Here is a 72,089-nt window from a genome sequence, read left to right on the forward strand (position 1 = left end):
CACCTGGATTGAAAACTGGTTAAAAGACAGACAACAGAGGGTTGTCATAAATGGAACTTTTTCAGGTTGGGCTAAAGTCGTGAGTGGAGAACCTCAGGGATCGGTACTGGGACCCTTGCTTTTTAACTTGTTTATTAATGACCTTGAGGTTGGGATCAAGAGCAAAGTCTCCATCTGTGCTGATGCTACTAAATTGTGTAAGGTAATAGAATCAGAGCAGGATGTAATTTCTCTTCAGAAGGACTTGGAGAGACTGGAAACATGGGCAGGTAAATGGCAGATGCGGTTTAATACAGCTAAAGGTAAGGTTATGCATTTGGGATGCAAGAATAAAAAGGTGACTTACAAATTAAATGGAGATATATTGGGGGAATCCTTGATGGAGAAGGATTTAGGAGTGCTTGTAGACAGCAGGCTTAGCAATAGTGCCCAAAGTCATGCAGTAGTTGCAAAGGCAAACAAGATCTTATCTTGCATCAAACGGGCAACAGATGGAAGGGAAGTAAATATAATTATGCCCCTTTACAAAGCACTAGTAAGACCACACCTTGAATATGGGTACAATTTTGGACACCAATCCTAAGAAAAGACATTATGGAACTAGAGAGAGTGCAGAGAAGAGCCACCAAATTAATAAAGAGGTTGGACAATCTAACTTATGAGGAGAGGCTAGCTAAATTGGATATATTTACAGTAGAAAAGAGGCGTCTAAGAGGGGATATGATAACTATATACAAATAAATTCGGGACAATACAAGGAGCTTTCAAAAAAACTATTCATCCCACGGGCAGTACAAAGGACTCAGGGCCATCACTTAACATTGGAGGAAAGGAGATTTCACCAGAAAAAAAGGAAAGGGTTCTTTACAGTAAGATCAGTTAAAATGTGGAATTCATTACCCATGGAGACTGCGATGGCAGATACAATAGATTTGTTCAAAAAAAGGTTGGACATTTTTTTAAAAAGGAAAGGTATACAGGGATATACCAAATAAGTATATTGAATAATATATAATAAATATAGAATAAAAGATATAAATTTTTATATTTCTTAATTATTCTCCTGTTTCTTCCCCTGCTCTCTCAGACCTATCCCTGCAAACTCTCACTCAACCCTCTGCTCCTCCTATCTCCTCTATTGGTTCTCCTTCTTTTATAACCCCACTCTGTCCTCTTGCTCATTGCTCTGCATATATTTTCTGTAACTCCTGTGTGTGCAGTGTCTATGCCTAGCTCCCTTGTTTGTTTCAGCGCTGGTTCCTGTCCCTGCCCCTGTTTGGATTCCCCTGGCTTGAACTCATGTACTGTACTGCTTTGGATTTGACTACTCTGCTTTCTCCAGCCCTTGAACCTTGGCTTACGGACTTCACTACGCTGCTTTCTCCAACCCCTGAACATTGGCTTACGGACACCACTACGCTGCTCTCTCCAATACTTGAACTCTGGCACACGGACATTACTATCCGATCACTATCCAATCTCTGGCACCCCGGACTTTGCAAGTATACGTTAACCCTTTTCTTACCAGGCCGGCAACGCATTACCACACTCCAGGCACACCCTCACTGCTGTGGGTGCGTGTTATACCCTTACCCACCTCAGTACTGGGGACTGGCCAGGTCTGAGGGCATACAGGCATTACATTATGCAGAGCAAAACAAATGCAGACTCCCCTGAGGTGGGCCAAGGTATTTCCTTGGAACAATTGCAATTTGTAAGTAACCAACTTACCACAGTGTCACAACAACTTGCCAATTTGTCTCTCCGGGAAACCCCAGTTGCCCCATCACCCTCTGTTCCTGTGGCTATAAGTAATCCAGGACCACATATACCACCTCCCAACCGGTACGATGGGGACCCCCTCGCTTGCCGAGGATTCTTGAATCAATGCGAAGTTCAATTTGAGATTTCCCCCTCCCTCTTTCCTACTGGTCGTACCAAGGTGGCCTACATTTCTTCCTTACTCACTGGCGACACACTCGCTTGGGCTTCTCCCCTCTGGGAACACAAACCTGAGTTAACCCAAGACTACCCCAAGTTCAGGCATGAGTTTCAACAGGTGTTTGATACACCAGCACGTAGGGAAACTTCTGCTTTTTCTTTGTTCCGTATCATGCAGGCTTGGAGGTCAGCTGCAAGATACGCGGTGGAGTTCCGCACCATCGCCGCAGAGACCCAATGGAACGATGAGGCTCTTGCCGCCGCATACTGGCACGGTTTGTCCGACACTCTAAAGGATGACCTCGCAGCTCTCGCTCGACCTTCTTCCCTTGAAGAACGCATTGCACTCAGCATCCGTATGATCAACGCACCCAAGAACAACGACACGAGCGTCACTGTTCTCGTTCTCTCCCTCCTCTGTCTGTTTCTCTTAGGTCTCCTCCTTCGCCCTTCCCTGCGTTGGATGCTCCTGAACCAATGCAAATCGGTAGCCAACAACCTTGGGCAGCTGAGAAAGCACGACGTCGTGAGGAGGGTCTTTGCTATTATTGTGGTTCCCCTGAGCACCGGCTCCGAAACTGTCGCCTGAAGCCGGTAAACGGGAATGCCCAGTAAATGTAGAGGGGGTTCTGGGTACTATGTCCCCCTGCCCCTCTCTTCCTATGGATCTACCTAAGAAGCTTATGCTCCCTGTAATGCTGGCGGGTCCTGATCTTCAAATATAAGTGAAAGCTTTCATCGTCTCTGGGTCTGGTGGTAACTTCCTTGATCACACCTTCGCCTGCAAGAACCAAATTCCACTGGTCAAGAAAAGATCACCCATTGGCCTGGAGGCTATCGATGGACGTCCGCTCCAGCCAGCCTTCATCATTTGGGAATCCATTCCTCTTACCCTGACCACCGTGGATGGCCATAATGAGGTAATGGTCTTCGATGTCTTTCATTCCCAACAGTCCAGGTCATTCTAGGATTGCCATGGCTGCAGCTTCACAATCCGCGTATAGATTGGACCGATGTGTTACCCATCCAATGGACTACCACCTCAGAGAAGGCGGTTACTCCTCCTCCTGCTGCCGTGCTCGCTGGCCTGGACACCACTTCCTCTAACTTCTCCGATCTACCGATGGTGTATCATGAGTATCTAGATGTTTTCAACAAAGTACAAGCTGAAGTGTTACCTCCCCATCGCCCCTACGATTATCCTTTTGACCTAATTCCAGGAACCATTCTCCCTAAATCCAAGTCATATCCCTTATCTGTGCCAGAGACAGAAGCTATGACGGCTTATATCCAAGAGAATCTGGTGAAAGGGTTCATCCGCAATTCTACTTCCCCTGCCGGGGCAGGCTTCTTCTTCGTGAAGAAGAAGGATGGCTCCCTAAGACCTTGTATCGACTTTCGTGGGCTCAACAAAATTACGGTAAAGAACCGATACCCTCTCCCTTTAATTTCTGAACTCTTCGACCGTCTACAAGGAGCATCTATATTCTCCAAACTCGATTTAAGAGGGGCCTATAATCTTATTCAAATAAGAGACTGGGATGAATGGAAAACCACGTTTAACACGCGTTCAGGACATTATGAGTATTTAGTGATGCCGTTCGGTCTGTGCAATGCCCCTGCTGTTTTCCAAGAGTTCATTAACGATATCTTCCAGGACGTTTTGGGGACGTTCGTCATCGTATATTTGGACGACATCCTCATTTCCTCTAAGGACTTAGAGGAGCACATTCGCCATACCAAACTGGTACTCTCTAGGCTTTGTGCTAATCGCCTCTACGCAAAAATGGAGAAATGTCTGTTCCATCAGACTTCCACAGCCTTCCTAGGCTATATTATCTCTAACCAAGGCTTTACTATGGATCCCGAGAAATTGAAGTCTGTACTCGACTGGCCCTTGCCGAATTCTCTCAAGGCTGTGCAATGCTTCCTTGGCTTTGCCAATTATTACCGGAAGTTCATCCGCAATTTCTCTACCATCGCCCTGCCTATCACCGCCTTAACAAAGAAGGGTGCTGATCCGACTATTTGGTCTCCCGAAGCCATAGAAGCCTTCGAATTCCTCAAGAAAGCCTTTGTGTCTGCACCCATCCTACGGCATCTAGATACTTCCCTTCACGCTAGAAATTGATGCCTCCGATGTGGGTGCCGGTGCAGTACTCTCTCAGAGATCCACTCCACAGGAAATACTCTATCCGTGTGGATTCTTTTCTCGGAAGTTCTCCTCGGCTGAGAGAAATTACGATGTTGGGAACCGTGAGCTACTGGCCATTAAATTGGCTCTCCAGGAAAGGAGGCACCTTCTTGAAGGTACCAAGGAACCTATAGTCATCCTCACCGATCACAAAAACTTACTGTATATTGAGGGGGTTCGTCGGTTAGGATCCCGTCAGGCTTGATGGGCACTGTTCTTCTCTCGATTCAATTATATAATTTCTTATATTCCCAGCACCAAAAATATTAAGGCTGACGCTCTCTCTCGCCAGTTCACCACGGAGAACAACTCTAACGAATCCTCTGAGACAATTCTTCCCGCCAAATGTATAATTTCCGCCAATAATTTCGATGTGTTGGATGAAATTAATAAAGCCCAGGTTCACATCCCCAGGAGACTTAGGGTGCCAGAGGGACGCTTGTACTCAGCTCCACGTTTTCGCCACAAGATACTACTTTGGGGGCATTCTTCAAGATCGACCGGTCATCCAGGCTTCAAGAGGACAGCAGATCTTATCAAACTGACTTTTTGGTGGCCTAAGATGAACAAGGTCATTTTCATCTTCACCAGTGCTTGTCCGGTCTGTGCCCAGAGCAAATCCGCCCGTCACAAACCCTCTGGTCTCCTCATGCCCCTTCCCATTCCGGAACAACCTTGGAAATATATCTCTATGGACTTTATTGTGGAACTCCCCAATTCCCCTGTATTAGCTATTTGCACTGAGTGTGAATATGTGTGTCAGTGTGTGTGTGTGTATTTGTGTCCGTAAGTGTGTGTGTATGTGTGTGTATGTTTGTCAGTCAGTGTATGTGTAAGTCAGTCAGTCAGTGTGTGTGTGTGTGTGTCAGTCTGTGTAAGTGTGTCAGTCAGTGTGTGTGTGTATGTGTGTCAGTCAGTCAGTGTGTGTGTGTGTGTGTATGTATGTGTGTCAGTCAGTGTGTGTGTATGTGTGTCAGTCAGTGTGTGTGTATGTGTGTCAGTCAGTGTGTGTGTATGTGTGTCAGTCAGTGTGTATGTGTGTCAGTCAGTGTGTGTATGTGAGTCAGTGTGTGTATGTGAGTCAATGTGTGTATGTGAGTCTGTGTGGGGGTCTGTGTGTTGGTCAGTCCGTGTGTGTGTGTGGATCTGTGTGGGGGTCAGTCAGTGTGTGTGTGGGGGTCAGTCTGTGTGTGTATGTGAGCCTGTGTGGGGGTCTGTCAGTGTGTGTGTGGGGGTCTGTGTGGGGGTCAGTCAGTGTGGGTGTGGGGGTCTGTGTGGGAGTCAGTCAGTGTGTGATTGGGGGGTCTGTGTGAGGGTAAGTCAGTGTGTGTGTGGGGGTCAGTCAGTGTGTGTGGGGGTCTGTGTGGGGGTCAGTCAGTGTGTGTGTGGGGGTCTGTGTGGGGGTCAGTCAGTGTATGTGTGGGGGTCAGTCAGTGTGTGTGTGGGGCAGGAGTTAAGTTATGGTGAGTAAAAAAAGTGACAAAAACCCTCCACAGGAAAGCAAATATGCAAATACAACTGTATGCTCATCTGCATGTCTTAGGCAGGTCTGCAACCCCGCCTTTCCCCATCATCACCCAGCATACAGCACTTCCACTGCAGCAAGGGATTCTGGGAAATGACATGCAAATGAGCACACAGTGTCATTTTTTGCCTCAAAAACCATTTTTAACATGGTTCCCTATAGGCTTAAGCTTGCTGCATGGTCACAGCTTTGAGCATCCCTTGCTGCAGTGGAAGTGCTGTATGCTGGGTGATGATGGGGAAAGGTGGGATTGCAGACCTGCCTAAGACATGCAGATGAGCATACAGTTGTATTTGCATATTTGCTTTCCTGTGGAGGGTTTTTGTCACTTTTTTTACTCACCATAACTTAACTCAGTATTATGGTATAGCCTATCCCATAGCCTCTCATGCATATCCAGTTAAAATGAACCCCACACTGATGAGACCCATCAAGGTCGAAACAGCTGTCTGTGGGTGGTTTTCTGGGTATGCACCTTAACCCTGGCTGTGCTCAAAGCTGTGACCATGCAGCAAGCTTAAGCCTATAGGGAACATGTTAAAAATGGTTTTTGAGGCAAAAAGTGACACTGTGTGCTCATTTGCATGTCATTACCCAGAATCCCTTGCTGCAGTGGAAGTGCTGTATGCTGGGTGATGATGGGGAAAGGCGGGGTTACAGACCTGCCTAAGACATGCAGATGAGCATACAGTTGTATTTGCATATTTGCTTTCCTGTGGAGGGTTTTTGTCACTTTTGCTTTCCTGTGGAGGGTTTTTGTCACTTTTTTTACTCACCATAACTTAACTCAGTATTATGGTGTGTGTATATATATATATATATATATATATATATATATATATATATATATGTTTTACAATAATATTATATTGTACTACTAAGTAACAAGTAACAGATTAAAGAGATAATGTATCAATTGTGCTTGCTGCAAAGCTGGTGGGTAAACATTAGTTTTACATACCCCCAAAAAACAGAACTGAATAAACAATCTTTTCTCTTTCATAGGATATACTACTATTAAAAGCAAACTGTGTGTTCTGGTAAAACGTACAAAAAATCTAAAATACTATATGAATCGTACTTTTTTTTTCAAGCAAATGTCAACGTTTGATACTGTGCAAAATATGGTCTCATTTTATATAAAGATAATTTAACAATATCCAGGCATAAATAAATGTTTCTCTTACTTCAAATACAGTGAACCTTGGGATATGTTGGTTTATTAACATTTTGAGTGAGCAATTCCAGGCGTTTTTTTTACCTGTTCCACTCCACTTCTTCTTTGTCACAGCTCAGGAAGTTGTGGCGTGGGATTCTGCCCGTTCCCTGTGAAAATATTTAAGGCATCCAGTGACCGAGTCATTAATGAGTAACTCATCCAAAGGCTCTGATGTGCATTGTTTTCCTATAGCAGGGCAGCAGATTTTTGATTTCAACATCAAACGGAGATATTATGAATAAAGAAGGAAATGTAACTATTTTAAAGGTAAATGTATATATCCTGTAAACTAACTAATAGAATTACTGACAGATCAGAAAAGTAATGACAAAATAAAACCAGGGAACTCTGCTAAAAGAACTATTGCAGCTAAAATATACACAATCGTGTTCCTACAGTATTATATAATATTCAAGAATTACAATATGCATGAAAAATGTGTGTTCCAAATGTCATTGTTAAATCATCTGTATGTAGTAGCAATATTTGAACTGACAATGAAGTAGTCCTTTAATCAATAATACTTGTTTTACAAAAGTTATTTGCATGCATATTATATATCACTGTTTTCTCTTATCCGAAATGTTTTGTGCGTTTTGCTTGAGGGAGTACAGCATGTCTAAGTTTTTATTACATTTTATTTATAAGTATCCTCTACTACTATACAAAGGCAGAACATATTGCTATTTCTATTTGGTGAAATTAGTAATAAGCTACAGTCTATTTTGGGTAACTAAATTCCTTTTTAAAAAGATTAGTATCCTATTGTAAATAAAATTATATAATACAGATCTGCTTATGTATATATGTGATTGTTTTATTCTCTGTTGTGTTCTGCATGTTGATTTCCCAGTATCGTAAATGACCCAGTGGACATAACAGGTTTTTTTATTGTGTTGTACTAAATATATTAAAAATTGTCATCATTACTCTCACTTCTCATCAATATACTAAGCTTAAATATGCTTAAATACTCCTCATATGGTTTTCTTGTAAGTATAATTATGGGAGCAGTAATGGCAAATGTAACATTCTTCCTGATTAAAGGTGTAATGTCTCATTTTTGATGTTGGGCAGAGCTCCAAAGGTGCAGCACAAACAACACTAGTTCAAAGTTAACAGAAGTTGCACAACTTCCTTCTCCTCCTGTGCTCACTTTGCTTTGTACTGTAGCAAAGAGGCGATTAACATAACTTCAAATAGCAAATCATTCCATTGTGCACATTCTTCCATTCTTCAGTCCTCCTGATATCCGATGATGGCTCCATTCGGAAAAGATCCGTTGAAGGCACGGGATAAACCTCATAGGTAATCTTTACTTTTAATGTCTGAAATATTGTTGACTTACAGCACTGATAGATTAGTGTTTGTCAAGAGGTGTAATGGTATACTGAACAAGCTACTCTTTACAGTATGTTTAGACGTTGCTATGTATGTATGTTAGTAGTACGTTGCGATTGTTCAGAAACCATGATCTCTCTCGCTCTCTCCCCACTTTTTGTTGAAATAGATATACAGTCAGTTACCAGATTTTACTATTCATTAAATTGTGATTTATTATTAACAAATATTACAAAGAAGCATCACCTATGGATAGATTTTACTATATTTTTTGACAGATGTGTCCTATATTTGATTCTTGTTATTAAATGCAAACATAACTATCTGCTAGTTCTAGTATTTCATAGATGACCCTAAAGCTTGTCCTACTGTGTGAGTGGCATGGTTTGAACCTTTCTTTCTTTAAACAATGGTTTGTTGAAAGTGTCTCCGGTGTTTTTTATTCTAGTTTATTGGTTACATCCAATCCAAACTCTGTTTTGCACATGAATATATATTTCCATTTGATATATATATTATATATGTGTGTGTGTATATATATATATATATATATATATATATATATATATACACACACACACACACACACACACACACACACACACACACACACACACACACACACACACACACACACACACACACACACACACACACACACACACTGCTTTGCTGTGGAGGGTTTTTGTCACTTTTTTTACTCACCATAACTTAACTCAGTATTATGGTTGGTTTATATATATATATATATATATATATATATATATATATATATATATATATATATATATATATATATATATTTTTTTTTTAATTATTATTATTATTATTTATTTACTGAAAAATATTTAATGGTGTGTTGTAGGTTACAAAAAGTTATAAACACCAAATCACCTTGTGTTTAATGACATGGTCAGGGACCACCACAAGAGCAGGTTGTCTTTTATGTATTTCTTTGAATTGGTGTGAATTAGGTTTAGCATTTTTCATGCCAGAAAAGAGTTATAGTGTTCTCTTGCAGGGAAGGGATTACTTGGTGGAGTAATACTCTAGATACTTGATGTATAGGTATACAGGGGGATGATGTGTGTTTTTTTGTTATTTACCTGGGAATCAAGTTAGGATTCCTGTTTAAAAAGCTGTGGGAACAATGGTGGACTTAAAAGAGGGCTTCAATGTTCAAAGTATAGTATAACAATGTGTATTTTGAGTACAATATTTGTGATTACTATTTCCAGATTATTCTAAATATATTTCTCGAATCTATATTATATTCAATTTTTATATTATTTATCCTACATTGCTAAATATTTTGATAACTTTATGGAGACATTTAGAAATGGTAACACGTGTAATTGAATGCTACAAAAAAGGTTCCTTAACTACAACTCTTGAAAGCAATGCATGCATTTCATACCTCTACATTGTGTAATAACAAGATGTCATATTTTAATGTAATTGCTACAGAATGAAAATTGTCTTTCTAACAATACATGCTACAACCTGTCTTTTTTAATGTCTGTGAGCATAACAGCTTGGTCACAGTTTCATAGCATACAGTATGTCATTTAATCACTGTAAACTTGAGTTAAGTAACTTTACTGCCTGGTACAGTGGTAGCTATTTTGTGAAGCAACAGTTAAGGAAGCCCAACATGTTCTAAATATTATTATTGCCATTTTCTTCGTAATTTTTTTAACTTTTACATATAGACACATTGAATTTGATAACAAAATATAAGAACCACATGGTCCACATACTCAGCCCATTTATTTTAAGCTTTAAAAGCTCAGACTGTACTGTAGTTTGTTTAAGTACTCTTCATATTCTTTGATTTTTTTATTTTAATAGGTAATTGAAGTATCTGGAAGTTTGGCATTGTTTTAACACTAGTAGTGATAACCATACTGCTATGTTAACAAGAACAAACCACAGCACTCTGGATTGTTTGCATACTACAACTGTTATTGGGTTAAAGCTTAGAATTTGGGTATTATAATAATTTCTTGACTAGGTCACGAGACTTCAACATTTTCTTAAAATTAAAAGTAGGCCTCCTGGCAATTTAAAAAAATATTCTTCATTGACATTAAATTGTTTGCTTGTGCCTGTCGGCCACACAATATTAGTCTTCCGTGTAAAAAAGAAAATAATTACAATTCAGATATATTGTAGATGATTGTATATCTTGAGTATGGAGTCCTCTAATTCAAATGTAAATAGTACGCAGATGCTAATGAATGACTTTAATAGTATATCTAAATTATGATGTACTGTAAATAATGTTCTGAATTTGTTTTTCTAAGATCACTCAGATAAACAAACTGAGCCAAACTATAAAATAGTGTAGTGATTCTCTTGTACATAGGGGCACACTTTGGATTTATCAATGTAAAAATGATCTTTATATCCACTACTTAAAAACTTAGCATTCAGGGCAAGGTGTTAAAAGGTTTCAAAAGCCACATCATATTGTATATTGTAAGTAAATGTCAGAACAATTGAAGAAGAACCCCATTACATTTTTAAAGCTCTGTACACTATAAATTAATCCATGAAAAACTCTATTGTTGGTCCACTCAAAGGTAAAACAAATGACATTGAATCTGCAACTTGAATAAATAAACATTTATCATAATTGAAATTAACACTTCCTAGAGCTAGAAAACATATGGTGTGAAAACACCCCAGTGAAAAACCTCATTATTTATTTATTAAATGTTTTACCAGGAAGTAATACATTGAGAGTTACTTCTCGTTTTCAAGTATGTCCTGGGCATAGAGTTAAGATGACAAATAATACATGGTTACAAATACATAGTTACATACTGTAAGTGAACAGGGTTTACATTATATACAAGTTGCATGCACAGTTAAAGATAATATATATTATAGGCGTATGTAACAGTTACAGACCAGATTAAAATGTGAGACAGCCTTAGTTTTGAAAGAACTTAAACTGGCGGTGGATGCGAGAGTATACAGTAGGTTGTTCCAGTTTAGGGGTGCACGGTAAGAAAATTTACAATTACCCCTGTAACGAAATTGAGGGTAATCAGCGCATTAATAAAAGGCAGTATGCTCGGCTGGTTACCCCTATTTCATATTGGGGGTGAAGGGGTTAATTTTATATGCACCATACATGTACTGTTTTTTCCTCTGTCCCTTATTGTCCCCATTTTGCAGGATTGTATAGGCTTGCGGTAATGTATTAAAGAGGCATTTTGTTAATACAGTAATGAAGAAGTGGGTGTCCGGAGCTGAACCCTTTTAATTTCAGCTCCAGTGACCCCCAGTTCCAGAGGTACTTACCTCCATATTGAGTGCCGGTAGCCACCCCAGGGTTCAAATAATGGCTTATTTTCAAAGCTCCTGGGCCCTCTGGGCCAATAGGAAGCTGTGACATCACCCAGTGTGGCTTCCTATTGGCCCATGTGACTGGAGGCTTTAAGCTGCTGAAAACTGATGAAAGCAGGGGATCATTGGAGCTGAAATGAATGGGGTTCAGCTCCTGAGACTTCCTGCTTCAAATCTGTATTAACAAAGGGAGAGAGAAAAAAACCAGCTTAGTTGCTCCTTTAAAGTTACAAACTGTTGAAAGAAGGTGTCCTGGAATATTAATACGTAATATACATGTCAGTCAATTAGTGTACCAAACAAAAATCAAGTATAAATAAACATTATGCATATAAACACTTATATAACATAAATAATCTTTATATTTCATTATATATTTTTTAAGTGTATTGTGCTTTCTGCTTGTCATGTGTCATTTTTTACATTTTTGCAAAGATATATTGTTGCTTCTTTTCCTGTTTTATTTTTTGCAATATTTGTCTCTACAGATATGTAAATGTTGTATCATTTGGGTGTATTTATTTTGCATAAGAATGTAGCTGTCTTTTACAAGGGGCCTATATATCATTGTTATATTACAATATGTTACAGTATATGTTATGATCTGAGATTCCTCTTGTTAGTGGAGGAGCTATTGTTCCCAGTGGTTTTCTGATGCATACAAATGGTTCAACCCATTACACTGCGTTGCTTTATAATGTATGCAGCGGAATGGTGTAAGGTTTTAAATGTTTTTTATTGGTTAAGAATTTGGTAATTCTCACTTTTCATTAAATTATGTGAGGTATGTGGCAATGTCTTCACATAGTTTTTAAAGTTTTATAACAAATAAATATTGAGGGTGTTCTACAGTGCATAATTTTCAGATCATTCTTCTTATCCCACATATCTGGAATTTGTTAGCTTCGAATATTTGTAAGTGGGATGCTTCTTTGGTGAATCTAGTGCAATGATTTTGAATACAGTAAGTTTTGACCTAGTTTAATAGCTGGAGGACTTTGATTAATTACCTTGTCAGTATAAAAACATAAGTTGCAAAACCCAGGCAAACATGGAGCAAAAAATCTGCAGCAGACTTATCAAAGAAAAAGGTCAGAAAATTAGTAATTATATATTTTTCTTTAATACATTTGAAGCATTTTTTTGCACCAGTTTTGTCTCTGGTTTTGAAATCCTTAATACACCACTTGTATATTTGATTTAATGCCAGGTCCTTGAATATATGAAGTATCGTTCTTCATAAAAAAAAACAAAAAAAAAAAAACCTTGGACAACAATTCCACATTAATTCATATGTCATACATCTACAATGAATTATTTTCAATGTTTTGATAAATGAGCGTTGTAGGAAAGCACAAAAAGCATGAACCAAAACATGAACGGAGTACTGTATAAACTGCAGGGCAGGCTGAACTTGGAACATGAACTACAAAGTAAAGATATACAGAAGTTATTGCTCCCGCTGGTGAAATAGCATGTTAGCCCCTTCCCCTTTTTGTACTCAACTTATTCAATATAATGGTCCCTGCTGACACGTTGCGTATGGCCTGCAGCAATGCGCCAGTGAATGCAATACTGTTTGAAACATCTTTACCAAAATATTTTTGGTATTTAGACAAGAAAGTGGTGGGTGGAGCCCTCTTGTATTCAATAAAGTTTTATAATGAATTTACTGAGTACTTCTGGACAAACATACAGCCATTTATACTGCTAACAGGTACTGTATAACATACAAATGGAGCACATCAATTCATGTTTTTATTTTACCATGGGGGTGGCACGTTACCAGCCTTTTGATAGATTGTGATTGTCATAATTCTTCAGCAATTCTAAAGGCAATCACCTGTGCTCAGAAACACAATGGGGGCTATATTTAATTTATATTTACTAATACTATTTATAACTTTAAATAATACATATAATTTTGTTTTAATGTAAATTTATTAATCAGGTATTCAGCATGACAGGATGCTTAAAAAATTATTTCCAACAACCATTTATTCATCATATGTATAAAGTTTTTATACACACTGTACAATGCAAATTTTCTAAACATTTATATTACTTTTGGGACTGACATTTTGATACACAAAATATGTAATATATACTCTTAATACATAGGCCAGGGCCGTTTTGCTAAAGTTCCGTAGCACGAATGTATCAGGTGTTATTGCACCTGCTGGCCCAATGTAGCTTGTACAATATCACATTAGCCCCACCCTTTTTCACACACAGCTAATACATTTAGAATGGTGGCTGCGATCGCTGGTTCATGGTGCTACACCTATACTGTATATTAATTTATGTATATTTTAGTATTGCCATTTATGTTTGATGCACCATCATATTTCATACAGCAATACAATATACAGTAGGCGAAAGGCAATCACCTACTCCAAGGAGCTTACTATGTAATGTGAAGAAGGGTAAAGTGTAATCAATAAATTATAGTAAAAAGAGGTCAGTAGGCTTCAATGGACATAGCATCTGTGATTCATGTCATTTTCCTTGCCTTGCAGAAGTAGGTGTACAGATAACTACATACAAGTACTGTAGGTATATGGATGAATTAAAATGTATAAGTATATTAGGGCTATATAGTATAAAATAGGTTTTAAGAACACTTATAGAATGTACTGTGTTTCTGAAAAGGGAAGAGTTTGAAGGAACCATGCAGAGAATTTAAGAGGTGGGACAAAAAAGGAAAAGAGAGTGGGAGTAGGTTATTAGGAAGGAATAGAGGTACAGGCCATGAGTATAAAAATAAAATACATATATACTGTAGTATTATTATCTTGTTTTTCTTCACCTTTGATCTTTCTAAGACCAACATCTGAAATTCTGCACACAGTGTAAGATTAATAAAACTGACATGTTGTCTTTTTTCCTAAAAGTAAAAAGTAACAGTAAAAAAACACATACTTTTGACATTAGTTATAATTTCATAACTGTTATATACTGTATATATTTTAAAATTATGCATCAAAATGCTGTTTTATTCCTTTTCCTCTGACGTTATGATATAGAAAATCATTATTTATAAAAAATAATCATTTGTCGTTTGATCTTCCTGTAGGATATGAAGTTCACAGGCAAACTGCTACATTTGAAATAAAATGATGTTTTGATGCTATTAAAATGAACATTGCTTTGGATCCGTCTGCCTTACATTAGCAAAGGAAACCTCGTGGTTTTTTTTATAAGGGTCTGTGTATGAAGAGGAAAGAATCAATTAATTGCTAAATTTAAAGGGAGAACCTTCTATGCATAGCTGAGCATGTTTAGTGATCATGGCAACAGAGGGATAGGTTTTGTGTGAAAGTATGAGGAAGTGAAAAGAGTAAAGACATAAAGTAAATAAAATATAATTCAGTCGACATTTCTCAGAATGTTTTTAATGAAATGGTTATGCATGACCTATTCATGTAAAATAACAATGTGGTTCCAGGAATTAGAAGCCACCCTAAGTAAATTGATATAGATTCTATTCTTTAAGTAATGTATGATACGTTTCCCAGACTGCAAATTTACTTAAGGGAAAGGATGAAAAGGGAAAAGGGGCGGTAATTTGGTAAAAGTTTAAAATATATATCCTCTCAAAGCAGGAGAATTTTATTCTGCAATCGTTTAAGAGGTCAAACCATGAAAGTAAAGAAACACAAATGTGTTTTACCAGTGTAACACCCTTTCCCTACCCCCGAGTGAAACAGCAGATAACAGTGCTAACCTGTTAGGCTTGCAGAAGCCTCCCCACTCCTCCTGGGGAGGCTGGTGCAGCACCTTCACCCATGAGGATCCCAGCATTGGGGGGATAGCCCATCACGGGAACCGGTATACCTATAGGGTATACCCTGACTAATCACAACCAGAATAAGGTATATTCAACACTCTTTACTGTGTCCCACAGTACCCACACAATAATAAAAGTACATACACAATAATAACAGAACAAGTCCCCCCACTGTATTGGAGCACAATATCCCTTGGCACCTAGAGGTTCAAGGTGTCCACCAAATCAGCACCAAGCGTAAGTGTGAAGGCAGCGCTACCCTCCTGTGTTTAGTGTTGATGGATGTGGGTACTTTCCTGGATACTCGTATACACCAGTGTATTTCTTAGATAGGCTGCATCCATGATCACACGATGCAGGGTCTCCGACACAATCCACTCTCTCCTTACTTCTGGTAGCACCGGGTGGCTGTTCCACCAGGCCTGGGTAATCCTCCGTGGTGTTTCCATCTGCTTCGCTAAGGGCAGGTCGCATACTAGTGGTCAGCCCTACAATCACTACATTGTAGGGGAACTAGCTGGGGCCTAGGGGGAAAAGGTCTGGCCTAGTCTAGGGGCTTGACTAGCTCCCTGGGCACTACCTCTCCCTTCACAGGCTCCATCAGGACTGAGCACGCCACCTCCAATCCACATATGAAAACTTGAACAGCCAGGACCTCCTCTTCCTGCAGTGCCAAGCTCAAGATGTCTGCTGCTTTACACACTTTCCATATGTATGTGGCTGCACCAACTACAACATGGCTGTCGCAACTCACACAAATGCTCCCGAGCGACGGGACCACCACCAGGGAGGAGGCAAGGGAGGGTGCAAGGGAGGGTACATTGCTACACTCTCATCCTGGCAAAGACCTCATTGTCTCTGCATGAGAAAACATAATCACAACATATAATACAGAACTTATATAATGGAAAATATACAGCCTAACACAACTTTATAGAGAACTCCTTTAAAATAAATGGCATTGAGCATCTCGGTCAGTACAGTGATAATAGAGGCAAACCTATCCCTAGACGTCTGCTTAGATTCATAGTAGGGTTACCCTATGGAGTCATACGCCATTCTAATTGAGGGGTGCATAACTCTTTGACTCCTCTTCAATTATAAAGCCAGCATGTTTGGTAACTCTGAGAGTTCTTCTTCGTCTTCTTGATTGGAGAGGTTTCCAGCAGCTTGAGGCCCTGCCCTCTAATAGAGTGAATGTCATTGTTATTGCCACCCTTTGGGGTGAATGCTGGGCTCTCAGGATTTAGAGTCTGGTTAGCAGCACCAGACGAAGTAGGCTGGGGATCGCTACGACCAACGATAGGCTCTTCTGCATTTACCTTCTGTACATTGGGAGAAGAGCCTGGTTGATCAGATTCACCAACCTGAGGAATGGGCAGTAGAGGGTTCCTGTGCCAAACTTTTATCCATCCTTCTGAGTCCTTTATTCGGTACACAGGAATCCCAGGTAGCTGGGAATCCACCTCGAAAGGGCTATGTCTCCATCGATCAGCCAGTTTATGTTTTCCTAGCTCTCCCAGAATTCTCAGAAGGACCTTCTCTTCAGGCCAAAGCTCCTGATAACGTACCTTGCAGTGGTATCGTCGTTTGTTATTATGATTCAGCTTAGCAGTTGTTCCTTCTGCTAACTGATAGACTCTTTGAAGGGTGATTTTCAGTTGTTTGATGTATTAGTAGTGTGCCACATTGGGTACGCCATCAGTAGAGATTCCCAAACGGATGTCCACCAGTAGTCTTTCTTCTCCGCCGAACATCATAAAATATGGGAAGAACCCAGTGGGCTCATGCCGGGTGCAGTTGTAGGCATGCACCAGGTGTTCCCTGTGCTTGCTCCAACTAACCTTCTCAGTGTCTTTCAAGGTGCCCAGCATAACGAGCAGAGTCCGATTGAACCGTTCCAGCAAGGCATCACCTTCAGGATGGTATGGTGTTATATGAGAATTCTCAACATTAAGTAACTTCAGCAGATCTTTTATGAGCCTGCTCTCTAAATCATGTGGTTGGGCAATCCATAATGGACAAAGTATTTCTCCCACAATACCTTAGCTACTGCTGCGACACACTTTATTCGAGCAAATACCCAGTATGTACCTGGCAGATACCTGGAATGCGCCGCTCCTCACCTCTGACAAGCCCCGTTGCATTTGCCTTCCCAGCCTGGGTTCATGCCTGGCTGATGGGCGGCTGATCTGTTAAATGATAATGATTAGGATTTAATAGGCTGCAATGCTTCGCGTGTCTACCAGATGGCATAAATTCATGAATTGTAATGCAGTATATATATATATACTGTGCAGTATTGCAGCCAGCGGGAATAAAATGCTTCAATCCCTGCCTGGAAAATAACTCAATGCACTCGGGCAGAAAACAGTCACAAACCTCAATACACCCGGGTATACCCGAATTCGTGGGACTAGCCGAGCTCGAATAAAGTGTGTCTCCAGTGTACCGTGAAAACTTTTTGTTCTTTGGTGGAAACGTTTGGACATAGCGGGAGTAGTGATCAGTGATTACCAGGATATTCCTGATACCCCTGGAATCTGGTTCTAAGCACAGGAAGTCCATACATACTGGGTCCATAGGACCAGAACTCTGTTTTCCTCTGAATGCACCTCAAGCATCTTCGTCAATGATGTTCCACAGCCTCTCTCATTTTTGACTAGTAGAAGCTGTCCCTTATGAGTCCAAATGTTTTATCTATGCCCAAGTGTACATGGTCATCATGCAATGAACTTAACGCCATGTACTACTGTTTCTTTGGAAGCACCAGCTGTCTCCTACCTTGATGGTTATGGTTTGTTATAGTTATCTGGATGGTTATGGTAGGGGACTACTCGGTATAGCAACACATTGGCCAGACGGATTTTGTCCAATTCCTTCATGAGAGGGCTGATTGTAGGTCCGGGAGCTCGCTTAATTAAGTTAGGGTTCTTCTTGTGTACTGCCCACACAGAGGATCATACACTGAATCTGCCATCTGAGCTTTGAAGATATCCTTCCATCTTATTTTGGGTCCTTCTGCCTTGACAGTGTCACTGGGTAGCAATAGGCAGCCGGGAGTGCATTGGACTGGCATCCCAGAGAGTCCATCACTCGCAACTCAGAGAATGCCACTTTCTCTTCCAAAATTGCCACTGTAGAACACATGGTACGAATTCCAGGACCTGGTATTTGTTCCCATTCTTCATCCTCTAACTCAAACCCGGCCTTCTGGACAGGGCATCGGACCCAATATTCTTAGGCCCCAGCTTGTACTTGAGGGTGAAACTGTAGTTGGACAGGGCAGCCAACCACCTGTGCCCAGTGACATCAAATTTAGCAGATGTCAAAATGTGCGCAAGTGGATTATTGTCCGTCCTTACTTTGAATGATACCCCGTAGAGGTAGTCATGCAGCTTATCCACAATGGCCCATTTTAATGCCAGAAATTCTAATTTGTGAACCTGGTAGTTCTTCACACAGAGTCAGGCTGTGACTCACATAAGCGACAGGGTGTAGCCCGGCAGGATATTTTTGATGAAGCACTGCTCCCAGTCCATCAAAGCTGGCATCCACATGCAGCACATTCATCTGGTCTTGGTGGGCATATGCCAGAACAGGGGCTTCAGTGAGACTCTTCTTTAGTTTCAAGAAAGCCTCCTCACAAACTGGAGTCCATCTTGTGCCAAAAGGAGTCTTATGATTTATGGCTTTCTGGAGGGAGTTTTCGGGGCAATCTTTAGCAAAATGTTCAGAGCTTTGGAGATGCAAGAATACCTTTGACGAACCTCCTGTAATGGCCACAGAACCCCAGAAAGTAGAAGAGCCCCACCACATTCTCAGGACGAGGCCACTTCACCACAGCTTCCACCTTGGTAGGGTTGGTTTCCACCTCTTTGGCAGATACGATATGGACCACATAAGTGACCGACGATTGGCAGAATTTGCATTTGTCAAGGGACAGCTTGAAGCCTTCCTGCTTCATCCGATCCAGAACCTTCAGGAGACGTTCCTCGTGCTCTTCCATTGTCCGTCCACACACAATAATGTCGTCCAAGTAGACAAGATACTGTCTTGGGTTCATGTCCCCAAATGTCCTTTCCATCAGTCGATAAAACGTGGCTGGGGCTCCACATATGCCTAGGGGCATTCGGCTGAACAGATAGAACCCCAGAGGGCAGATGAACGCTATATTTTCTTGATCTTCGGGGATCAAGGAAACATGGTAGTACCAGACCATAGATCCAAGACGCCCAGGATCTCTTCAATTCAAGGTAGGGTATACAGGATAGTTCAGCGGTTTAGGGTTCTGTAGTTCACACACAATCGTATAGAGTAATTTTTCTTCCATGCCACCATGATGGGTGAGGCATATGGAATGCGGGATTCAGCTATAATGACAGAACCTTTCATATCTTGCAGATTTTCACGGATGTCGTCCATATCAGGGAATCCAAGAAGCAGCAAGTGAAAACAGAGCACCGCCAGCGGGGTCCAACTTCCAACTTTGAAAAAAGGAAAAAATCGAGGCAACTTCAAAGTAGCAATAATAGATCAATTATCTATTTTTTCTTTTTTCAAAGTTGGAAGTTGGATCCTGCTGGCTGTGCTCTGTCTTCACTTGCTGCTTCTTCAACTGTGTTTTAGGGTGGGTTGCAAACGTTAGCGCTGCTGCTTTGGTGGTTACCTTGTCAGGGCAGTCCATCCTCATGTGACCCGACAAATGAACGGGGCCAGGTTTCGGGCCACCCACACGGTTGTCAAGGAGTCGGCCGCGAAGGTTCCAGAGTTCGCTACCTTCTTTACCGGGGTCGCCCAGGCGGAGCAGCCTGCATCTTCTCTGCGTTTGGCATCCCGGTTCTTTTTAGACATATGGAACCGCAGGGATACTTCCTAATCTTGCACTCGATTCATTAATTTATCAAACCTAGGGGTGTTTTTTGTGGAGAGAGTACATCTGAGCATAATGGAAATGGGATGCGTAGGCAAGGATCTCCTCAGCAACTGTTTAAGGCGATGGCTGTCTACCACTGATAGTTCAATTATCTCTTTGATACTAGATTCCATAGGTTTACCTATAAGCGTCGTATGAAGGCGGACATATCTTCCCCGTCATTTTGTTAAGATCATGGAATTTGGCCAGTAGCTCAACGTCATCGTCCTTAGATCCGTAGGCTGCATTTAAAGCCATAACCAGGTCGCGGGCGTCATCCTCTGATACTGTTCACTTTACAATCTGACTATGTTGGCCACAGGGGGTCGCAATAATTCTACAATTCTACAATTCTCTGTCACTTCACGGCCTCAGCAGGACCACCCCTATTACTTGAGAGTACTCTTCCTCGCCCCGGAAAAGGCCTTTAGTTTGCGGTAGTGGTGAGTTTAGGAAGATGTGGTCAGGGTGTCGGCTAGCCGCAGTACTTCGGTTAATATGAGTTCTGTCACGGGCCTACCCCTTCCCTGGCCGTGGTTATTCGGTGTGACCGTGGACCATCACCTCCGGTATTCCCATCTGCACACCCACAACTAATCTCCCCATCCGGTGTTCATGCCCTTGGGCCCCTCCATCTCATCCAGGTCACTACTGCTGGCCATTAGCACTGTATCCCAGGTGGAATTTGGATCGGATATCTGGTCCACTTCCCAGACTTTAGTTATTCCAGGAGATTGCATGAGATAGTCAATTTTGGCACTTGGCCATTGGCTACCATGCAGCTGGGAGGTACCGTTCCCGCCAAGGTCCACTGCTGGACCCCCTGCCATGATGGTAGCGACATTTTATATTGCAAATATAGATTTTATTAGCAATAAAAAAAAATTATTTTGGTACCCCAGCTCTGAATCTCAGCAACGCCTCCATATGTAACCCACTTTCCCTACCCCCAAGGGAAACTGCAGATAATAGTGTTACAGTTCTAACCTGCTAGACTTACAGAAGGCCTAAGCCTCTACTCCTGGGGAGTCTTGGGTGGCTGGTGCAGCGTCTCCACCCTTGAGGATCCCAGCATTGGCGGTATAGCCCATCACAGGAACCGGTATACCGATAGGGTATACACCGAATAATCACAACCAGAACAAGGTATATGCAACACTCTATATTGTGTCCCACAGTACTCACACAATAATAACAGTACAGACACAATAATAACAGTAACAGTCCCCCCACTGTATATTGGAGCACAATATCCTATGGGCATCTAGAGGTGTAAGGTGTCCACCAAAGCAGCACTCAGCGTAAGTGTGAGGGCAGTGCTACCCTCCCGCGTATAGTGTTGGTGCACGTGGGAAGCTTCCTGGGTACTCGTGTACAACAGGGTATTTCTTAGATAGGCCACATCCGTGATCCCACGATGCAGGGCCTCCGACACAATCCCCTCTCCCCTTACTTCCGGTAGAACCACGCTGCGATTCCACCAGACCCGGGGAATTCTCTGTGGTTGTTCCATCTGCTTCACTGGCTCTCTCCTCTACACACTAAGGGCAGGTCACTTACTAATGGCCATCCCTACAATACTCTACTACCTTGTATGGGAAGTAGCTGAGCCTAGTCCAGAGGGCTTGACTAGCTCCCTGAACACTACTTCTCCATTCGCAGGCACTGTCAGGACTGAGCATGCCACCTCCAGTCCGCAGAGGAAATCCTGAACAGCCAGGATCTCTTCTTCCTGCAGAGCCAACCTCAAGATGGCCGCTGCCTTACACAAAGTCCATATGTATGTGGCTGCTCCAACTACAACATGGCCCACACAATGTTTATTGGCCATACTTTGGAACATTGATAACCTGAGGCCTTCCCTCTGAGAACAGAGAATGATAAACAGGTAGCTCACAGGCTGTTAGAGCTGTTCTCTGTTCGGACTGCCCAGGTAATGTTAATCGACCTGGGAACGAACTTCATGGCGAAGATAATGTAGGATGTCCTAACGTTATTAGAGGTTAAATCTATCTGGACTTTGGCCTACCATCCTCAGACTGATGGATTGGTAGAGAGGTTTAACCAAACTTTAAAAACCATGCTTAGAAAGTTTGAAGACACTGAAAAGTGAGCATGGGATGAACTTCTCCCTTTCCTACTGTTTGTGGTTCGAGAAGATCCCCAAGCCTCCACATGTTTCTCCCTGTTTGAGCTCCTATGTGGACGCCAACCCTGGGGTATACTTGACCTACTAAAGGAATCCTGGAAGGAGGAGCCCTCCCCCTCAAGGAAATCTTAAATCTGCTCAAGATTGTCAAGAGAGGCAGCATAACCAAAATGCTCGTATATGGTCTTCCAACAAGGGAGCCAAGTGATGCTACTATTACTGACTTTGTAGAGCAAACTCCTAGCAAAGTCACAGGGTCCATTTCAAATTCTCCACCGCACAGGGAAGGTGAACCAGGGTCAAGGAAAGGTAAATAAAGGTAAATAAATCTACCATGTGAACCTACTGAAGCCTTGGAAAACGATGAGATCTCTATTCATACACCCTCTAGAAGGGGAGATGGATCTGGGTCCACAACCTCTGCATGCTAATACTAGTAATTGCCATCAGGTCCCTATGGGAGGTCAATTAACCATAGAACAAAGGGCGGACCTACTGGAATTGTGTAATCAATTTCCAGAGGTGTTTTCCAAGCTGCCAGGGCAGACTTATTTAGTGTTCCATAGGATTGAGACAGAACCAGGCATAAAAGTATGGTCCCACCCCTACAGATTTCAAGAAGGCTACAAAGCCCTTGAAGAGAGGGAAATACTAGACATGTTGGAATTGGGTATGATTGGTGTAGCACCATAATGTTGGTTCCTAAACCAGATGGAAAGGTGAGGTTTTGCTGGACCTCTTAAAGGTAAACATGTGTCCAGATTTGATGCAAACCCAATGCCAAGGGTGGATGAATTGCTTGACTCCCTTGGGAAAGCAGAATATATATCTACTCTGGATCTCACAAAAGGATATTGGCAGATTCCTTTTAGGGAGACGGATCTGGGCAAGCCTAAGAATGAACAGAGTTCCACGACGTTCTCAGGTCTGGGACAGTTCACCACGGCTTCTATTTTGGGGGGTGGCTATACCTTCCACGGACACTATATGTCCCATATAAGTCATGGATGTGTGACAGAAGTGGCACTTATCTAAGGACAGCTTCAGGCCTTCCTGGCCCAGCCGATCCTAAACCTTCAGCAGAAGTTCTGCATTTTCTTCCAGGGTCTTACCAAAGACAATGCTATCGTCTAGGTAGACCAAGAATTTCTGCGGATTTATGTCACCTATGGTTTTCTCCATCAGCGTTGAAACATTGCTGGGGCTCCGCATATGCCTTGGGGCATACGGGTAAATTGGTAGAAACCCAGGGGACACACAAATGCTGTATTTTCCTGGTTTTCTGCACTCATCGGTACTTGGTAGTACCCCAATCTCAGGCCCAGTATGCGTAACCAACCATTGGCTTCCCTCGCACTACATCGGTGATTGTCCCCAATATGATCGGAGAACTGGGGCATTCCCGAGGCTCAGGGCATATTAGAGCCTCCACATCCATGGTGTGGGATTTGCTGTTTTTCAGCTGGGGTATTTCAGCTGAACCTGCACCACCCGTCAGTGGGGTACTCCTCATTTCTGAGGCCACATAGTTTCATATTGTCGGCCGACTGCAAGGGCAAATGTTTAAGATGTAAATCATAGAACGGCCGGTACACAATTGGCACCTGGGACCCTGTGTCCAGTAAGGCCGAGGCGTATATGCCATCCACGAGGACACAGATGATGGCAGCTGGTCCTACGCTCATTATATGCTCATTACTATACTGTATGTGTTAGGGGGGCGAGGGTTTTTTGGAGGTACAGGGGGTGGGTGGGTTGTGTATTGGTAGTTAGTAGGTATTTTAATGTTTATTGGGGTAGAGAGATTAGGTGAAGGGGTACTTGGTCGAGGGGGGTTTGTTAGGCCTACCATGTGGGTAGCAGGGGGGGGTTAACACCTTCATTACATGGTGGTTACTACCGCTATGTAATGAAGGAGTTACCTCCACCTGCCTCCTTCCCAGTAGGCTCAACCACCCAACATGTGCAAAGTAACCCCTTTACTCACCCCCTATGCCCCTAATAAATGAGCTACTGTGTCTTAACTCCTTCGTTGCTTTAGCGGCTACCCACTAAGGTAATGAAGCTGCTTTAATGATTTTTTACTAATAATGTACGTGAGCAGGGTGTCTTCTGAGCTGAACCGCATTGAGTGTGGGGTGCCAGTATCACCTCAATGTTTAAATTCTCTCATGTCACGTGACGCGGGAGGATTAAATCCTGCAGTACGATACCGGCAACACATACTGGGGCCTGTATCTCGGGAAGTAGGGGGTCCCCAAGGCTGAAATTAATGCGGTTCAGCTCAGAAGACCCTCTGATCCCACACACTAGTATGGAAAAAAATATGTTAATTTATCATAACCGTAGCGGCTCAGGAGATCCCCTGCTCCAATACACTATTAGTAAAAATAAAATTAAAGCAGCTTCATAACCTTAGCAGCTAACTACTACGGTTAGGATAATATTACAGTGGCGACACAGTTTATTCTAATGCGGCTAGAGCCACAAGCCGCAAGGTTTCCCGGCTTTGATGTTGAATCCCCTCGGCGTGCCGTGCGTCACCGATGCGCGGTCACGCTTCATCGGGAGCGTGCGCGCACGGCATGCGTGCCCAGGGCTCCCTGAAGGGAGCCCTGGTGTCAAGAGATGTGGAGGATGGCGGAGGGGGGCTCCGGGGGACCCGGTGGACCCGGAGAGGGGAGGGGGATGCCTCGATGGGAGGACCGATCCTCCGAGGCTCCGGCGCGCGTGCGAGACATCTCAGCGCGCGCCCGGTATCTGTCGCGGCCGAGACCGGGCAAATGTTAGAATAAACTCGGCCGCGACAGTATGTATTTGAATTTTTTTTTCCATACTAGTTTGCGGGAGCAGTGGGTCTTCTGAGCTGAACCACATTCATTTCAGCCTCGGGGACCCCCCACTTCCCGAGATACAGGCCCCGGTATAGGGTACCGGCATCTCCCTACAGGATTTAAACCCCCTGGTCACGTGACGTGAAGGTTTTAAATATTGCGGGGATACCGGCACCCCATACCGGGGCCTATATCTCAGGAAACAGGGGGTCCTCGAAGCTGAAATCAATGCGGTTAAGCTCAGAGACCCCCTGCTCCTGCACACTAGTATTCAAATTAATATTGAAGCTGTACATTTGCCTGTAAGAGCTGTGCATGGAGATGCACCGTCTCCATGCAGCTATCCAGGCTGCAGTTTCAATTAGTTGCCGATCAATAGGATTTATAGTGCAAAAGCACTTTAAAAAAAACAAGTAGTTCAATGCTGCATTTTTTTTAGCGAACTTTAAAAAAATTGCATTTTTTTCTTAGTGAATAACTTTTTTACCAACATGTTTTATAGCACGATAAAACAATGTAAAGTCAATTTAGCAATGCATTCATTTTATCGAGTTTTAATGAATAGGCCCCATTGTGTGATTCTAACCTTATCCTGATATTACAGACATGTTCTAAAACCCTAATTTTAAGTTTCCTTGTAGTGCAACCTGCAGGTTAGCAGGGGGCAGAAATTGCATTCTAATAAGTAAACAACATGGTCTGTGTTAAAATCAATCATATTTGAGATCACCCCGTGCACTCTCATCAGTCATATCAGTTAACCCTACATCCCTAAATTCCATACAAATAGTAACAGGGGACAAATAATAAACAGGGGGCAAAAAGTGCAAAGGGAATATAAGACAACAAACAAGAAGGTACTGTACCTGTAGACCTGCAGAACTAGGAGCCTGTGTTAAAAGCCACAGGGAAAGATGCACCGCTAGGGAACAGAGAATATATTGACTCCTGACCTGTGAACACAAAGTTGACAAGCAAAGAACTAACAGTCTGGGTGGGGTTTTAAACCCAAACTAAGATGGCAGATGGTCTCATAGACTGTTCTAGTTTTGATCAATTCTGGGACTCAACTTGACTCCTCTGTGAACCCCTCTCCAGGTTTACGAGGAGTACTGTGGTAAGAAATCATGACAAAGTGCTATTCCTGACCCACTTCTAAGTTTCTCTCCTCAGAGTGGTTTTGGGAGTCCCATACCTTCGTTCCACTGACATCTTTGTCTGAGCTAAAATCCATCATTCCTGCAGGGCCTTCAGTCCCTTTTATCCAATACATTAAATAATACCCTTCTTATTCCACATGCACTTGGGAAACCATTTGTTCCCGACATCTTTCCTGACTCTTTGACGTTCCTCTTCTTTTCCAATCATGTATGACCAACCAATGTCCTTCAGCCTCTAGGTTATACTGTACCTACTGGCAGGCCAAGAAGTTCTCTCCCTTGCACCCACTGCCTCCTGCTTCTTCCTTGCCACTATAGCCCTGGGGCACAGACATTGAGCTTTTTTCTGAATATCACCCCTGTCAAGCAACTGCTTCTGCCCTTCCACCACACCTGACCTCTCTTGACCTCATCTCTGCTCCAGTTTCCTCTGCTGTAGACCTGTTTCTGCCTACCCTGGTGCTCACTTTCAGGTTCCCGGCATCCATTAGTCTCCTGGCATGCTCTTTGCTTGCTACGTCACCATGAGGGTCAAAACTGTACCCCTTCTTTGTGCACACAACCACTCTGGACTGCACCATCTCGCCTGCTCCCTTATCCTCTCCAGTACCAGCTCGATTTCCTGCTCCTCCTCTGCCGCACTCTGACCCACATCCTCCATTTTGTCAGCTGGTTACTGCTCTGCTCCTCTTAAATACCCATTAAACCTCATCCCTAACTATTTGAACTATCTCAGCATTGGAGTACTAGCGACCCCCATACCATGGGAGTTTTTCTTCTTAAACCCTACATACAAGTATTTTCTTTCTTTTCCCCTCTCTTTTTCTTGTTTCTCCTTCATGTCTTTTCTTTCCCCAACAGTGAGTGCTCATTTGCATTTCATTATCCAGAATCCCAGGCTGCAGTTAGAGTATTGTATGCTAAGAGATAAATAGGGAAAGGCAGGTTGTATTTTTATATGTTGTTCACTGTATGGTGGAAGTTTTTTTCACTTTTACTCACCATAATTTATTTTGTGACTGGTTGCCACTTCACATTGCAAATCCAGTAACCAACCAAACACAGATGAGACCCCGACATTTGAAACACCTGTCTGTGAGTAGGTTACTGGCTATGCATGTGAATGCACTCACAAGTGGTATTTTGTATTTTCTCCTTCCCAATGCTTCTTTCTTTCCATGCATTTGATTCACTTTTTTTACAACCCCATGTCCCAGTCTCTCTTTTACTTCCACTCATAAAATTATCTTTCTTTAATCCTCTATGTGTCTCTTTCTCTTCCCCATGTTTTACTTTTCTTATTTTCCCCTTCATGTCATCCTCATGATTCTCTTCTTCCCAGCATTCCTTTTATCTTCCTAGCCCTTCACATCTTTCTCACTCTTTCCCCTCATATCTTTCTCTCTATTTCCTTATCCAGGTCTTTTCTCCTCTCTTTATTCTTTTTTTTCTCCTCCTGGTTTAGCATTATCCTCTCAACTTTTTCTGCCTCTCTTCTTCATGCTCTAGCCCAACTACTCTCCTGAGCTCTACCTGAGACATTGCCCACTGAATGCACAGAAGAACAATTGATTTCCTGTGTGCTGCAGTTTACAGTTTACAAGTACAGCTGCTAAATTCATTAGTCCCACAAGTGGTTGTGTTTCTGATCGGCACTCTTCAGGGGCACAGCAGGCAATTCATATGGCTGGAGGTAGCTGGGTTCTTAACCACAATTGATCCGGGACAGCAGTACTGGCTGTTCCCCACTGTTGCCAGCACTGAACATGTCTATCTCTCTAATGCAGTCTATTTTGGCCTTGTTATGCACCTTAGGTAATTCCCTACAGTATATGGCCTCCAGCCTTGAGAGAATACATTTATAATGCTGCCCCTACAGTATATTACCATGTCACTTGTATTATCAACTGGCTGTCTCCACTGACTTTTTCAAAGGTTGCAACTCATGTATGTATATAACTACGAACATTTCATGTTTATATGGCGCCAACAGTGTGCGTAGCACTTTATAAAATTAAAATACAGGGAAAATAAAGTACAAACAATGATAATAAGAGAAGCAAGAAAATGATGACATAAGTAGGGTGACCATTCGTCCCGTTTTTGCCGGGACAGTCCCGGTTTTTGCTGGGCTGTCCCGGTTGCCCATCCGTCCTGGGAATATCCTGGTTTTTCTCCCTGGTGCGCGGGGGAGTCAGCGACGGTGCGCGGGGGGAGTGCGCGGGGGGAGCGAGCGGCAGTGCCGAGGAGGAGGATGCAGAAGCCGGGTAGTATTTTTTTCATGTTAGAATGCCGCCGGGGCTGGGCTTAGAGAGTAGAAGCAGGGGGTCAGGTCAGAGGATCTCAGGGGCGGGGCTTAGTACCAAGCCGGATGGAGTGAGCTGCTTCTCAGTGTGTGTGTGTGTGTGTGTGCTCTGTCTGTGTGTCTCCTGTCTGTCTGTGTGTGTGTGTGTGCTGTCTGTCTGTCTATGTGTGTGTCTCCTGTCTGTCTGTGTGTGTCCTGTCTGTCTGTCTGTGTGTGTGTCATAGGAGGAGCTGAGGGGAAGGTATGAGGAGGGGGAGATGTGAGGAGCTGAGGGGAAGGTATGAGGAGGGGAAGGTACGAGGAGAGGGAGATATGAGGAGCTGAGGGGAAGGTATGAGGAGGGGGAGATATGAGGAGCTGAGGGGAAGGTATGAGGAGCTGAGGGGAAGGTATGAGGAGGGGGAGATATGAGGAGCTGGGGGGAAGGTATAGGGGGTGATATGAGGAGCTGGGGGGAAGGTATGAGGAGGGGGAGCTATGAGGAGATGGGGGAAGGTATGAGGAGGGGAAGGTATGAGGAGCTGAGGGGAAGGTATGAGGAGGGGGAGATATGAGGAGCTGAGGGGAAGGTATGAGGAGGGGGAGATATGAGGAGCTGAGGGGAAGGTATGAGGAGGGGAGATATAAGGAGGGGGGAGAGGGGAGGTATGAGGAAAGGATGGGGAGGTAGAGGTATGAGGAGAGGAGGTATATGGAGATGTATGAGGGGAGGAGAATAGGGGGAAGTATGAGGGGGCATGTATGAGGAGAGGAGGGGGAAGTATGAGGAGGGGGGGCTGTGTGTGTTTGTCACTGTGTGTGTGTATGTGTCACTGTGTGTGCACGTATTTTGGGGAGGGAGGTTGAGTGTTGGGAGGGGAGAAAAATACATGGGTGTGGGGGTGTAAGAGAGAGGGGGGAAGGAATGGGTGAGAGGGGGGGGGAGGAAAGGGTGACTGGGGAAGGTGGGGTGAGAGTGAGGAGGTGTGTGAGAAGGTGGGGTTCTCGCAAGGCCGCCGAAATGTGGGTAGAGGGTCCCGGTGAAAACGATCTTCCTGGGCCATGGGAAAGCTGTCTGCGGCCCTGCATGGCAGTGATGTCACTGACTGCCATGAGGAGAGCAAGAGACCCTATTTTGCAAAGTGTAATATACACACAACGTCAGGAAGGTCACATTTTTAAAAGTCTTAATTTTAATTAATGCCTACATTTTTTTATTTAATTTTAATTTGTCAAATAATTATTTATTTAATTTTAATTTGTTAATTATTTTAATTTTAATTAATGTCTTCATTATTTATATACACACAAACACACACTGAAGCCCCCATACCTCCTATACACACAGACACACACTGAAGCCCCCACCAACGGGACGATTATGGTGCCGAGGCATCACGTGATGCCACATTGTCATGGCAACATGTCACCGCCTGACATCAGTGTCTCGTTGTCATGGCAACGGGGTGCGTCACGTGATGTAATTTGTTTTATAAATAATTTTTATTGTGTCCCGGTTTTTCATTTTGAAAATCTGGTCACTCTAGACATAAGACAAAGGGAGTTTCATGCACAGGAGAAATTAAGTAAGAAAATTAAAAAAAGGAAGATAAATGAAGAGAGAACAGGTTTTAAGCAACTAAGATTAAACAATTTCACCCCAAAACACAGCTTCCCACTCTTGAATATGAATTTAATTAGAAGTATAAATATGATTACTGCTAAAGATTTATATGATATGATCACACATTACTTAAATATTTGAACATCTTTGTTTTAGGTCGTCCTGTAAAGATATGGAGCCTGTTGAAAGGCAGATTGTGGTATGGGTTTGCCAAGAAGAAAAAATAGTCTGTGGAATAACAAAGCACACAACTTGTTCTGAAGTAGTACAAGCGCTTCTTGAAGAACATGAAGCTACAGTGGGAGACAGGAGTTTCCTCTTGTGTCAATGTAAGGAATATTGCATTGTGGAGAAATGGAGAGGTTTTGAGCGAATGCTGCCTCCTGTTACAAAAATGTTAAGACTATGGAAGGCATGGGGGAAAGAACAAATAAACCTGAGCTTTGTTCTTGTGAAGGCAAACACTTTTCTTCCTAATCCAATGTGGAGGACAGCTGAAGCTGAGGTTCTCCACAGCTTAGATAGAAATCATGAATATAGTCCAGCACACTATATCAAGACATTGCCACTGGATAAACAAAAGAGAATTGTAAGAAAAGCTTTTAGAAAATTAGACAAGATTAAAATGGATGTTAATTTGCAAGACAGAGATAACATCGAGACACTCATTCATTTAATAATTTCTCAAGATCATACTGTTAAACAGCAAGTCAATAGAATCCGAGAACTGGATAAAGAGATTGAAGCATATGAAGCCAGCCTTCATTTGAGTAGAGTGGAAAAGAATGGAGAGAATTATGTCCAAAATGCCTATTTGTCTCCTGATGCTAGTATTGAAAACTCTAAAAAACACACTCAAAAGTATTTTCTAGAGCACAACAACATACATGATGGAATCCTGCATATAGAGAAACAGTTAAGCCATCATAATATACTAATCGACGAGCTCTCTATAGAAATTGAAAAAGAGATATCTTTCACATTAATGGGACAAAACAGAGACGATATGTTTGTTGATGAAGAGTATATGAAGAAATTGGAAGAATACAATTTGGAAAGTGTCAATAAAGAGCTTGAAGAAAGCATGAAAGCAGGTTTAAAAGTGCATTCTCAGTTTAACTGTATTCAGAAACAAATAAAATACAATGAATTTGTACGATTTAGGCAGGAAAGTGAATATAAGAGTGTAGAAGAAGATTTAATGTCATTATGTGCTGGGGATACAAATAATTGTTTGCACTGTAAATCTCATGAAGAACAAACAAAGGACTGCACAGTTGTTACCAGTATTAATGCAACAGATGATTTCTCCACCAGGCTGTCTAATCTGGATATAAATGATACTGACTCAGACACTGGTATAAGCTCAACTTATAGCCAGGACTCTGAGCCAATTTCAGAAGTGATGATGTTTTGCACATGAAATTACTGTACAATGTTTGTGAAGCACATACTCTGAAGCATAATATTTTTAATTTTGCTTTTAGATACTGTATAATCGATGCCACAATTTGTGTACAGAATCATTGTAGCATTAGAATTAGAAAAAAACTATTTTGTCACTGTTGTAGAAACTAAAATGACAGATTTTTTAACATATATTTTATTGTTGTATATTATAAAATTTTTACTTAATTTTCTACATAGTAATACAGTACAACATTTACTGTTGCCCATTATACTAATGGTATTCATAGTATATTCTTTGTGTGCCATTCCTAAACTAACATATAACTGTTATTTACACAAACATGTTGTTCAATGCATCAGTATCCCAGAGGATGGATATATTTTTTAGGCATACTCTTTGTTATAGTCTAAAATATAAGCATTAGTTGCAAAAGCATTTTTATAATACATTAGCAACATAATAAATGTATATTTTAAAATCCTGCTGCATTTCATATTGCAATATGGCAATTTCTTTAAAATGCTGCCTAAAAGAGACAATAGGGTCTGCAATTCCAATTACAACTCTTACATTTTCCATTTTTCTCCTCCTGTAGCCTTGATATCTTTGCCTTCTAAATAAAAGAGTGAACAATAGAGTGCATAGGACATTCTCAGCAGCCAGCTCAACACTTGGATGCCTGAGCTTATGTTCCCTAATTGACAGTTTGATACTAACTTCCAACAGATTTTGGCTGTATCAATAGTTGTGCACTTCACAACCAGAAATTATTGTAACATACTGTACTGTATGTATCAAGGCAAATGTGGTGCAATTCTAGGGCAAAATGTTGCTCTAGATATACTAAAGAAATAATCCTATTGATTTAAATGTGATATTTATTCTTTGATACAGTATATCATGGGCTGTTTTATTTGCTGTGGTATTGCACAGTTTTGCCTTCGATACATATGGACCAATCTTTTAATGTTTGAACAACCAGCTAGTAATCTTTCAAAAGTACAAGCTATATGGAAAAAAATTTAGAGAACAAAATACTCCACACAGTTTTGCCCTGATGCAAAGTAACCATCTAAAATGATAAGAGTAGTAACAATAATACATCTAAATCAATGGATTACAACATTGAAATATGTTTTGTACAGTATTTGTACTATTGTAGTATTTGTACTATTGTAGTATTTGTATTATTTAAAGATGTTAAAAAAATTAAAACAAAAAAACAAGTATTCATTGTAAGGATAATAGTTTATAAATTAATAGTTGAAAGCCATGAACAGTTTTATTTTGCAACTTGTACATAACTTATACAACTTTAACTTTATATGGAGGTGAATAAGGTTTATTTCATTTACAGGAGGAAGAGAACTAGTGGTTATGCTCTCACGCTGGAGTGTGACAGGCTGAATAGAAATGCGAGGAAATACACTTTCATGCCTTCATGAAAAGGATGCTGGATTCGTGGCACATGCTCACAACAGAGACAATAGAGGCGAATACAGTGAGGGAATGAAAAATGCTTGGGGTAGACATAAGGCTAGCCTAAATTTATTTATAACATATTTTACCAGGAATTAATACATTGAGAGTTACCTCTCGTTTTCAAGTATGTCCTGGGCATAGAGTTAAGACAAATAATACTTGGTTACAAATACAGTTACATAAGTGAACAGGGTATATATTATATACAAGACATTGCATGCACAGTTAAAGAAAATATATATTATAGGCGTATGTAACTGTTACAGGCCAGATTAAAATGTGAGACAGCCTTAGTTTTGAAAGAATTTAAACTGGTGGTGGATATGAGAGTTTCCGGTAGGTTGTTCCAGTTTTGGGGTGCACAGTAAGAGAAGGAGAAGCATCCGGATACTTTGTTGAGCCTTGGGACCATGAAGAGTCTTTTGGAGTCTGATCTCAGATGATAAGTGCAGCATGTGATAGGGGTGATGATCTTGTTCAGGTAGCTGGGTAGCTTACCCAGAAAGTATTTGAAGGCAAGACAGGAAAGGTGAACTTTCCGCCTAGACTCAAGTGATGACCAATCTAGTTCTTTGAGTATTTCGCAGTGATGTGTGTTGTAGTTGCATTGGAGAAAAAACGGCATATTGAATTGTAGAGGGTATCAAGTTTGCTAAGGAGGTTTTGGGGTGCCGTGCCAGAGCCATATACTATGTATCCATTGTCGATAATTGGCATTAGCATCTGCTGTGCGTTACGCTTTCTGACCAGCAGACGTAGGGAGGATTTGTTCCTGTAAAGTACACCTAGTTTGGAATAGGTTTTGGATGTCAGGTTATCAATGTGCATCCCGAATGTTAAGTGGGAGTCAAACAATATGCCCAGGTATTTAAAACTAGTAACAGGAGTTAGGGTGGTGTTAGCATTGGTTCTGATCTGGAGCTCAGTCACTGTAAGCTTTAAAAAGGCAATCTTGGTCCCAAATACCATTGTTACAGTCTTGTCAGTGTTTAAAAACAGTTTGTTTTGGGAAATCCAGTTTTCGAGTCTCAAAAAGTCAGACTGAATTATGTGTTCAAGGCTATTGCTGTGTGCATATAAGATTGTGTCACCTGCATACATGTATTGAAGCTTCCTTACAAGCTGTGGGAAGGTCATTGATGAACACTGAGAAGAGTAGGGGCCCCAGAACAGAGCCTTGCGGGACACCACAGGTGATATTCAGGGGGTTGGAGTTAGAGCCCGAGATGGACACATGTTGGGATCTACCTCTGATAGGTAGGACTGAAACCAGTTTAAAGCATGCTTCCCTATTCCAGAGCACTGGAGTTTGTTATGCAGGATAGCATGATCAACAGTATCAAAAGCCTTTGCAAAATCTAGGAATATTGTACCAGTGAGTTGTCCCCGTTCCATTCCACACTGGATTTCATTGCAAACTTTTAGCAGGGTAGTTACGGTGGAGTGTTTGGGCCAGAAGCCAGATTGGAATTGGCAAGGGAAATTTGTCTTGGTATAGTAATCACTTAATTGGAGTAGACACATTTTTCCATGACTTTGGATAGTATTGGGAGAAGAGAGATTGGCCTGTAGTTTGAGACAGTGTTTTTGTCCCCACTTTTGAAGATTGGGACAACTCTGGCCGTTTTCCAGGTCTTAGGGATATGGCCTGCAGACAGGATAGAGTTGACTACGGACACAATTGGTTTGGCAATGGCTGGGGCACCAAGTCGTAGGAACCTAGATTGTAGTAAGTCTGGTCCACATTGGCTGCTTAGTTTTAGTTTGAGGAGCGCTTGTATAATCTCCTCTTCAGATACTGGGCCAAATTGAAAATTGTGGGCAGTGTTGGGAGGGGGTGGGACTATAGGGGTACTCCCAGGATGAAATTCAGGTTTGTGGTTTGGGCTGTGTTTCGCTAATAAGTTAGTGGCACACCCCACAAAGTAATCATTGAATGCATTTGCAATGTCAGTGGAGTTTGTCAGAGTAATATCCCCCTTAGTGATATTACTTGGTTGTTGATGGTTAGAAGGCTGGAATATATTGTTGATAACCTTCCAGAAGTTAGCTGGGTTTGATGTATTCTGGAGGAGATTGTCAGAGTAATATTGTACTTTTGCATGCCTTGTTTGTCTTGTTTGCCTTTATGCAAATCTGTAGTGATTGGGATCCTTGGTAGTGCCAGTTACTTTGTAGCTTTTCCACAAGGCATCCCTGAACTGGCAAAGGGCTGTAAGGTCAGTTGTAACCCATGGAAGGTGGGCCCCCCGTACCCTTATTCTGCGTAGTGGAGCATGGTTATCACAGAGTTTTAAGAACTCGGATTGGAAATAGTCGAGCACAGAATCAGGGTCGGGAATTAAATCGATTCTGTGCTAAGGGCAATTAGTAAGGTCAGCCAGAAACTGTGTTGTGGGTTAAAGTTTCTAAATGTTCTAGTGAGGAGAACTTTAGGGCTTGATTGGGGCGGTTTAATTTTCCTTACACAGTACACTATTGCATGGTCACTGAAAATGTCAGGAAGGATGCCAGAGGATTGGATTCTGCTGGGATGTGAGGAGAGAATCCAGTCAAGAATGGAATGGTTGCGCAAGGTCCGTGTGGATTGGGAAATGAGTTGCAATAGGTTAACCGACTTGATTTGTATCTGGATTTTGTGGTTTTTAGGGTCAAGCCAATTGAAGTTGAAATCCCCAAGAACTAGCAGCTCACTCTTCTCATTCAGAGAGGAAATGGATCATAGAAACTGGGTGATATCAGTCAGGGATTGTAGAGGGGCTTTAGGGGGGGCGGTAGGTGCCAGCAAGCAAGATGGGCTTAGAAAAGGGGAGGCAGATTCTGCCAACTAGGATTTCAAAAGAGGGTGGGCTTCGGTAAATTGTAAGGTGTCGGCAATATAAAATAACTCCCCTCCTCGTCTCTTTGACCTATCTCTCCTAGAAATGGATTATCCCTGAATGGCAATATTTGCATCAGGAGTTTTAGGGGTTAGCCATGTTTCTGTGACAATTCTGGCTTTTGGTTTATGCATAAGCTACCATGTTCTTAGTTCATCCAGATTGGGCAGCAGGCTCTGGATATTTATATGGGCGACAGAGCCCTTTTTGGAATTTGAAGAGGGGGTATGGAACAGAGTTGAAATGGGAGGGCCTGGGTTATGTTCAATTTCATCTGCTAAAGAGATTAATAGTATGAGTAGAAATTTGAGTAGTTGTTTGCAAGTTGTACATTTGTGGTGTTTGCCATTAGAGTGAGCAGTGGTTGGTGTGCTGGTTTTTAGAGTTCTCCAGCAACATTCAGTAGAAAGTGCAAGGCTTTTGAGTAGTCCAGGGTGTATGGGGATATTGGGTGTGGGCCAGGAGGAAGGAGTTTGTAGTGGATAGAGAGAGTAATATTTCCATGAGGCTATGAGAAAGAACAAACTTGAGGTACTAACCAGGTTCATTATGCCAGAGTTAGCTAATATTGCATAAAGCTGTTGTGAGCCAAGTGTGTGCAGACTAAACAGCTGAGGTGTGCCTTTTCCTTGTCACATGTTTTGCTGCATTGCAATGCTATAGTCTATTCAGGGTTTGCAGTGGGCTGAGTGGGTGTGGGAGTTAGTTGTGTGCAGTCAGTGTTGGGAGAGGCTGCAGTGAAACAAGGTGTAAAGGGGGAGGTGGTTAAATTGTGCAGGCTAACAAGCATGAGATCATAGTGTGATCAGAGTAGCTCACCGTTTGTTGCCTTGTGTAGAAGAGTTTGCAGAAATGTGCCGTCCCCAGTCACCTCTAGTCTAACTAAATTCTAACAAAAATTAATAATACACCTTTTTATATTCAAACATACCAAGATAAAAAATGAAGGCAGGGTGGATAATTCTTTTAAGACAGTGGGTTGCAGATCAATCAGTGGGTTAAAAACATACCATGATCAAAAATTAAGGACGGGTGGGTAATTCTTTTAAGACAGTGTGTTTCAGATCAATCAGTGGGTTATAAACATACTTGTGAAGAGACAATGCAATTAGATCCATGTCACATCAGCTGAGATTATAGATCTTGCATGAAGAACAATAAATATATATATACTATATATACTATAAATACTATAAACTATAGTCTAACTATATATTCTCACTTAAAATTATCACTTTATATGCATCACTCTTAAGATGCCAATGATCAAATTGATTCTGAGGGTTTTTAGCAAATAGTAAAATGGAAAGACTAGGTGTGCTAAGTGGTTCTTATATGCCATCAAATTCTATGTTTCTAACGTACTTTAAAATGTAAAATAAATATAACGTTGGAAATTGTATTATGCATACTATGCACGTGAAAGCACAAATAAAATTGCAGCTTTTAAAATAATGAAAAGTGTGGACATTTAAAAAACAGATCTATTTATAAAATACAAAAAAGAATGATCAATATAACTTTTAGAAATCCTTTAAAAAAAAGAGAAAGAGAAAATGACACGTGTCCATTTAATCAAGACTTTCGCAAATGAGGATCTTACTGTATAGTGTATGCTAATTAGATACACGTACAGTATTTTATACTAGGTTTGCAACTGTTACAGGAGACGAACTGCATTAACCATGCAGTAATTATAATAACTAGCCCCCTATCAGTCAGAACTTATTATTTTATGAAATTTTCAACATTCCTATATATCTTTTTTAAACTTGTATTTCTTGTTAATGTTAATGGTTATCACATACTATATATTATCAATTATTGCAGACTGGAGCACATCTTTTTTTTTTTTTGCCTTCATTTAATTTTATCACAAGTGAAAAACAATATAGTACTTCCATAGCAATCTTAAAACATTTTAAAATATATCATATTACGGCTTCTTATAAAGGAAAATTCTGTTTTGTTTGTAAACAAAGGAAAGGCTAAATTCTGCATTTGTCATGGGTAACACGGGTAAAACCTAAGGACTCACGGGGGACACCTTTGGTGAAGAACCAGGGGCCCCACAGCTGTGGGGGCCTCGTGGATATGCAGGGACCACCTGACGGCCCCCAGACCCCCATGGGAAAAACCTGAGGGACCCCAGACACCTGTGGGATGACCCAGAGACCACCAGACACCTGCGGGGACCACCCGTGGACCCACGAGGACACCCTGGAGGCCCACGGCGCCTAGCAGGGACCACCCAGAGTCCCCCAGACATCCGTGGGTACCCCCCGGGGTTCACTGTGGGGCCTGCGGACACCCGTCAGGACCACCGTGGACCCCTGCCAGGGGGGGAGGGGGGTTATTAGTTTTTTTCCAACAGTTGAGGAGGGATAATAGGTGAGAGGGAGGGGGGGAAGGAATGGTGCAACATTCATGACAATCCTGACAATCATACTTTGCATATATAGAAATACATTATACATGTCCACTGGAAAAAATACTCATTATTACTACTATTGGGGGAGGGGAGTGGCTTACCCATCGGGTAACCTGGATAGCACAGGGATTCTCATTGGAGCATATTGGACTGATCTATGGGTGGGTGGTCCTGCGTGTTAAGAGATTCATAGATCAGCCACGGTTGCCATACCTTTTCAAACTTTGAACAGGAGCTCTTAGAATCCCCGTAAGCCTCTCCGTTTTGAGAGAGTACCAAATTCTTGTTCTTATCTGATTAAGAACCGGCAGGCTTGGACTCATCCGCGCTACTGCTATAGCATAGCACGTTGCTATCATTATATGACTAATGAGTTTATTCTGGTATCTATCCAGGTTCTCCAGGGGTTTATTTAGGAGACACGCCCATGGGTCGAAAGGGAGATTGAAACCTAAAACTCTCTGAGTCCGTCTTTGAGCCTTTCCCCAAAGTTCTGACACGCTGGGGCACAAAGGATCAACTTTGCAAAAATAACAAAGACCAGATTCCACAAAGATGTCGATTAAGGTAATATCACACAACACTAAAGCATTAATAGCGCACAAAAAGGCGGATTGTGCTAACAGACTATAAGAAAGCTGCAGGGGACATAATTCTACTGCTGGAGACACATTTCCGAAAATAAGACCCCATTCGAATATATGATAAACATTTCTCGCAGATATTTCTAGTCTCAGCCCCAGTAAAAAAGAGGGGAGTGGGGATCTTGATTCATCCCACGTGGAATTTAACATGGCAAGGATACCGGCACCCCATTCCGGGACCTGTAACTCGGGAAGTAGGTGGTCTCCTGAGCTGAACAAAGTTGATTTCAGCCTCGGGGACCCCCTACTTCCCGAGATATAGGCCCATTATGGGGTGCCGGTATCCCTCTGCTTTGTTTACATCCAACGTTCACGTGATCCACAGGATTTTAACATGGGGATACTGGCACCCCATACCGGGGCCTGTATCTCAGGAAGAATGGGGGGCCCCGTGGCTGAAATCAACTTTGTTCAACTCAGGAGACCCACTGCTACATTACTGTAATGTTAGAATTTTAATTAAACCCCCGCGATCGCCTGTGAGAGGTGCGCAGTTAGAGCGACTGATTTAGCCTATCTCTTACTGTGCATCTATTACAGGCAGGTAGACCCTGGGGAAACTTACAGCGGGAAACCCTGCTGTGTTAATCCGATGGCCCATTATGTCTGCAACTGACCATCTCGGGTCCACCACGCGGCATAACGCAAGATGTACCTAGGTAAATGTTCGAATAACGGCCACTGCATCTGTATGAAACAAATGCTTCACTAATTGAACAATAAGAATCTTATTTAATGATTCCAAACTGGAGAACATATCAATTCTGGTGTTATACTGATGCAGCGGCTGTTATTCGAACACATCTCAGCGCCGATTTTGAGTTCTCTGCTGTTCCCCAGGCAGCATGAACGTGGCCAATCGCCCCAGGCACCCGCGCTTATCGCGTATGTTTTGTTTGAATTTCATGGATTCTGTTTCTTCGTTTGCAATAAAATGGATGAATTGTAATGTGTACAGTACTGTGCTACTGTGTCAATTTCATGTTTTTAATATCCACAACACTAAAATTCGTTTTTCTGCACTCGCCACGCTTGCATCTTAGTGCGAGGAGGCTGGAATTCATCCCACGGTTTCAAATTGGGATTCCGATGTACATGACGCGTGAAGTGTTCGAATAACGGCCGCTGCATCAGTATCAATTCCAACCAAAAGTTCACTTTGATTTCTGCTATGGTGAAATAATGAAGAATCCCCTAACTACCAATGTCATAAAATACTATAAAAATAACATATCTATACAGAACATGGTATTGATGCTCTTGCATTATAGGAACTGTTGAAACAAAAGTAAGAACAGAAAAGCTTATGAGGTACTTTGCATACATTGCAATATTATAAATATGTCAAAATACTACTTTTTTACTATGTCCCCTCCATGAAAACTACTATTATTTATATAACATAAATGACAACCATTAATTTATATCAATAACAATTTGTCCTGAGAGATAATCTATAGATGTTATAGAAATGAATGATATAGAGATGATATATAGATGATATAGATGATATATAGATGAAGGGTGGCTAAGTGAGTAAAGACACTGACTCTAGCACTGAGTTTGAAGTAGAGGAACCTAGTTCAATTCCTGGTCTCCTGGGTCCTTGTGTCCTGGGCACATCACTTTATCTCTCTATGCCTTAGGCACCAAAAACATAGATTGGAAGCTCTACGGGGCAGAGACTTGTGCCTGCAAAAATGCCTCTGTAAAGTGCTGCATAAAAACTAGCAGTGCTATACAAGAACAAACTAGTATTATAATAATTCATTATATTAAATGAACAACATAATTCTCAATTAATTTAAGATGTCTACTTGAATAATGTCACAAACAGGGATCCTACACTCAAAAAAGGCAAACTAGATTTTAACTAGAAACCAGAGATTGCTTTAGATTTTTTGCCCTCCTGGAGACTATTTGTGGATGAGAAAGGAGAATAGATTTTTAAGTAGGAAGTTCAAAAAAAAGAATTTTAAGATAGCATTAAAGAAGGTGGGGGGCACTAAATAGGGAATATATTATTGTAACCAAGAGAGGAAGAGATGGCATACATCCAAGGGTTCTCAAGGAGTAAAGCTCCGTAATAGCCAAACCATTATATTTAATATTCAAGGACTCCATTTCCACAGGCTCAGTACCACAAGATTGGCGTAAAGCAGATGTGGTGCCTACTGTATATTTAAAAAGGGAGCTAGATCACAACCGGGAAATTACAGACCTGTAAGCCTGACTTCAATAGTAGGGAAACTACTTGAAGGTTTAAAACGGGATAATATTCAGGAATACCTAATGGAAAATAAAATTATTAGTAATAGTCAGCATGGATTTATGAAGGATAGATCTTGCCAAATTAACCTTATTTGTTTCTTTGAGGAGGTTAGTAGGAATTTAGACCAGGGTAATGCAGTTGATGTGGTCTACTTAGATTTTGCAAAGGCTTTTGATGCGGTTTCACACAAGAGGGTGGTATACAAAATATAGAAAATTGGACTCAGTAATAATATATGCACCTGGATTGAAAACTGGTTAAAAGACAGACAACAGAGGGTTGTCATAAATTGAACTTTTTCAGGTTGGGCTAAAGTCGTGAGTGGAGTACCTCAGGGATCGGTACTGGGACCCATGCTTTTTAACTTGTTTATTAATGACCTTGAGGTTGGGCTCAAGAGCAAAGTCTCCATCTTTGCTGATGATACTAAATTGTGTAATCAGAGCAGATGTCATTTCTCTTCAGAAGGACTTGGAGACTTGGAGAGACTGTAAACGTGGGCAGGTAAATGGCAAATGAGGTTTAATACAGATAAATGTAAGGTTATGCATTTGGGATGCAAGAATAAAAAGGCGACATACAAATTAAATGGAGATACAGGTAAACCTCGTTATAGAGCGGTCCTCGGGGTCCACCCGAGACCACCGCGTTAGTAACGGGGTCGCAAAAAAAATGGCCGCCGCAAAAAAAAAAAATGGCCGCCGCTTAAGTGCTACCGCGTCCGCCGGAGGGAAAGCTTAGAACTCTCCCAGTGTTCCCAGAGCCAGTGGGGCAGCGGCAACCACACAAAGCTTAAGGCATTGTGCTACTCAAATAGCTCGAGAGGACGGACTGCAAACATGGCCACACCTGCTGGTCCCATTTTGTGAATGAGAGCAATTCAAGCTGGCCAAATCTGATGGAACAGTGCGTGCTGACAGGGGTCTGTATACTAGCCCTTGGCGTGAGAACTGCCAGCTGCAGAGCTGCGAGAGGCGATAGGGGCCTTTGCCATGGTCCTGGTATGGAGTTAAGCAGAGGATGCTTGCTGGATCGTGGGGGGCAAGTCCCTTCAGGGAGAGACTTCCGGGGAATGATCCAGGTACCACACCTCCCCTTTGGACCCCTGCGAGGGATCCAGGACATGCTGAGACAGACCCAGTCGTGTATAGAGGCCCCATCTCTAAAGTCAAAGAGTAGTCAGGAGACTACAAAGCTATTTTTTCTCCTCCAGCCATAAATGTGTCACTAGAGATTGATATAGGGTGTTAAGGACATGATCAGAAGGTTGGCTTATGCTGTGCTCCATGTACAAGCGGTTTAGGTTTAGCAGAGGAGCAGGGGGAACAGGCAGCCCACATCCACATCTCATGAACCGCACACACGGCGCATGCGCACGGCGCACGGCGCACGGCGCACACGCACGTGAGGGGTGTCTGATCGAGATTCTGGCTTCACGCTCTCTGGTGTCTTTGTCAACTGCCGGGAGAAACCAGGGGAGCAGTGTGGACGATTCACTCGCTAAGCAGGACGCAAAGGAACTGTATGAAGCCGGCGAGAAGAAGTGGATTTGAGAAGGGGATTACAGTGAGTAGGGAGGGGCATTACTAGTTGAGCAGGGAGGGGGGTTACTGTTTGAGCAGGGGGGGTATTTTTTGCAGGAGGGTACTGTGAACAGGGGGGGGATACTGTGAGAGGGGGGGTACTGTATGCAGGGGGGTACTTTGTGAGCTGGTGTGTACTTTGAGCAAGGGGGGCTGTGAGCAGGGGGGGGATACTGTGAGAGAGGGGAGGGGATGTTATGTCCCAATTTATGCCCACCCCAAAAAAAACCGGGAGCCACGTGAAAACCGCGTTATAACCGATTTCGCATTATAACGGGTCACGCTATAACGGGGTTTACCTGTATATTGGGGAATCCTTGATGGAGAAGGATTTAGGAGTGCTTATAGACTGCAGGCTTTGCAATAGTGCCCAATGTCATGCAGTAGCTGCAAAGGCAAACAAGATCTTATCTTGCATCAAACGGGCAATGGATGGAAGGGAAGTAAACATAATTATGCCCCTTTACAAAGCACTAGTAAGACCACACCTTGAATATGGAGTACAATTTTGGGCACCAATCCTAAGAAAAGACATTATGGAACTAGAGAGAGTGCATAGAAAAGCCACCAAATTAATAAAGGGGATGGACAATCTAACTTATGAGGAGAGGCTAGCTAAATTAGATTTATTTACATTAGAAAAGAGGCGTCTAAGAGGGGATATGATAACTATATACAAATATATTCGGGGACAATACAAGGAGCTTTCAAAAGAACTATTCATCCCACGGGCAGTACTAAGGACTCAGGGCCATACCTTAAGGTTGAAGGAAAGGAAATTTCACCAGCAACAAAGGAAAGGGTTCTTTACAGTAAGGGCAGTTAAAATGTGGAATTCATTACCCATGGAGACTGTGATGGCAGATACAATAGATTTGTTCAAAAAAAAGTTGAACATCTTTTTAGATGGGAAAGGTATACAGGGATATACCAAATTAGTATACATGGGAAGGATGTTGATCCAGGGATTAATCCGATTGACAATTCTTGGAGTCAGGAAGGAATTATTTTTTCTCCTTAATGGGGTTTTTTGTTTGCCTTCCTCTAGATCAATAAGTAAGTATAGATATAGGATAAAGTATCTGTTGTCTAAATTTAGCATAGGTTGAACTTGATGGACCTATGTCTTTTTTCAACCTCATCTACTATGTAACTATATAACTATGTAAGTTCAGTCAGTGACAAAGATAGATTTAAAACAAATATCTCTTTTATAACGGATTACAATTATATGGCCCCAGATGTTAAAACGATTGTGAGGAAACATTGGGGAATTCTACTGAGGGATGAAAAGTTAAAAACGATTCTCCATACTCATCCACAAATAGTCTTCAGGAGGGCGAAACATCTAAAGCAATCTCTGGTGCCAAGTTGCTTGAAAAAAGCTGCTACTGGCACCACTTGGTTAACAGAGTTCACTTGGCAGTGTGGATGTAGGGGCTATTTTCCATGCACAAATAGTTTTGCATGTAAATTCAGTACGAGCAGCAGTAGATTCATTTCAAAAGTTACCAATCAGGAATATGAAGTCAACTCTTTTATAAATTGCAGCAGCACCCATGTAGTATACATACTGGAGTGCCCATGTGGACGCCAGTATGTCGGTAGAACATGTAGATCTCTAAAAAGGAGACTGTGGGAGCATATTAATAACATCAAGAAAGGACAACAATCCCACAGTCCATGAGCAGAATCCCATTGGTCTAAAATGCATGTGGATAGAATGTCCTAAGCCAAACTGGAAAGGAGGGAATAGAATTATTCAGATATCCACAAGAGAAACCTTCTGGATACACCATTTGAAGACATTGTTCCCCCAGGGGCTGAATCTGGATTTTGAGTTGGGTTTGTTCCTTAAAGATTAGGAAAGACATTTTGGCGATATACCCTCCCACATTCTATATATCCTGTAACAATATTGTAATTGGTCATCTATCATTGAAGTGATTAGTCGATGAAATTTGATACAAATTAATTGGAGCTCTATATAGTTTGTATTCTCAATGATGAAATGTATGGTCTTCATCACTCTGTGGGAATATATCATTTAATTTTTTTAATATGAACTAGTTGCTTTTTATGGATTTTATTCAACGACATATTTCAAAGATGTGCGCTTTTTTTTGCACCAGTTACATTTTCAAGACTATTGGTCTAGTTGTTTTTATTTGGTGAAAACATTTGCATTGTTTAATCAATATTATTTATGTAAGCATTGTATTAGTTGTCATAGTTTATAGGCAGTAAGATGCTCCAACCAATCTGTACCATCATTTTAAATCTGATAGTAAAATAACAACACATTGACCATGATTCAGGTTGGATCAGTACATGACGGAGTTAATGCATCCACATCATCTGTTACGTGATTAGATTGAAGGCACTACATACAGTATGGGAGGGTGTTTCCTCCAGTTGTTAGTATTCCATGAGGAAGTGAGACTCTCTCATGAAACGAGTAGGGTGAGGCTAGTTATTCCTCACATTTTTTTCAATAACCTTGCGTGCAATACTCTGTTGCCTGTGGGACTCTTTGCTGGCCCTAGGATATACATTTGGAGTTATGGGGAGTGCAGAGGATCGCATGCTGCAGTCTGTTGCCCCAGCGTTGTTGGTGAGGTACCACGTCGTCACATCATCACGCGATAGGACGTGTGATGTCTTTGAGAGAGGTGACGCATACCGGGAAGCAACACCAGGAGATATTCTACTCATGCGCACCGGAACACAGAGTCGGAGCTTTCTATACATCCAGCTGAGGCAGTGATCCTAGCAGGTCCGGAGAGAGGATATTTTTGAGGGCCCCCATAACGAGGCTTAAAAGGTTGGAAGGCATTCAAAGTACGAAGGACTTTGTGAATTTTATTTCAAGCATTTGTTTTTATACGTTTCAATAAATTTTAGCATTTAGCAGTCTATGCTATGTTTTCATTTTCCTTTTTCATATACTACTGCTGAGATTTATTCCATCCGACAATGGAGCAACTTCAATCATGAAGCGCCTTATTTGTGCGTTTATTTCTACTAGAAACCATCCACGGTGCATTAAACCTATACTATTTTTTAAAGGGTTACATTTAAATCCATTGGGACTCCGATTTAGGCTGTAAAGGGTCAGCATGAAATCCCAGCCGCGACCGCTACATTCGATTTTGAGTACTTGGGTGCAAAAATCGGGACTTAGTTTCATGCAGGCAGGCTTTTCAGGCTTGAAATCGAAGCCGGTTGCTCTGCTATTCGTACAAGAGCAACATATTACCGGAGAACTCAAATTTGATTGGCTCACATGTTCTTTATAGTATTCTGAGTTTCATTTACAAAATTCACCAGCCAATCATCGGGTGTAAAAATTTCCAGCAACCAATCAGAGCCACGCCGGCTATAAAAGCTGGGTCAGCGGAAAATCTGAAATAGCCAAGGGACATGTGCAAGTTTGCCACCTCCGTCCCTGGCTATCTCAATGCCACCCGCTGGAACAGACTCCACAGTTCTGGCAGAGCAAGTTGCAGCCCAGACGACTGCCATTGATCTTTGGACCTGGTACATCCGCCTTTCCACGCTGCCAAAATGCTATTCACACCTCTAGTATCCTCTGACTGCTTTGAAATCCGATGTCCAGAAGACTTACCGGAGCCTATGGGTTAGCTCGGGCAGCCTGTTTGGACATCGGTTCCGAATGTAAAAGCACATTACATTATTAAAGTGTGGTTTAATACACAAAGGTATATGTTTAATATACTTCTGAGTCTCTGGGTACAGGGGACAGAAGAAGAAAAATGTTTTACTTTTATTTCTAACTGCCTTATTCCCCACACACTTTCTCTTAGACTCATACTGGACTCTCAAAATCTGCCCTCAACCTTATATATGGTTGGGGCACCCACAAACCCTACACTGGTTCTGGGTCACCTAGCACAAGCTGGGGTACCCCCCTTAATCTAGGGATTCCCCCGGCTACAAAGATATCTATTCATCCTGTGCCTCATTCTCCTTTCTGGGCTATGCTGAAGCAGGGTACCCTAGCGTTGAGTCGTGCTTGCGTTTTCAAGGGGAGATATTGCTGGGACAATGTGCCTACATGTATCCGAGAATCAGGCATGAATTCCAGTACATTTATGGGGGACCCGACAACTCCGGACCCCAGTATCCTGGGCACATTCTGTTCACGGATCCTCTGCAAAACCTCCCTTGAAATTCAGACCCTAGAAATCCCTGCTTGCTGGCATGCCTGGAAAGGGAAAAACACAAAAATTACTTTTATTACATACAATACATTGGCATGGTACATTGATACTGGGCCCAAGAGCTAACTCTCTTATACATGGATCAGGGGTAAAACGGGTTTAACCTTTATTTGAGAGCCTGGTTACCCCCTACCGTCACAATTTATATTAAATATGGGCCAGTATTTATTGCTTTTAGTTTTGACAACTTTTTACTGCCAGGTATTATGTTGTATTCAAAGCACTGCAAATCTCAAGTTACTTCATTCACAATCAGAATGGTAAATCAAATTTATTTATTTATTTATAAAATATTTTACCAGGAAGTACTACATTGAGAGTTACCTCTCATTTTCAAGTATGTCCTGGGCACAGAGTAAAACAAATAATACATGGTTACAAGTACAGTTACATAAATGAACAGGGTATACATTATATACAAGACATTGCGTGCATAGTTAAAGAAAATATATATTATGAGCGTATAAAACAGTTACAGACCAGGTTAAAATGTGAGACAGCCTTAGATTTGAAAGAACTTAAACTGGTGGTGGATGTGAGAGTCTCTGGTAGGTTGTTACAGTTTTGGGGTGCACGGTAGGAGAAGGAGGAACGTCCGGATACTTTGTTGAGCCTTGGGACCATGAACAGTCTTTTGGAGTCTGATCTCAGGTGATAAGTGCTGCAAGTGGTAGGGATGAGGAGCTTGTTCAGGTAGCTGGGTAGCTTGCCCATGAAGAATTTAAAGACAAGACAGGAAAGGTGAACTTTGCGCCTAGACTCTAGTGTTGAGCAATCTAGTTCTTTGAGCATTTCGCAGTGATGTGTGTTGTAGTTGAATTGGAGAACAAAACGACAAATTGAATTGTAGAGGGTGTCAAGTTTGCTAAGGTGGGTTTGAGGTGACGAGCCATATACTATGTCTCCATAGTCAATAATTGGCATTAGCATCTGCTGTGCAATACGCTTTCTGACCAGGAGACTTAGGGAGGATTTGTTCCTGTAAAGTACCCCTAGTTTGGCGTAGGTCTTGGTTGTCAGGCTATCAATGTGCATCCCGAATGTTAAGTGGGAGTCAAACCATAAGCCCAGGTATTTAAAACTAGTGACAGGTGTTAGGGTGGTGTTAGCGTTGGTTCTAATCAGGAGCTCAGTCACTGGAAGCTTTACAAATTTAGTCTTGGTCCCAAATACCATTGTTACAGTCTTGTCAGTGTTTAAAAACAGTTTGTTTTGGGAAATCCAATTTTCGAGTCTCAAAAAGTCAGACTGAAGTATGTGTTGAAGGTCAGAGAGGCTATGGCTGTATGCATATAGAATTGTGTCATCTGCATACATGTGTATTGAGGCTTCCTTACAAGCTGTGGGAAGATCATTAATGAACACTGAGAAGAGTAGGGGCCCCAGAACAGAGCCTTGCGGGACACCACAGGTGATATCCAGGGGGTTGGAGTTAAAGCCTGAGATGGACACATGTTGGGATCTTCCTGATAGGTAGGACTGAAACCAGTTTAAAGCATGCTTCCCTATTCCAGAGCTCTGGAGTTTGTTAAGCAGGATAGCATGATCAACTGTGTCAAAAGCCTTTGCAAAATCTAGGAATACTGCACCAGTGAGTTGTCCCCGTTCCATTCCACACTGGATTTCATTGCAAACTTTTAGCAGGGTAGTTACGGTGGAGTGTTTGGGACGAAACCCAGATTGGAATTGGCTAGGGAAATTTGTTTTGGTATAGAAATCGCTTAGTTGGGAGTGGACACATTTTTCCATGACTTTGGATAGAATTGGGAGTAGTGAGATTGGCCTGTAGTTTGAGACAGTGTTTTTGTCCCCACTTTTGAAGATTGGGACAACTCTGGCCGTTTTCCAGGTCTTAGGGATATGGCCTGCAGACAGGATAGAGTTGACTATGGACGCAATTGGTTTGGCAATGGCTGGGGCACCAAGTCGTAGGAACTTAGATTGTAGTAAGTCGGGTCCACATTGGCTGCTTAGTTTTAGTTTGAGGAGCGCTTGCATAATCTCCTCTTCAGATACTGGGCCAAATTGAAAATTGTGGGCAGTGTTGGGAGGGGGTGGGACTATAGGGGTACTCCCAGAATGAGATTCAGGTTTGTGGTTTGGGCTGCGTTTTGTTAATAAGTTAGTGGCACACCCCACAAAGTAATCATTGAATGCATTTGCAATGTCAGTGGGGTTTGTCAGAGTAATATCCCCCTTAGTGATATTACTCTGTTGTTGATGGTTAGGAGGCTGGAATATATTGTTGATAACCTTCCAGAAGTTAGCTGGGTTTGATGTATTTTGGTGGAGATTGTCAGAGTAATATTGGGCTTTTGCATGCCTTGTTTGCCTTGTGCACATGTTCCGCATGCATCTGTAGTGATTGAGATCCTTGGTAGTGCCAGTTACTTTGTAGTTTTTCCACAAGGCATCCCTGAACTGGTAGAGTGCTATAAGGTCAGGTGTAACCCATGGAAGGTGGGCCCCCCGTACCCTTATTTTGCGTTGTGGAGCATGGGTATCGCAGAGTTTTAAGAACTCAGATTGGAAATAGTCGAGCACAGAATCAGGGTCGGGAATTAAATCGATTCTGTGCCATGGGCAGTTGGTAAGGTCTTCCAGAAACTGTTGTGGGTTAAAGTTTTTTAATGTTCTAGTGAGGAGAACTTTAAGGCTTGAATGGGGCGGTTTAATTTTCCTTACACAGTACACTATTGCATGGTCACTGAAAATATCAGGAAGGATGCCAGAGGATTGGATTCTGCTGGGGTTTGTGGAGAGAATCCAGTCTAGCAAGGAATGGTTATGCGATTTCAGGTTTATCCGTGTGGGTTGGGAAATGAGTTTTGATAGGTTAAGTGACGTGAGTTGTATCTGGATTTTGTGGTTTTTAGGGTCAAGCCAATTGAAGTTGAAATCCCCAAGAACTAGCAGCTCACTCTTCTCATTCATAGAGGAAATGGAGCCAAGAAATTGGGTGATATCAGTCAGGTATTGTAGACGGGCTTGAGGGGGGCGGTAGATGCCAGCAAGCAAGATTGGCTTAGAAAAGGGGAGGCAGATTTTGCCAACTAGAATTTCAAAAGAGGGTGGGCTTGGTGGGCAATTTAACAGTGTTAATTGTAATGTGTCTGCAATATAAAATAACACCCCTCCTCCTCTCTTTGACCTATCTCTCCTAAAAATGGAGTATCCCTGAATGGCGATATTTGCATCAGGGGTTTTAGGGGATAGCCATGTTTCTGTAAGAACGATGGCTTTGGGTTTATGCATAAGGTACCATGCCCTTAGTTAGTCCAGTTTGGGCAGCAGGCTCCGGATGTTTATATGGGCGACAGAAAGCCCTTTTTGGAATTTAAAGGTGGAATTCTCAGGGGCATGGGACAGAGCTGAAATGGGAGGACCTGGGTTATGTTCAATATCACCTGCTAAAAAAGTAATAGTATGAGTAGAAATTTGGGTAGTTGTTTGCAAGTTGTAGATTTGTGATGTTTGCCATTTGAGTGAGAGGTAGTTGGTGTGCTCGTTTTTAGAGTTCTCCACAACATTCAGTAGATAGTGAAAGGCTTTTGAGTAGTCCACGGTGTATGGTGATGTTGGGTGTGGGCCAGGATGGAGGAGTTTGTAGTGGATAGAGGGAGTAACATCTCCATGAGGCCAGGAGAAAGAAAAAAGTTAAAATACATAGCAGGTTCATGATGCTAGAGGTAGGCAGTGCTGCAGGGAGCTGTTGTGAGCAGAGTCAGTGTGTGCAGACTAAGCAGCAGGTGTGTGCCTGTTCCTTGTCAAATGTTTAGCTGTATTGTAATGCTAGAGTCATTCAGGGTTTCAGTGTATTGTGCAGTCAGTTTTGGGAGAGACTGCAGTGAATAAATTGTAAAGGGGTGGGGGGTTGAAATATGCAGGTTAGCAAGCATGGGATCATAGTGTGATCTGAATTGCTTACCGTTTGTTGTCTTGAGTAAAAGAGTTTGCAGTAGATCCAGTCCCCAGTCACCTCTAGTGAAACTATAGTCTAACTATATTTATCACTTTAAATGCATCACTCTTAAGATGCCAATGCTTCCTTGCCAATGCAAGGTGGAATAAGTTTTTTATACATTTAAAGCAGTCACGTGACCCTCCCCCCACCCCAATAAATCAGCTTGTTTCAGTTGGTCAATTAACAGCACAGAGTTAAGAGGGGAAAAAAAAAACACCTTTTGATATTCAAACATACCAAAATTATCACTGCTTAAGGCCACTGAGTAAATCTTTTAAACAGGACTTGCACATCAAGGGACATACCAAAATTATCACTGCTTAAGACCACTGAGTAAATCTTTTTAAATAGGACTTGCACATCAAGGGACATACCAAAATTATCACTGCTTAAGACCACTGAGTAAATCTTTTTAAACAGGACTTGCACATCAAGGGACATACCAAAATTATCACTGCTTAAGGCCACTGAGTAAATCTTTTAAACAGGACTTGCACATCAAGGGACATACCAAAATTATCACTGCTTAAGGCCACTGAGTAAATCTTTTAAACAGGACTTGCACATCAAGGGACATACCAAAATTATCACTGCTTAAGGCCACTGAGTAAATCTTTTAAACAGGACTTGCACATCAAGGGACATACCAAAATTATCACTGCTTAAGGCCACTGAGTAAATCTTTTAAACAGGACTTGCACATCAAGGGACATACCAAAATTATCACTGCTTAAGGCCACTGAGTAAATCTTTTAAACAGGACTTGCACATCAAGGGACATACCAAAATTATCACTGCTTAAGGCCACTGAGTAAATCTTTTAAACAGGACTTGCACATCAAGGGACATACCAAAATGATCCCTGCTTAAGGCCACTGAGTAAATCTTTTAAACAGGACTTGCACATCAAGGGACATACCTGTAAAGAGAATGCAATTAGATCCATGTCATATCAGCTGAGGCCATTGGTCTTGCATGAAGAAAGTAAGTACATTAACTATAGTCTAACTATATTTATCACTTAAAATGATCACTTTAAAGGCATCACTCTTAAGTTGTCAATGCTTAAATCTTCTACTGTATTGTTAATAAATCACCACCCAGCTGTTATGTAAGTTTCGTCTCAAACCCTTTGCACCTCTATGAACATATGTAAAAAAATAAAATCAGCTTAAATCCCATTGTTGATAGCACAAAAACATAAAGTAAAGAGAAGACTTAACATTGGTACTGAATACACAGGAATCGAATGTACTGTGATGCACATAAATTAGACAGAAGTAATTGAATCTCCATACAGATGTACAATAGCCAATGTTATAGCACCAGATATCGCATGATAACCTGCTACCACTGACAATGCATTATCGTGCAATTTGCTATTTAGTTCAATTATCGCAAATTCTTGATAAGTGCCTTACATCATGATAATGAGTGCAATAGTGTTGGCTACATCTACTGGTATCTTCAATCTCAGACCACAAATGGTGGACTGCATTATTGCTATTTGATCTTGTCTTTATTCACCTACTAGGATTTGTCTTAATGAAATTCTAGATAATTTGAAAAAAATTTCATGAACTGTATCTTATTCTTTATGAGGTCATACACCATGATCAAACTTAATTTCATAGCTTTAGCAAAAAAACAACAAAAATGTGTTTTGGTTTGGTACAGCAACTACAGCAGTTATTATTTCAAATACAAAAATATGTTTCATACTGTAACTGTTCTAATAAATTATTCTTTAAATAATTGCAATGAATAGTCAATTTAGCCATATTTATCATAGATTTTGTTTCCTCTAAAAAAATATATTTCACTTTTTTAACATTTGATATCCTTACAGATATAATTAGATTTAGTTATATGATAAACTCAGCTGTTTTATACCTGTTGTGCCTCTATTTTCCCCTTTTTACTTTCTTTTGATATGAATCTGCTATTGTAGCTTTCATTTTTTTCTGCCTTCTGGTGTTCTATTGAACATTTACAGTATCTAATGAATGTTTTATCAATGACTTTGTGTAACATGCTTTTATAAGAGACAGACTTCTTTCTTAGCCAAACAGATCAGCAGGGTCAGAAATGTCTTTACTCTGTTGTTCCAAATTGCCTCAAGAAACTAAAACACTAAGCATACAGTAAAAGAGGTGAAAAATGAACAGAGACCAAAAAGATTCAGCAGGATGGAAAGAAAACTTAATTCCCATAGGAGAGTCTTGCAATGAACATCTCATAGTAGATAGCAGACATTTTGTTCCATATGCTGTTTTCCCTGTTTTACAGTTGTAGCCACCTTTCCCTATGCCTAAGGGAACTGCGCAGGCAACTACGTGTGCTGCTATACCTGTGCTCACAGGAGGCCTAAGCCTCCGCCTCTGGGAGCCTTGGGTGAGCTCTTTCTCCTTGTTTTTCTCCTGCACCTATGAGGGATCTCAGCGTTGGTGGGATAACCCCTAACAGGAACCTATGCACAGTAATAAGTAATATACCACACAATGTATATAACTAAGCTTTACTGTACACACCTACTAATACAGATAACATACAATTCAACCCAAGTACTGCTTGGCGGGGTGTGTTGGAACAGTTCCCACATAGCCGGACCTCTAACACAAATCCCCTCTCTCATAAGGGTCCTGATCCTCCTCGCACTGTGAGGTTCTCACGCAATGTCTCGGGGTCCTGTGGCCTGGTCCCATCTGCTTGGCCATTTGATCACCGAAGCAGAAATAACAATAAGGGGAAGAGTCTATATCTGGTGCCTTCCCAGCAACACTCCTCTATTGGTGTCTCCGGGCCTAACTGGGGCCTATGGGCAAAGTCTAGGCCTAGCCCAGGAAGCACTGCTGCCTGGACACTACCTTCTCCTTTGGCTCCTCCATCAGGACTGACTCGCGGGCTTTCCGCCCGCAGAGGAAATCCTGTTCCCCTTCCTTCTTCAATTCCATTGGCAGGGGCAGTCTCATGTGGGCAGTCCCTCCCTCTCGGGGTTCTGGGACTTGTAGTCCCATGGCTGCATATGCAGAGCTAAACTAAGACGGCAGCCGCCTCCTCCACTGTCCACCGTGCCGCACTGCACATGCGTGACTACCAAAATGGCCGCCCCCACCCTCCTAATTGCACAGAGCACCGGCCAACCACTGAGCAGCTCCCCTGCATAGGAGTCAGGATAGTGGGACTCGGCTACATCCACCACCTGGTGGAGACCTCAACACCCCGCTTGAGAACACATACAAACTTTTATATAATGGAAAATGCATATTACACACAACTTAACTTTGTACAATACATCTAAACCAAATTGAATAGTTCACTGAGTATGGTCATTACTGAGGCAAACCGGCTAAGAGACAGCTGCTGAGACTTATAGTGAGGTGCCCCTAATGAATCATACGCCATTCTCATTGGAGGGCACCTCACTCTTTGACTCTGGTGTGTCTGTTCTTCAACATTTTCTTGGGTGGAGAGGCTACCATTGGCTTGAGGCCCTGGCCCTCTCATAGGTTGTGAATCTTAAGCTACATAGTCTCTAGTAGGAATGAAATTCAGACTCCTAGGGTTGAGCGGATATCTTATGGAAGCTGCTGGAGAGGGTACATGGAGGACAGGCCCATTACCCACTACTTCTTCTGGTGGTGCCCACCAATTTCCATTTGTAGTGGAAGAAATTCCTTCCAGAGGATCCTGATTGTTTTCTATTATAGCATTTGGAATTTTGCTGACCCTTCCTGTTCACTGGAAAGCACTATTGGGGATGGCTCAAGTTCACTTTCCCCCACTTGAGGGATAGGTATTAAGTGATTCCGATACCAGACCTTTTCCCATCCCTCTGAATCTCTGATGCGGTATACAGGGAGGCCCGGCATCTGTGAATCCACCTTGAAGGGAGTTTCTCGCTAGCGGTCCGCTAACTTATGTTTTCCTGGTATTCCTAAATTTCGCAAGATAACTTTGTCTCAATGCCAAAGTTCCCAGTAGCGTACTTTATGGTCATACATTCGCTTTTTATTCTCGTTCAGCATGGCGGGGCTTTTTCTGCCAACTGATGCTCTACGGAGGTTATCCTGGAACCTTTGCACATATTTGTAGTACGTCATGTTCGGTACACAGCAATGGGTGGATACTCAGAGACGAATGTCCACATGTAATCGCGCCTCTCTGCTAAACATCATAAAATAGTTTGTATACCTGGTGAATTCATGCCTGGTGCAATTGTAAGCATGTACTAATGGCCCTTCAGAGTGCCTAGCATATCCAGTTGAGTTCGGTTGAACCTTTCCAAAAGAGCAGGGTAGTAGGGAGTCGTACAAGACTTCTTGATATTGAGCAGCTTTAGGAGTTCTTTGATTAACCTTCTCTCGAAGTCTCTCCTTTGATCGGAGTGCATCCAATTAGGTAACCCGTAATGGATAAAATACTTCTCCCACAGTACGTTGGCTGCTGTGTAAGCTTTCTGGTCTTTGGTAGGGAATGCTTCAGCGTATCTGGTGTAATGGTCTGTTACTTCAAGAACGTTCCCAATACCCTTTGAGTCTGCCTCGATGCAGAGGAAATCCATGCAGTCTAGGTCCATGGGACCAGTGCTCTTTAGGTTGTCCATTAAGGCTGCGTGTGTAGGCAGTGTTTCTATCTGTATGCACCGCAGATACCTCCGGCAATGGTGCTCCACTGATATCCGCATCTTGGGCCAGAAGAATGTTTTGTCCACTCCCAGATATCCATGATCATTGTGCAGGGATCCTAGGATATGGATCACAAACTTCTGGGCAGGACGAGTTGTCTCCTATCAGGATGGTTGTGATGGGGATAACCAGATAGAAGAGGCCACAGTCCATGCGGAACTTGTCCCTTTCCATCATGATAATGGCGACCATGTCAGCGGTAGCATGTTCCCCTAAGGAAGGGATGTTTTCTTGGTAGGCCCGGCATATGGCTTTAGACACCAGGTCTTGTATCTGGTGTATCACTAACTCTTTTAATCTCATTATGGTATCTTACTTGATGGACATGCCTTCTGAATGACAGTATGCTGCAGGACATGCCTTTGACTGACACCCCAATGATTCCGCCACTCAGAGATCAGAAAAGGCTACTTCGTCCTCCACTATAGCCGCAATGGAGCACATTGTCCGAATCCCAGGGCCAGAAATTTCTTACCACTCGCCATAGTCTGCTTTGAATTCAGTCCAGGCCTTTCCTCTAAAGGGCATCGGCTTCGATATTCGAGGGCCCTGGCTTGTACTTCAGAGTGAACTTATAGTTAGACAGGGCAGCCAACCACCTGTGGCTGGTGGCATCCAACTTGGCGTAGGTCAAGATGTATGCCAAAGGATTATTGTCGGTTCGCACTTCGAAAGAGACCCCATAAAGATAATCATGTAGCTTATCTACAACAGCCCAATTGAGCGTTAGGGATTCCAGTTTGTGGACTGGGTAGTTCTGCTCGCTCACCGTCAGACTGCAACTCATATATGCTACCGCCCTGAGGCCTGCAGGATATTTTTGGTGTACTACCGCTCCCAGCCAGTTGAAGCTTGTGTCCATGTGCAGGATGTACAGTTGCTCCGGGCCTGTATAGGCCAAGATAGGGACTTCAGTGAGACTCTTCTTCAGCCCTGTGAAGGTCTTCTCGCAGGCGGAAGTCCATTTGTCCCTGAATGGTGTCCGCAGGTTTGCGGCTTTTTGCTGAGGCTCTTCTGGGTATATTTTCAACAGATTGTTGAGAACACTGGCCTTGCTTGAATATCCCTCTACGAATCTTCAAATATAGCCACAAAACTCCAGGAAGGATCGTAGCTCCATCACGTTATCGGGTCTGGGCCAGTTCACTATGGCTTTGACCTTAGTGGGTTTGATAGCCACTCCTTATGTGGACATTGTGTGGCCCACATAGGTGACCGAAGTGTGGCAGAAGCAACATTTGTCCAGGGACAACTTCAGGCCTTCTTTTCCCAATCAATCCAGAACGTTCAAAAGGCGTTCTTTGTGCTCTTCTAACGTTCTCCCAAACACGATGATATCGTCCAGATAGACCAGATATTTCTGGGGATTGATGTCCCCGATGGTCCTTTCCATCAGTCTCTGGAAAGTTGCAGGCGCACCACAGATAACTTGAGGCTTCCTGGTGAACTCGTAAAACCCAAGGGGCTGAAAAACACTGTATTCTCCTTGTCTTTGGGGCTCATGGTACCTGGTAGTACCCAGAACTCAGATCCAGCACGCTGAACCACTGGCTACCAGATAAGGCACTGAGGATCTCTTCAATCTGCGTCAAGGTATATTTGTCCAGGACGGTGCAGCGTTCAGGGTGCGGTAGTCCACGCATAGGTGCATGCATCCATTCTTCGGATCAGGGCCCCCATCATATCCGCGTTGGTCCCCAATATGATGGGGCAATTTGGATGTTCCCGGGTCTTGGGACATACCAAGGCTTCCAAGTCCACGGGGTGGGTTTTGTTGGTGTTGAGCTGCGGTATATCCAACCGCATTTGAATCACACCATCAATGTTGTAGTCTTCGTTACTAAGGCCCAACAATTTCATCTTCCTGGCTGACTGCATAGGCAGATGCTAGAGGTGCAGATCGTAAAATTCGTAGATGATGGTCACTTGCGACCCAGTGTCCAGCAATGCAGAAAAGGGGATGCCCTCCACTAGTACTCGTACTATGGCCTCTGGTCCTACTCGTTTATAGACATCCGATTGGGGCTTCATTTTGGGGCTAGGCACTGGGGCACTATCCGAGAATGTGGACGGCTGTTCTGCCGACTGCACGGTGAAGGCCATGGATCACAGTTGCTTTGGGTCACATTGAAGCCAGAGTTAGGAGCCGAGCTCCGAAGGAGAGAGGGTCTGTCGTGAAGGACCCTGGGGAGTTTTTTTCCAAAATTCTCCTTCGCACTATACTTCTTGGATGGAGTTTCTTTACTTTCCCCTTTGGATGACTCACAGACTCACAGGGCGTCTTGGTAGTCTGAAACTGCAGGATGATCACTTCATCTTGTATTTGATCCATTAGGTTCTCAAAGTTAGGAGGGTTCTCTGTAGAGAGAGTGCAGCAGATCCTGGCCACGAGGGTGTGTGTAAACGACGCTCCCCGCAGGAACTGATTGGATCGATAATCATCTAGATCAGCAATGTGTATGACCTTCTTGTTGATCAGGGTACACAGTGCCAGATGCAGCCATCGAAGAAATTCTGATAATTGATCCTCCTCCTTCTGTTTGAGGGCATAGAACTGGGCCAGCAATGCAATGGGTCGTCCTTAGTGCCATAGGCTTTGGTTAAGGCCCGAATCAGAGCTTTGGCATCGGCCTCTGCATGGCACTCACGATATAATCGAACTATGTTGGTGACACTCCATGATTCGCTGTCTCTTGATTGCATCCGTGCAACTCCATTCTGTCAGCACTTGCACCGCATGGTTTCCCCACTCTGCAAACTCTTCTTTTTCCAGTGGCATGGGCCGCACCCCAGAGAAAACTTTTAGCTTGCGATAGTGATGACTGCAGAAATGTGTCAGCCAAACTCTGTTGCATGATTGTATTGGTATTGCACTGTAATACTTCCTCGACATCTGTGCCACCGGACTAGCGCAGACTATGGCAATACAACAGTCCACTGTGAGCTAACTCTGGATTAGCTTTGTTCTGTCTGGGGCTATTCTCAGGGGATGGCCGTGCAGGCCCCACTGATGCTGGTCATGGACTAAAATTCTCCATTTGTATGGGAAGGTTGGGGTATATGAGCTGGCAACTAGTGCATAGGGATTCTGGAAAAAGTAGGGCCTGGTAACTATGACTACACTCCAACGTTGGGATAAACCCTCACAGGAACTGTAAGAGATTTGTGCAGAGGTACATTTAATGGAGACTGATTTGGGTGAAATTAGATCTTGGCTTCATTGAGCCTGTTCCTTTATCCAGGCAAAACATACAAAAACAACAAAATAACAAACCCCTATCCCTTTGTAAGGGCTCACATACTTCCCAGACCCTACAGATACAGCGGCCGTTATCCGAACATTTACCTGTGTACATTTTGCGTTGTGCCGCGTGTAGGCTTCGATATATTCTCAAGTTTTGCGCTGCAGACATAATGGCCCATCGGATTAACACATCAGGGGTCCCTGCTGTGTGAGTCCTACAGGGGTCTTCCTCTCTGTAATAGACGTGCAGTAAGAGGCTGAATCAGTCACTAACTGCATGCCTCTCACAGGCGATCGTGGGGTGGGTTATTTAATTTGAAACATTACAATAATATAGCAGGGGGTCCGGAGCTGAACCGCATTGATTTCAAGTCCAGGGACCCCTACTTCCCAAGATATAGGCCCCGTTATGGGGTGCCGATATCCCCATAACCGGGCCTGTATCTCGGGAAATAGGGTGTCCCTGTACTTGAAATCAATGCAGTTCTGCTCCGGACACCCCCTGCTACAATACTGCAATGTTTCAAATTAAATAAACCCCCGCGATCCTGTGAAAGGCACGCAGTAGAGTGACTGATTCAGCCTATCTCTTACTTTGCGTCTTTTACAGAGAGGCAGACCCCGTTGGGACTTATGCAGCAGTGACCCCTGCTGTGTTATTCTGATGGGTCATTATAGTCTGCCCCGGCAAAACTTGTGCGGATCACAAGAAGATCTCGAAATCCATTTTGAGATTTGTTCGAATAACGGCCGCTGCATCTGCATCTGCGGGACTGGATGGATATTCCCATTACCAGCCTATCATCCTAAAGTCTCACGAGGTACCTTAAGCAGGTAACCCTCCATATCAGTCTCTGGCAAGTTCCTGGGTCCTCTGTGTCCAGGAAATATAGGTCTACGGGTGTCTTGATGTCTGGATCTCAACACAGCCTTTGTGCTCAAGACAGTGTGTGTGCAGGATTCTCAGAGCTCTGAGGCTGCTTTATTTATGAGCACAATCTTCCGGAAACCTACGCCACCAACAACCTCCTGGAGGCATCTAGCCATCACCCCAAGACACTTATCCAGGGTATACCTGTAGGCCAGTTCCTGAGAATAAGGAGAAATTGTAGTACTATCATAGAATTTGAAGCACAGGCCTTAATTATGACCCAAAGTTTTAAAGTAAGAGGGTACAGCATAAAAAGCCTATAAAAGAGACAAGTACCTGCCACGCATAGACCTTCTTACTGACAAGATTCCCGTAACTGAGGAAAAGGTGATACGCTTCGTTGGCACATACAATAAACAATGGCACCTGGCCAGGGACATCCTCCATAAAGGAGAATTAGGAGACACGCTCCGTACCTGTGCTCTAAAAAAAGTGAACATCTAACATCTTATCTGAGATGTACATGATTCCAAGTCATCATAATATGATGCAAATCCAACTGCGACTACAGACATGTAGTAAATATGCAATAACTACCCAGTGTGTCAGTCATATGATGCACCTGGTATGGGGAAAATTAATGTCATCAGTAAAAAGGATAGACAGTGGGATGGCCAGATACCAATGTAATTGGATAAATGGCCCCCATAGTTCCTAATGTCCTGAGATATATCCCCTAGTGCTAGACTGAGAGGCTTCAATAAATGAAGGTTGATTGTAGTTCAAGGTACTCACACTTGGTAGCTGTCTCATGTCATCAGGAAACTAGTTGCCAAGGAGGGGAAGTAAACAGTGCACAGCTTGTTGGAAATGAAGAAAATTACGGTGGCTGGACCCAAAAGTAGATAAAAACGTTATCTTTTATTGTCAGGACATACACCAAACATTCACAAAAACCTTGTGGTAGGAACCTCTGATGTGTTTCGGGCTGGCTTGCCCTTTGTCAAAGGACCATTTAATGGAGGGTGATGTCTAGACTGATACTGGGGTGTATTATACCTGCACTAATTAGAAAATTAGTGCAATTAGTGCAGGTATAATACAGTTAATTAGCGCGGTATTATGTACAGTTTTCACAAATATTAGGCAATCCTTTCCCTTGCTGCATACTCCCATAGGGAATTTTAAATATGGTATCTCTGAAACGTCATAGGGGTAGGTTTATTGGCTCATCTGCTTTACATAGCAGTTACTGAGCCTCTACCAATTATCCAATTAGTGCAGTATAATACACCCCAGTGTCAGTCTGGACATCCCCTCCATTGTATATATGTAATGGTCACAGCTTTGAGCACAGCCAGGGTTAAGGTGTCAAAGCTGTGACCATGCAGCAAGCTTAAGCCTATAGGGAACCATGTTAAAAATGGTTTTTGAGGCAAAAAGTGGCACTGTGTGCTCATTTGCATGTCATTTCCCAGAATCCCTTGCTGCAGTGGAAGTGCTGTATGCTGGGTGATAATGGTGAAAGGTGGGGTTGCAGACCTGCCTAAGACATGCAGATGAGCATACAGTTGTATTTGCATATTTGCTTTCCTGTGGAGGGTTTTTGTCACTTTTTTTACTCACCATAACTTAACTCAGTATTATGGTATATATATATAAATATATATATATATATATATATATATATATATATATATATATATATATATATAAATAAAGCAGAAAATAGCCGTGTTAGTCCAGTTGCGATAGTGCAGAATAAATGAGTTCTTCATTATTAGGTGATACCTTTTTTAGTGGACTAACAATTTATGTCATAGGACAAGCTTTCGAGAGTTATCCTCTCTTCTTCAGGTCAAGCAATACTGATATACAAAGGATTCAATGGTTAGAACAGTGTAGAGAGAGGGAAAAAAAACTGATATTTACTGTAGATAAGGTAGGGTGTTAAATGTGTTTGAAGCCAGGGTACAGTGTCAAAGAAAGGTGGGGAGGGGGAGGAATACTGGGGGAGAGAGAAAGTGTGGATAAGAATAGAGGCAAGCAGGATAATTACAAGCAATTTTGATAGGGTGTGAGAAAACCCATGTCCGCATTAAGTCCTTTTGTTTTGGTGTCAAAGAGTCTTATCATTCTGAGTTCAAATGTTTTCCGTTCTTGGGTTCTTTTAAACATTCCATTGAGGATTTTGATTTTTAGATCATTTATGGAATGATCTGGTTGTGAGGTGATGTCCCACAGGTGAGCAGTATCTTCCTTCTTCATGATGGAGTAGAGACACTCTATCAAAATTGCTTGTAATTATCCTGCTTGCCTCTACTGTATTCTTATCCACACTTTGTCTCTCCCCCCAGTATCCCTCCCCCTCCCCACCATTCTTTGACACTGTCCCCTGGCTTCAAACACATTTAACACCTTACCTTATCTACAGTAAATATCTGTTGTTTTTTTTTCTCTCTCTCTACACTGTTCTAGCCATTGAATCCTTTGTATATCAGTATTGCTGACCTGAAGAAGAGATGATAACTCTCGAAAGCTTGTCCTATGACATAAATTGTTAGTCCAATAAAAAAGGTATCACATGTTGTAATATTTATATATGTTGATTATTGAAGCTCGGCTAACACGGTACTGATACCTCTATATATATATATATATATATATATATATATATATATATATATATATATATATATATATATATATATATATATATATGTAGAGGTATCAGTACCGTGTTAGCCGAGCTTCAATAATCAAAAAATAAATAGATGATACCGTTCTGTGGCTAACGAAATGCTTTTATTTGTGCGAGCTTTCGAGATACACTGATCTCTTCTTCCGGCGATGTTACAATGAATGAAGCAAGGATAACTTAAAAACAGTGTCTCTTGGAATGTTATCTGTGCTGTTCCTTCCCCCGTGTGGATGTGTTTTATGGCTAGAGGTGTCAAAGGGTAACTGAAAGCAAGTGAAGAAAGAGTGTGTATGTGTATCAGTGTGAATCCATTCATTTTTATGGTATCATCTATTTATTTTTTGATTATATATATATATATATATATACATATATATATATATATATATATATATATATATTAGTGTAAGTACCTGCATTAACGGGTATGCCTTGACGTGGCATGGAGGCTTACAAATGCTTTGGCCAAAGGTTTTAACAAAATACCCTTTTTCATGAGAATATTATTTTATTTTAGCCTAATTGGTAAGAGCGCAGGAATCGTTCTTTTTGTTGTTATATATATAACCCTAACTTTGGTTGAATACAATCACACAGTCAAACAGAAACCGACACAGTTGTAATTTTATTTACTTTATTGAACTTATAGTGGCATGAAGTGAGATCCACTACCTACAATGCAGATAAATCTCATTGTATCTATACAAAAATCCTAAAAGAAACAGGTACTGAAAAATGAGATGTTTCTTGCAACTTTGTATCACACCACATGCAATACACATTGTATATGTTTATTGCAATACCACATCACAGTGCCGGTAAAGGCACTGTTTGATGATTAGCATGAGGTGCGCATGCGCAAGACTGAAAACAGGTTGAATAACCAGCGCTATAAAAACTCACCTGTTCCAACGGGATACACACTCTTACCGGCCTTGACAAAGCATTCACAAGTGAAACGCAATCGTCGGCACACATCAGTCACATGCACGTGTGGAGCCTAAACTCACAAACGCTGATTAAAACTCTGTAAGGAAAATTCAGCGTGGCTCAGCTCTTGCACTGTTTATGCTCCCACAAGACCCGATGGTCTGAAGGAGCCCCAAGTGAGGGAGAATACTCGTATATACTGACAAGTTTGCTCAAAACTAACAGGGACATACTTACCATCTCTACCTTATATATCCTATACTTTACACATTAGAATAGCCCAACCCTAGGGCTATTTAGGTATAATATGTAGTTAAATTAGAGGTGTTCCTCTCAGAAGATTCATATTATTTTACCCTCTGAGGTGTCAGTACAACAACCATATTTGGAGAGGCGGAACACTTATTATTAGGTGCAGGGCTCTGATCTCAGGGGACATGCTATTCAATTACCTACACAGTTTACTGCCTAGTTGAGGTCTCCTTGTCCAGTGGGGCTAGGTGTCTCAACAGTGCCTTTACTTTCATACAGTTGAATATCAAAAAGAAGTATAGTGTAAGCATAAGATCTAATACTTAGAGATCTTAGCCTACACGTCTATTTGTGTTACAAACACACACAGACATACTTGCTACACTTGGCATCCTTTGATATCGGTCATAACAACATTATTGGCCATACAGTCCGTGTTCTATATTGGTGCACAGTCTAACCTTGATTGCAACTACTACAATCACCTGGGCATTTGGCTGCAGCAAGAGCCTGCTCTGTGCAAGGTTGGACTAATGCTAGTGTGCCACATATTACTTCCACATCACTGTTGGCACTACATTTATGGTTTCAAACTCTATTCTCCCACCTACTTTATGTCCCTAGAGGATATCATTATACAGATATCCCTAGGGCCAGTAAGTATACTTAACACTGGACACTAAATCTATATAACCTGGGGTTCACATACCTCAACAGAGTTTACAGTGCGCTGTAAAATAGTTTAATCATTATTATAAACCCCATTGTTTTACCTTTATTTCTTATGAATATTACGGTTTAAATTACCTAATCAACTCACTTGGTGATAGAGTGCTTATATTGGGGTTCTTTTCTCTCTGGTTGGCTGCTTTATTTATACATGGATAAGTTCCTGTTACATACCTCCCCTGTTTGTGGTAAGCTCAGGCTTGCCACGGCTAAAGCCCATCCTCCCACTCTCACGCGAGATATCCCTGCGACTCAAATGAGAGTGATGGAGGAAGAGAACCCTTAGTCCTGCTGGGATTGGAACCCTTTCTACAGGTCAGTAATATCTCCTCAAGAAGGAGCTTGAGCTCAGCACTCTTCAGTTGCTTGAGGAGGACTATTCCCAAGCACAGTCTTTCTTCTGATCGCTTGGTCACTTAATTTTCCCTGCCTTGTGCAATCCTTTCTTCCCTGAGTTTAGGGTGACTACCTCCATCGGGTTCTGTAGCCTTATTCATGGGTGGTTCACGCTGTATGGGTTTTTATCCATACCGATTGACTCCCGTAGCATCTCAGTTTGGTAGTTACCTAGTGTTGTACATGTAGAGTTGTGAACACTGATACAGTTAAGCCTAATCTAGGCAAAGACTGTATCTTTCTAGCGGCATTCATTGTGAGGAATATGGCTTGGGCCATGGGGCCACAGTAGCACGATTGTATTGATATTGCACTTCATTGTAATTCGGATCTTCTTTCCTGACTTATGTGGAAAGCTGATCGTAGTACAGTAGGGCCCCGCTTCTCGGCGATACGTCAATATGGTGGTAACGAGAAGGGGGCAACCGTGTCTGCATATGCACAGAAGGGGGACGGACGAGATCACGCATGCACAGAAGGGGAAGCGGCACAGTTTGTGCATGTGCAGAAGGGGGGACTGCAAGTCTGCGTATGCGCAGAAAGGTTGCTTGGTTGTGATGTAGAACCTATATCTGGATTGAATCACACCAGCAGCTTCCTTCATTTTTCTGTTATATCTTTGCTGCAGACACTTCCCAACATTTGACTGTAGTAAGATTACACACTGCTTCAAATGTTCATAATGCTTTCTTTGACATTGCATTCTCTATATGGATTGGAGAAGGCAGGCTGCTTTATTCTGGCTAGATTAGCCGACAAGTTTTCATTCCTCTCTAGGCAGTCTGTGTGGTGATAGCTGCAGAGCGTTTGCACAGATACATTTCTCTTCCCAACCTTGCTTGGACATGAGCTTTATAGCAATTCTGAATTACTCTGCTGCTTTTCTCCCTTTCTAAGAAGTTTATGTCATCAGCGAGAGGATCCTGTTTCTTGAGCGAGCTTGCTCTGAGTGTGCATCAACGCATTCTTCATTATATTTTGGAGCTCAGCGGATTTCATCGCTCAGGCCGTAGCTGCTTGGCTCAGTTTCTGGATCTTCTTGTGCTCCCTCTTGTATCAAGTCACCTGGCTGCTAAGATGGGCCTCCTGCAATGCTCTGGTGATGCTCAGGGTATCCTTCAGTTTCTCAAGCTGCGTTGCAGGGAAACACTGGGTAATCAGACTTTCCTGCAGCACTTGTACTTCTTTAGCAGCCTGCAGATTTTCTTCCTGCAGAGATCGCTGCTTCTCTTTGGCAATCAATAGGTGCTTACGCAGACCTTGCAATTGTTTCTGCTTGTGTGCTTGTGTGCGTTGCTCCAATGCTTCTAACTTTTCATTTTCAATAGTTTCATAATTTTTTTATAGCTCATGAAGCTTTTCATTCTTTTCATTGACATGGTCAGAATTCTCTGCTTTCAGCCTTGAATTTTCTCTTTAACAGTCTCTGTAATATTCAGGGCCTCCTTGTAGTCCTCCTTCAATTTACGGACTTCTGAGTTTAGACTCCCGGTCTCCTGGCGTGAGACTTCTATCTCTAGGTTGAGAGTGTGAAGCTCCTTTTGAGAGACTTTAAGATTCGTACTAAGACTGTAGATAGCTTTTTGAGAGATGTCCAGCTCTACTGCGAAACTCTGAAGTTTCTATTTAGAGACTTCCTGTTTTGTATGGTGATTGCTGATCTCTTGGTGGGAGGCTTCCAGCTCTATGCGGAGAGTATGAACCTCATTCTGTGATGTCCACCTCTGTCCGGATACTGTTGACCTCCTGGTGTGGGGCATTCAGCTCTATGCATAGAGTATGATCCTCATTCTAAGAGACTTCCAACTCTCTATGGCAATTGCAAACCTCTTGCTGAGAGACTGTAATCTCTTTTAGTGCATCCTTACATTTCTGTTTCAAGTTAGCAATCATTTTGTCAGACTTGCTCTGCTTTTCACCCCTGGTGGTAATAGGAGTGTTCCATTATTTAGATTCGTCCTTAGATCCTCCTATTCGGTCTTGGCCTCAGAGTTAATTGTGAGCACAGTCTTCTGTAGCTTAGCATTATTTTATCTCTCCATTTTCAATTCTTCATAGTTATGCCTGGCAGCATGCAGTGCATCTTCAGGCAGTGCTTCTTCAGGGCTGGTCAAGAGATCGTCAATCACTGGTTCTGGCTCCGCTTCCCTGATATGGTTGGTTGAGGGTTCCTCACTGTTGGCACAGTGTGTTGGTGTGACAGACACTTCTTTGGGTTACACAACTTCTACCTTGGGCCCTCTAGATATTCTGTCATCCGCGTGACGAATCTGCAATTTTCTCTAGGCTGCTGGGCATTTCAGACCCCCCTTTTCTCCATGGGATCTGCGGACGTGTTTGTTCTTTCCACGGTAAGTGAAGAACCGCTTTTCTTTTTACGCCTTTTTGTTTTGGACGACTCCGTCGCATTAGGGATTCTGGGGTCTCCATCTTTATTTGAAACTTCAGCAGCTTCACTGTATCCGCCAGGGTTTTCTTGCAGTTGTGTTAGCTGGCAGGAATATTCAAGGTCATCGAGACCTCTTTTTTTGGTGTGTACCGCGTTTAGGCACCTCCACCATTCTTGGGATATTTTGTGGGTGTGACTCGGTTCGGGATCCCCATAAGAGATATCTTCATCCTTATTCGTATCCTCATAGAACGAGAAGGGCCACTCATCCATGGGGTAGGGTTTATTACAGGAATGCCACATCTTGTCCTTCATTTTGGGGCTATCAGGTGTATTTTTCTTTCTGAACTCGGGAAGTGCTATTGCAGCTGTTTTCACTGCATTTGCTAGAACCCCAGTTGGTAGTCCTACAGGTGGGCAGACTTTGCTTGCCGTGTTCGTAGCTCTCAAAGGCTTCTCTGTAGACTTTTTCTTTTTCTTCTTTACTTTTGCATATTCTGAGACATCAGTAGTACTGTGCAAACATTATTTCTCATCAACTGCTTCCACCAATGATGGTTAAGTGAAAATTTGAAAGAATCGTAGTTCTCAATGATATGATGATATATCTTTGCTAAAGTCACCTTCTTATCTGTTCCAGCATTAATTGCAGAAAATATTAGATACGGGTAACTGATGTTCGGTTTTGAATAAAGACTGGGCATGATGTTGAGTGTACAGGTTCGGTCTATTCAGCAATTATGCGGGCATTGCAATTGAGAAAAATGTACCCAACATTGTGTTTAGATATTTAAAATTATGAAAACGCCTAAATTTGGTAACGTCTTCAGCAACCAAGGTAATTTTGCAATGGATCACTGGGTGGACTCTCTTTTTATCTGGTTTTTAAACACCTGCAAATTGACACATATAGTACATTAACTGTGCTATACACTGGATAGTGCAAAGGGGATTGATTTGGCCAAATGGCGGATACGCAAAGAACTGCATCCAAACAAATCAGAATCCAGGTAATTCAAAGAAATCAACAACACTAAACACAGGTGTGATCGGTGTGATTGGCTGCGTCAACGCTAGCATTCGATGAGAATAACGAGTGAATCATGCGTGGAATACAGCAGACTTTCCGAAAATAGCTCAGAGAAATGTTCGCATAACGTTCGCTGCATGATGTGAGAGTGGGTTTTGGTGTTCTTGAGCTTGCTGGGTTATTGCAACTATTGTTGTTTGGAGGTGTGGCCCATCCTACCAGGATTTAAGCTCGCCCCCCGCCACACTTTCCAATTACCACTTTTTATCATGTTCCTGTGAATGACAGGCCAAGTATGGTGTTTCTCCATCCAACAAAAAAAAGAGGTACATTAGGATTCTACCAGGTAGTGTTAGGATCTGCAAATTGGTCATGCCTTGATGTTGGCTTCAGACTTATAAAGCATTGGCCAAAGGGTTTAACTAAATGACCCTTGCTCATGAGCAGATTAGCACTGAAGTATTGTATTATATGTTGTGTAACTTTGGATGTGGCTCTGGACATTTCTGTTTTTAATTATTCACATATTGTAGTAAAAAGGGGCAATCACAATTTCAAGTTGAACTTATTTGATCCTGACATTGGTGCACTTCAGTCTACACATCTGGTTTATATACAGTAGTGTGCAATTTAAAATAAAAAAATCTAGCAATCCAGTGGACTGGTGAAGAATTTCAAATGTATTTACATAATTACAAATAATTCATCAATGTTTCGGTCACCAAACGGACCTTTTCCAAGATAAAAAAAAAGGGGAGGAAACTGGGAGGGGATTGGAAAAATGGTGCCAAGAGTTGGATGCACTGTAGTAGGTATTGCTTTGTACAGACATGCCTAGTTCACTAAACGCGATCCACTCTCCTGCTGGACACCAACTTTTGTCAGCAGTCTACAGCATAGCTTTATCATTCCTCATCGATATTTGAGCATAGTTGCTAATGTAATAGGGCATTCATATTTGACAGTGAGCCACTTGATCTTTAGAAGTCGTATTATACAATGAGGGTATATATACTAATATACAGTTTATTTATACTTAGTTTCTTATACAGTATATATCCTGTACCCTGTTTCTTGTCCTTACAATGATTTAAATGTATTATATTCAAGTGAGATATGCATCATTATGTATAGCACAATAAGGATTATTCTATTGTTGTATCACAGGTACTGTAGCACAACACTGTTAAGAGAATTGCCTAGCAAGAGTTGCACTTGGGCTCTTGGCGCCATTTTTCCAGTGCCTTTCCCCTTACATGTTTCCCCTCAGAATCTGAGGTACAGATGCTGTACTCCATGCGACATTAATGCCGCCACGTGACATTAACGCCGCCTATCGCCCCAGGCACACGTGTTTATTGTGGTTGCTTTGTTGGAATTTCATGGATTGTGCGCAATTAAATGCAATGAAATGAATGAATTGTAATGTGTATATTACTGTGCTACTGTGCCAATTTCAGGTGTTTAAAAGCTGAACACTAACATGCCATTGTATGCACTCGCCTGCACTCGCGTCTTAAGGCGGTACGGTTGGAAGAAATCCCACGCAATTACATGGGTATTTTGAGGTACAAACCACGTGAAGTGTTTCAGTAACGGCCAATGCATCTTTACCGGACATTAAATTACCCCAGGGCATGAAAGCACGCCAAAAGAGTGTATCCATGGATACCAGGTTGACCACAGTGCAAACATCGCCAAATGCATTCATGACGACCTGGCAGTTACGTGAGCACAACCCACACCACCTAAATCATGACCCTCAGCAGTGTTGGCTACCGTTACATACTGTAGCAATAACAAAACACAATAAGTAAATAAAACCTATCAAAAAGCATAAAAAAAGTAAAAACAAGTTGAAAAATGCACCACGATGAACATAAAGCATTGTCCCAGTTATCATTAAATATTAAATCAGAACAAAAAAGGAGTTTTAGCCTGCTAGCAAAAAACAAATCTCAATAATAAGTTGTCATTAAGAAAGCGAGGGCCACTCTAATCTTATTATCACTGCTAGCAATGTGTACAAGACATTTTAAGTGATGGCTAATGATTAGGCTTTCAACATTTTTCTAGATTACAGAAAAATAGTCAATTGATTTCTATAGTTTATTACTGCAGCTTTAACGGACACTACCATTTACAGTATCTATTTTTCAAGTTTCCTTTTCCCCTGGGAGGAAATTTTTATGTATGCAGCTCTTTTTGTATAATGGTTATAATACAATTAATAGTGCTAATAAGAATAAAGGGTCAATGGTGTTTAAAAGTTACATTTATTTAGCATTTTTTTTCATATAGTTATTTACACAAATTCTGTAAAGTGATAAAATAATTCAAACAAAAGTATGGGGAAAAGCATTGGAATAAGTAAACGATGCATTTAGGAAATGGAGTTGTTGCATAGTATAGTGTAAAGAGGCTGCAATAGACACATGGATAAAAGGCTCAAATGGATATAAAGATGTAGCAGACGTTATTCCCCCAGTTAACCTAAAATAACACACGAGATCATACATGAAATAATGCCATATCTCCAGCATTAAATATGATGGGGCTTTACAAATAAACAATATTAATAATAATAATAATAATAGTAATAGTAATACTGCTAAAAATACACTAAAATTGTTATCTTTTCAGAAAAGAGACAATTGCTTTGATTAGCTTTTCTGTTTTGTAGATGTTACTGCTTATATTAGCCTATTTTTATTATTGCCTTTTTTTTAACAATGTTTAAATACATTGCCGTTTTCAATGAACTTTATCTGAGCTACAATTTTATCATCTCATTTGGCTTGCCATTAAAATGCAGATCTCCATTGTTTTACCACAAAGGAGTTTGTAACCAGCTTCAGTTGGCCAGAATTCAATGAGATTAATATGCATTCAAGGGAAAGCTAAATTAATATAGTATTCTATATTAATTTTAGGAGTTTTATTAATACCAAAGGCTTACCGAGATACAATAATTTTGAGCCTTTACTCCTTCGGATTATTTAACCAATATGTGAAAGTACAGTACTCACAAAACAAAGCTAATAACCAATCTACTTATCAAGATGTATGGAACCCTGGGAGGTAACATGGAAACCCACAAAACACAGTAGACCAAAACATATAAAAACTGATTTAATGTAACACAAAAATGAGACAGGGAAAACAAAATGAAATCTGCAAAATGTGCAGACCTTAACCTAACAGCTATGTGGACAGACAAAAAGCAGGAGGAGGAGGGGCAAAAAATACAAAGAGAATAACTAGACAAACTAAAGTAGACTGCAAGAAACTGCAATGCTACTGTAACGCGTAGCTCACCCACAAACGAAGCGCGACCTTGGTGCTGAGGTAGGGAATTGGTTAACGCCAACCCACAGCCACGCGGGCGCGCCTACGATGTAGAGTAGTCGTTCAAGCCAGGTCAGGGTTATAGATTGGAGAATAGTAGTAAGTACTTGCCAGGTCTGGAGTGGAGAGTTGCGGATCATCAGGGTGCGAAGCCAAGTTCAGGATTGGAGAGTAGCGGATCGTCGGGGTACGTAGCCAGATTCAGGATAGAAGAGTTTCGGATCGTTGGAGTACTTTAGCCAAGGTCAGAACTGGAAACAGGAGAATG

The 72,089-nt window shown here is 42.0% G+C and overlaps 1 protein-coding gene across 2 annotated transcripts; it reads left to right on the top strand.

Moving 5' to 3' along the window:
- Positions 1-7,043: 7,043 nt before the first annotated feature.
- Positions 7,044-32,905, top strand: RASSF9 (Ras association domain family member 9). Of its 2 annotated transcripts, none has more exons than XM_075600484.1 (2): positions 7,044-7,146; positions 30,490-32,905. In XM_075600484.1, the coding sequence occupies exon 2, from the start codon at positions 30,506-30,508 to the stop codon at positions 31,754-31,756; it is 1,251 nt and encodes a 416-aa protein (XP_075456599.1). In that variant the 5' UTR covers positions 7,044-7,146; positions 30,490-30,505; the 3' UTR covers positions 31,757-32,905. The 2 variants fall into 2 exon arrangements, with proteins under 2 accessions (XP_075456599.1, XP_075456598.1); XM_075600483.1 differs by lacking the exon at positions 7,044-7,146 and adding an exon at positions 8,020-8,187 and having other exon boundaries at positions 30,490-32,904.
- The last annotated feature ends 39,184 nt before the right edge of the window (positions 32,906-72,089 follow it).

Source organism: Ascaphus truei, chromosome 5 (genome assembly GCF_040206685.1).
Source record: "Ascaphus truei isolate aAscTru1 chromosome 5, aAscTru1.hap1, whole genome shotgun sequence".
Lineage (NCBI taxonomy): Eukaryota > Metazoa > Chordata > Amphibia > Anura > Ascaphidae > Ascaphus > Ascaphus truei.

What these genes read in the sequence shown, in the direction of transcription:
- RASSF9 (XM_075600483.1), top strand. Translation starts at nt 8,135, where the DNA reads ATGATGGCTCCATTCGGAAAAGATCCGTTGAAGGCACGGGATAAACCT. An exon ending in GCACGGGATAAACCTCATAG is followed by an intron (nt 8,188 to 30,489) that starts GTAATCTTTACT and finishes TCTTTGTTTTAG; the next exon opens with GTCGTCCTGTAAAGATATGG.